This window comes from Dendrobates tinctorius, unplaced genomic scaffold (assembly GCF_039654945.1).
Source record: "Dendrobates tinctorius isolate UK_male_01 unplaced genomic scaffold, ASM3965494v1 ptg000250l, whole genome shotgun sequence".
Lineage (NCBI taxonomy): Eukaryota > Metazoa > Chordata > Amphibia > Anura > Dendrobatidae > Dendrobates > Dendrobates tinctorius.
The window spans coordinates 11347424-11419512 of NW_027361917.1; the positions used below are offsets into that span (position 1 = coordinate 11347424).

At 46.4% G+C, this 72089-nt stretch overlaps 1 protein-coding gene across 2 annotated transcripts; it reads right to left on the reverse strand.

Annotated features, from left to right (window-relative positions):
* Positions 1–321: 321 nt before the first annotated feature.
* LOC141063613 (barrier-to-autointegration factor-like protein) lies at positions 322–37644 on the reverse strand. 2 transcript variants are annotated; one of them, XM_073557734.1, is made up of 3 exons: positions 37496–37644; positions 34891–35021; positions 322–596 (listed from the first exon to the last, which is right to left on the reverse strand). In XM_073557734.1, exons 2-3 carry the CDS (start codon positions 35014–35016, stop codon positions 447–449), a joined length of 276 nt encoding a protein of 91 aa, XP_073413835.1. In that variant the 5' UTR covers positions 35017–35021; positions 37496–37644; the 3' UTR covers positions 322–446. The 2 variants fall into 2 exon arrangements, with proteins under 2 accessions (XP_073413835.1, XP_073413836.1); XM_073557735.1 differs by having other exon boundaries at positions 37382–37617.
* Between the last annotated feature and the right edge of the window lie 34445 nt (positions 37645–72089).

Here is a 72089-nt window from a genome sequence, read left to right on the forward strand (position 1 = left end):
TTGAAGGACAGGGCAGAGTCAAGGGTTACTCCAAGGCAGCGGACCTCCGGTACGGGGGAAAGCATGATGTCAATTGTTATAGAAAGGTAGGGTAAGGAAGATCTGTGAGATGGGGGAAAGATGATCAGTTCAGATTTGTTCACATTGAGTTTGAGGAAGTGTGAGGACAAGGTCATGGCTGATAAGACACTCCGGAATATCAAGTATATGGCCATGGACAGTCACACCATCACTTTCTCAGTAACAGCTTTTCCTCTATAATACTGAGAAGTGCTTTATGAGCCAAATAAAGGAATGTACAAGTAGGATGGAGTTTCCCAGTTAAGTCATTATGGCAATTTTAAATTTTATTTCTTAGAAAACTAGAAAGAGTTAATGAAATGTGATTACATTGCAGGTAAAAACATCAACATGAACAGACTCCAGACAAAAGTGCACACAAAGCATCACAGGAATGAAGCACACCACTCCTTCAGACAGGAAGAACACAACTCTGCTTGCCGAGAATTGGCCCCACAGGAATCCTTCAACCAGTCTTTAAACAGATCATCTGCATCCTTCCTTAGAATAAGAAATTGTCCCAGGAGCACACAGGCCTGAAAAATAAAAAGTATTCAACTAATGTGTTTTTAAAGAGGTTGTCTGAACATGTAATATGAACATGTAATATAGATTACCTGTTATTAAAAAACATCAATACCAGAATAGTGAGGGTCTGAAGGTCCCATTACATTAAGCGATGCACCAGCGATCCCAATGATGACACAACCTTGCCAGGATCGCTGATGCATCGCTAAATGGTCGCTAGTGAGCTGCCAAACAGACAGATCTCACCAGCGACGCAGCGATGCTCAGCGGTCGTTACTTACCTGTCACACGCAGTGATGACGACTTCCACCTGCGTCCATGCGTCGCTCGTCAGCGCCAGTGAGAAGAAAACGGCCCAGGACGTTCTAGCATGATCAGCGATATCCAGCGGTGGGGGGGGGGGGGGCTGGTCGGAGGTAAGTGTCACATGTAGCGAGATCGCTAGCAATATCGCTGTTGAATCACAAAATCGGTGACGCTTTAGAGATATTGCTAGCGATATCGCTACGTGTAAAAGGCCCTTTACACCCAGGACACCCACATACCTGGTTTTCGCTCTGAAAATGTAAACATGAACACAGACTCTGGGCAGCAATGAGGTCTCCCTATTGGAAGCCCCTGTTAGCCCTTTGCAGGACCCAAATCCATTGATTTTAAAGTAAGCCATTTAATTCTTCCTTTCCGATTTCTAAAAGTTATCAAGTTCATATTTTGTGAGTCAATATGGGAAGGGGGTTGTCCAAATTGGACAGCACCTTATGTGAACACTGAATGGAGCTTAACTGCACGGCTGTTCTGTGTGGTGGAAGCTACTTCAGATCAGCTCCTATTAACTTCAGCAAGCGCTAATTTGTAGTACCTGGTAGAGGTCACTGAACATCCAATAAACGACACCCAATGAAGCACCATATATAGTCCAACACCACAGCAAATTTGTATGCTGCCTACATGACTTTGCCATGTAGCCAAGATCTTATCCACAGGTCCTGTACTAGATCTTCAAGATACAGACTCAAACTGCAGTGTCTGCACATGCGCTACTAGAGGCCTGTGAGGAATACAGCAAAGAGGGTAATGTAATGCGGCTTCATTCTGTTCTGCAATGTGACAGACTAACAGTGGCTCTAGTGTATACAACAGCAAGATGAATTACACAGGATGAATCTGTAAGATACGCCGATATACTGAGGATGCCACAGACTGTCAATTTACGCTATGGCTGAAGGATAACAGTCTCACCAGAATATCCCTTAAAGGGAATCTGTCACCTTTTTTTTGGACTATCAGCTGCGGGCATTGACATCAGGGGCTTATCTACAGCATGCTGTAGATAAGCCCCCGATGTAATCTGAAAGATAAGAAAAACACGTTAGATTATACTCACCGGAGGGGGCAGTCCGGTCCGATGGTTGTCGCGGTCTGGTCCGACGCCTCCCATCTTCATACGATGCCGTCCTCTTCTTCCCTTCCTGTAGTGGCTCCGGCGCACTGCTCTGCCCTGTTGAGGGCAGAGCAGAGTCCTGCAGTACACAGGCACCGGGAGAGGTCTGGTACCTGCGCACTGCAAGACTCTGCTCTGCCCTCAAAAGGGCAGAGAAGTGCACCTGCACCGAAGTCACTACAGGAAGGGAAGAAGAGGACGGCATCATATGAAGATGGGAGGCGCCAGACCGGACCGCCCCCTCCGGTGAGTATAATCTAACGTGTTTTTCTTATCTTTCAGGTTATATCGGGGGGATTATCTACAGCATTACAGAATGCTGTAGATAAGCCCCTGATATCAATGTCAGCAGCTGAAAGTCCAAAAAAAGGGTGACAGATTCCCTTTAAAGAAGTAGAAGGGGATTGATTTTTTTTTGCAAATATCTTGACCCCTAAGATGATGGCGAAGGCTGAGATGGGTCACATTACCTGGTCTGACCACGCTCCAGTGGTGTTGGACCTTAAATCCACCCAGCCGTTTTACCAGGGAGTACCACTGGTGGTTGAACGAGTTTCTAATTAAGGACTCAACTATCTGGAAGACCCTACGGTACCATCTCACTGACTTCTTCCATTTGAATGAGGGCTCAGTTTCTTTCCCTTAAGTTCTGTGGGAGGTCCATAAGCCCATCATGAGAGGGTACTGTATCAAAGAAGGTTTCAGATTTAAAAAAAAAAAAAAAAAAAGCTAAACTTGAATTTAATAAATTAACTTCTCAATTAGCTAGGGAGGAAAGTAGATTGACAGCCTCGTCCTCTGTAAGGACTGTAAAGTTGTGGCAATTTGGAATAAACTGAAGGACTTCTCAATGCATAAAGTGGAAAAACTCCTTTATACTAAACAAAAATATTATGAAAAGGGTAATAAAGCTCATACACTCCTGGCTAGATTGAGAGATAGAACCCTGAGCGCCCACTCCCAGGCTCTGAGAGCGGCCGACAGCATAATCCACTAGAACCCAACGTTAATTTCGAAAATATTCTATAATTTCTATAGCAAACTGTATAATGTACAAGATTCATCCCCTATAAATAAGGTTGACAGGAATGAGACAATGAAGCACTTTATCAAAACTGAAACTTCCAGTTCTTCCTTCTGAGGCCTTTTCATTCATTAATCAACAGGTGAGACAGGAGGAGGTGATGGCTATTTTTAAGGACATTCCCTTGGATAAATCCCTGGGTCCAGACAGGTTGACGTACTTATACTATAAATCCTATGCAGAGGAGCTTTCTCCCCATATGTTTAAATTATTTAATTCATTTCTGGAGGGTTCTCTCATGCCAGACATCCTAACTCATTCTTACCTAGCCCTCATCCCAAAACCGGGGAAGGACCTATTGGATTTCTCAAACTATCGTCCAATTGCGCTATTAAATTCTGATTTAAAAATATTCACTCGTATATTGGCTCCCTCAACTTATGAATAAAGATCAAGTGGGATTTGTTCCTAATGGGGGGGGGGGGGGGGGGGTAAACACTAGAAGGGCAATAGACTTAATAGAGGTTGCCAAAAGAAAAATTGCAGTCTCTCATACTGAGCCTGGACGCAGTAAAGGCATTAGACAGTCTCCATTGGTCTTTCCTATTTGAGACACTGAAGGTTTTTGGTTCCTCAGGTCCCTTTCTGACAGCTATAGGAGTCCTGTATAGTTCCCCCACAGCCTATTAAACTTCCTTTTATTACTTCTCCCTCATTTAAAATATAAAAAGGTACCCGCCAGGGCTGTCATTTGTCCCCCGTTAGAGGTTCTAAAAATAAGACCTATATCGGCAACGAAGACAAAATCCAAAACATTTAGGGAATTGAGGTACGGAATAAAGTGTTTAAGATATCCCTATTCGCAGGCGATGTGCCTCTAGCCCTAACCAACCTTCATATTACTCTGCCTAATCTGATGGAAGATATTAAAAATATGGGGAATTATCGGGATATAAATTTAGATTGTGAGCCCCATCGGGGACAGTGATGATGATGTGTGCAAACTGCAAAGCGCTGCGGAATATGTTAGCGCTATATAAAAATAAAGATTAAAATATAAAGATTATATAAACTAAATACCTCGAAAACAGAAACCCTCCCATAGAATGTCCCTCCTGATGTACTGGATCATTTAAAACTAAATTTTAAATTCAGATGGAAGTTGGAGGCAAATACCTTTGAGATAACCTGTCTTCCTCTTATGGTAACCTATATACTTCCATAATATATACGTTATAACATATATAACTTCCAACCTCTATTGAGAGATTTAAGGAGACTGAAGGAAAGGCGGAAGCCACTCTCGCTTTCACCAATTGGCCGTATTACCTCAGTTAAATTGTCCCTCCTTCCCAAGTTGCTTTATTTTTTTTTTTTTGAGACCTTACCGGTCAGAGTCCCCATGAGCGAACTTAAATCCCTTCAAGCAGCTACAGTCATGGCCAAAAGTTTTGAGAATGACACAAATATATTTTCACATGATCTGCTGGCCTCTGGTTTTTATGTGTGTTTGTCAGATGTTTTTATCACATACAGAAATATAATTGCAATCATATTATGAGTAGCAAAAGGTTATATTGACAGTTAGAATGAGTTAATGCAGCAAGTCAATATTTGCAGTGTTGACCCTTCTTCAGGACCTCTGCAATTCTCCCTGGCATGCTCTCAATCAACTTCTGGATCAAATCCTGACTGATAGCAGTCCATTCTTGCAAAATCAATGCTTTTATTTTGTCTGAATTTGAAGGTTTTTGTTTGTCCACCCGTCTCTTGATGATTGACCACAAGTTCTCAATGGGATTAAGATCTGGGGAGTTTCCAGGCCATGATCCCAAAATCTCTATGTTTTGTTCCCTGAGCCAATTAGTTATCACCTTTGCTTTATGGCAAGGTGCTCCATCATGTTGAAAAAGGCATTGTTGATTGCCAAACTGCTCTTGGACGGTTGGGAGAAGTTGCTCTTGGAGGACATTCTGGTACCATTCTTTATTCATGGCTGTGTTTTTAGGCAAGACTGAGAGAGAGCCTATTCCCTTGGCTGAGAAGCCACCCCACACATGAATGGTTTCAGGATGCTTGACAGTTGGCATGAGACAAGACTGGTGGTAGCGCTCACCTGATCTTCTCCGAATAAGCCGTTTTCCAGATGTCCCAAACAATCGACAAGGGGATTCATCAGAGAAAATGACTTTACCCCAGTCCTCAGCAGTCCACTCCCTGTACCTCTTGCAGAATATCAGTCTGTCCATGATGTTTTTTTCTGGAGAGAAGTGGCTTCTTTGCTGCCCTCCTTGAGACCAGGCCTTGCTCCAAGAGTCTCTGCCTCACAGTGCGTGCAGATGCACTCACACCTGCCTGCTGCCATTCCTGAGCAAGCTCTGCACTGCTGGTAGCCCAATCCCGCAGCTGAAACACTTTTAAGAGACGGTCCTGGCGCTTGCTGGTCTTTCTTGGGCGCCCTGGAGTCTTTTTGGCAACAAGGGAACCTCTCCTTGAAGTTATTGATGATGCGATAGATTATTGACCGAGGTGCAATCTTTCTAGCTGCGATACTCTTCCCTGTTAGGCCATTTTTGTGCAGTGCAATGATGACTGCACGTGTTTCTTTAGAGATAACCATGGTTAACAGAAGAGAAACAATGATGCCAAGTACCAGCCTCCTTTTAAAGTGTCCAGTGGTGTCATTCTTACTTAATCATGACAAATTGATCTCCAGCCCTGTCCTCTTCAACACCCACACCTGTGTTAATGGAGCGATCACTGAAACGATGTTAGCTGGTCCTTTTAAGGCAGGGCTGCAATGATGTTGAAATGTGTTTTGGGGGATAAAGTTAATTTTCTAGGCAAATATTGACTTTGCAAGTAATTGCTGTTAAGCTGATGACTCTTTATAACATTCTGGAGTATATGCAAATTGCCATTAGAAAAAATGAAGCAGTAGACTTTGTAAAAATTAATATTTGTGTCATTCTCAAAACTTTTGGCCATGACTGTATGCTGAAGTTTATTTGGAGTGACAAGCGGCATCGGATATCCAAGCGTGTTCTCCTCTCCCTTAAAACACAAGGGGGTTTATCGGTCCCTGACACTAATAAATACTATTGGGCAGCTCACCTACGTAGAATTCCCTCGTGGGCCTCAGAGGCGTATCTAGGCTTTCTGGCACCCGGGGCAAGAATTTGGTTTGGTTAGTCATGTACCCACGAGCTGCTCTCCCTAATGCTCTCAATGTTCAGTAAAAAACTGAAAGCAGGAAGAGAAGCTCGTTGTCACAGGACCATAACTATGAAAATCGCATATGAGTGAGGTGTCCATGTGATGAGTACTGGAACCTGCAGAGCTGAATCCTGATATTGCAGCTTCTGAATTCTCACAACGAATGCACTGCACACATTTAGGATTCTCCCTTGCCGATATACAGTCATGTCAACACAAGTATGTGATTTGTATACTTCTGGCCACATTCCAACTAGACGTGCCCGGCCTCGCTCCGTTCACTTTCATTGAGTGAGGCCACACATGTCTAGTCAGCATGTGACCGCATGTATGTAAATTACCAGCACGAGAGAATCCTGACAGCATTCAGTGAGCACTGTGAGAATTCAGAAGTCTGCAGTCACATAGAATGTCTGCAGACTCAGCGCAAACCTGGAGAACCCCTGTAATGCTCCTGACATAAATAAAAAACATGAGAATTAGTCAATATCACAAATAATATTTACATCCAGGTACCTTATAGATGACGTCATCTCTGGAGTCGTTCTCCTTTTCTTCTTCTTGTCCAGACCCCATGATGAGTTTTCTCATCCACATCTCGTCTCTGCAGACTTCCATCTTCAACGGTCTTCTGCAGCAAATCCCCACACGATGCCCTTAAAGATAGAAGTGTCATTATAATGCCCCTAAATACAAATATCTGCAATATACTGTCTCCTCACACTATTCCCCTCCCTCCTCATACTGTCTCCTCATATATTTACCCCCTCACTCTCTATACTGTCTGCTCACACATATCCCCGACTCCCCATACTGTGTCCACAAGCATTCACCCGTTCGCACCCCTTACTGTCTGCACCCATCCCCCATACTGTTTCCTCATACATGCCCTCATAAATACTCTTCATTTTGTGTCCTCAAATCTCCCCACATACATTAAATACCATCCCCACTCCAAATCCCCCCCATCCCCAATCCCCCACACACATTAAGTAGCCCCCATCCCCTCAATAACCCCTCGTCCCTACTCCCAAATCCCCCCCCCACACATTATGTACCCCCACTCCAAATCCCCCCCCCCCACACATTATGTACCCCCACTCCAAATCCCCCCCCCCCACACATTATGTACCCCCACTCCAAATCCCCCCCCCCACACATTATGTACCCCCACTCCAAATCCCCCCCCCCCACACATTATGTACCCCCACTCCAAATCCCCCCCCCCCACACATTATGTACCCCCACTCCAAATCCCCCCCCCCACACATTATGTACCCCCACTCCAAATCCCCCCCCCACACATTATGTACCCCCACTCCAAATCCCCCCCCCCCACACATTATGTACCCCCACTCCAAATCCCCCCCCCACACATTATGTACCCCCACTCCAAATCCCCCCCCCCACACATTATGTACCCCCACTCCAAATCCCCCCCCCCACACATTATGTACCCCCACTCCAAATCCCCCCCCACACATTATGTACCCCCACTCCAAATCCCCCCCACTCATTAACCCCTCCACTCATTAACCCCCATCCCCACACATTAACCCCCACACATTAACCCCCACACATTAACCCCCACACATTAACCCCCATCTCCACTCATTAACCCCCCCACTCATTAATCCCATCTCCACTCATTAACCCCCCCACTCATTAATCCCATCTCCACTCATTAACCCCCATCTCCACTCATTAACCCCCCACCCCACATTAATCCCATCTCCACTCATTAACCCCCGCACATTAATCCCCATCTCCGCTCATTAACCCCCATCTCCACTCATTAACCCCCACACATTAACCCCATCTCCACTCATTAACCCCCCACTCATTAACCCCCATCCCCACATTAATCCCATCTCCACTCATTAACCCCCGCACATTAATCCCCATCTCCACTCATTAACCCCCATCTCCACTCATTAACCCCCACACATTAACCCCATCTCCACTCATTAACCCCCCACTCATTAACCCCCATCTCCACTCATTAACCACCCACCCCACATTAATCCCATCTCCACTCATTAACCCCCGCACATTAATCGCCATCTCCACTCATTAACCCCCATCTCCACTCATTAACCCCATCTCCACTCATTAACCCCCCACTCATTAACCCCCATCCCCACATTAATCCCCATCTCCACTCATTAACCCCCATCTCCACTCATTAACCCCCATCTCCACTCATTAACCCCCATCTCCACTCATTAACCCCCATCTCCACTCATTAACCCCCATCTCCACTCATTAACCCCCATCTCCACTCATTAACCCCCATCTCCACTCATTAACCCCCACACATTAACCCCATCTCCACTCATTAACCCCCCACTCATTAACCCCCATCCCCACATTAATCCCATCTCCACTCATTAACCCCCGCACATTAATCCCCATCTCCACTCATTAACCCCCATCTCCACTCATTAACCCCCCTCTCCACTCATTAACCCCCATCCCCATCTTCGGTGGTTCTTCAGCTCCACAGAGGAGCACACTTACCACCAGCGTTCGCTCTGGGCGCCGGGAGTGACGTCAGCAGCGTGATCACATGACCTGATCACGCTGCTGACGTCTATAGACGCCAAGTACAATTGCTGCCTGGGAGTCGGCGCGGCCTCCTTCTCTGCGTCGGCTGTCAGCTTGAGATACTGGCATACTGCGGAGCGCTGCATTAGGCGGCCGGGCGGCTCGGCTGCTCCCCCCTGCTGCCTGCACCCGGGGCAACTGCCCCGGCTGCCCCCCCCCCTGGATACGCCACTGACAAGTGGACAGAAATAGAATACCTGTGGTTGGCTCCAACTCGCCTGAACTCAATATGCAGGGGCTGGCTAGGAAATTTTAGCTGGGGGGGGCAAACACAAAGCACTGGCCCAGGAGTAGTGGCCCAACTTTGTGTTAAAGAGTCTAAGGTCTCACTTACAATTCAGCATGAGTAGTGGGCATCTGAGGTGCATCTGATAAGAAACCATTTCATACATACTAAACTTAAATTGTCTTAGTAGAGCTGAGCGAAGTTTTCAAAATTCGGTTCCGATTATGATCAGCGGCAAATATTGTATTTGCAACATGCGCCAAACACAGCCGAACGTCATTGAGTCAATGGGAGTAGAAATGACCGAATATGTTGGTACCATTATGGCACAAATATGGCAAACTCAGATTCGGTGAACGATTCTGAACATATTTGCTCAACTCTACTACTTAGAAGTCATACCGTAAAGTTACACACAAATGCAACCCGAGATGTCAGCTGCCTTAACCTGTCTATGCTTATAATCACATGCCTCCATGCAGTAACACTCGAGTGTGTACAGTCACACATAACATAAGATTGATATACAGACATGACAAATGCCTAAGAAACTTTAGTTTTACTTGTGTACTGAATCCACTAATACACTTATTAGGCCATAATTCATCAAAGTATTTTTGCTAGAATTCTTGCATAATACGCTTTGAAAAGTCACAAAATTTGTGCACATCTCAAAGTTGTTGAAAAAAAAAATATTGTGGCTTTTGCCATTTTCACCCAGTCTTAGTCAGATACACCAAAGAAGGAAGAACATGGGCGGCAAGTAGTATGGCGAAGCCTGTCAACCAAATTCTTCAAAAGTTACAACACTTTAGTGGCCTAACTTAATCCAGAAATGCCTCTTAGGCTGGTTTCAGACTAGCGTATTTTACATGCAGCGCAAGGGGCCACTAAGCCCCGCCCCCTGCCCGCCCCGTCATTTCCTCCTACTATCGCACACGGCTGCATGCGATCTGCGCACCCTATCTTTAGCATAGGGTGCGCAGACCGTGCGCTAGTAGGACTTTTGCGTGCCCTGCGCACTTTTGAAGGTGCACCGGTGTGCGCCGAACGCACCATGTCGCATTTTGGTGCGCTCGGCGCACCTTCAAAAGTGCGCAGCGCACACAAAAATCCTACTAGCGCACGGCCAGCGCACCCTATGCTAAAGATAGGGTGCGCAGATCGCATGCAGCCGTGTGATAGTAGGAGGAAATGACCGGACGGGGCGGGCAGGGGGCGGGGCTTAGCGGCGCCATGCGCTGCATGTAAAATGTGCTTGTCTGAAACCAGCCTTACAGCTGCACTGCCAACATGAGAGGCATGGACCGGTACCTATAATGTCCTTTTTAAATTTCTATCCTTGCACCCTTAGGCTGTGTTCACACACAGCGTTTTTTTAGCGGATTTTCCAATAAAGCCGCTAAAAATAAGCTTCCCATTCATTTCTATGCATTTTGCACTTTTTGAGCATACTGAAGCGTTTACCGCGAAAAAAACGCTTCGCAGTAAAAACGCAGCATGCTCATTAATTTCGTGGATTTTTCCGCGTTTCTGGCTATTTCTATGCGTCTTGAAAACGTGCGGAAAAAACGCATAAAAACCCACAATTTTGCGCAGAAAACGTGCGGTTTCTGGGAAGGGAGTCAGGTTTTTCAGCAGAAATTTTCTGTTACGTGTGCATATAGCCTTAGACTATGTGCCCACGTTGCAGAAATGCTACGGAATTGTCCGCAGCATTTCCGCAACTCCCCGCCGCAGGTAAAACGCATGCATTTTCCCGCAAAACACAAGCGTGTTTAGCTTGCAGAATGCTAGCTCTTTTCCAAGCGATTTGAAGCATCGCTTGGAAAAGTGATTGACAGGTTGGTCACACTTGTCAAGCATCAATACTAAAAGATATATTTAACATTCTAATTAAAAAAAAAATAAAAAATAGATATATACTTACCCTCTGCCAGCGCCAATGAGGACCGGAAGAACTCCGGGGGCCGACAGAGGTTGAGTAAATCTCTATTTATTTTAATTCTATTTTTACAGGGATATGGTACCCAGGGCATGGAGGACAGTCTCCTCTCCTCCAGACCCTGGGTACCATCCGCACATGAAGCGCTCACTTTACGCATGGTGGGCATAGTCACATGCATAAAGTGAGTGTTTCAATGCAGTCCTATGGTTGGCGGAATCTCCGCGATTCCGCAGAATTAATGGACATGCTGCGGATTTTACAGCTATGGGATTCCGCAGTGGAAAAATCCCCAGCATTGGCAAAGCAACTGCGGAATCCCATAGGATTGCATGGGAATGAGTTTTGTTAGCATTTTTTAAGCGTTTCCACAGCGGCAAAAATGTGGCAGAAACGCGTAAAAAAACACAACGTGGGCACACTGCCTAACCGCTTTGTAATGAGCTTTATTACACAACACCCTACACTTCTCCCTACCTATCTAATCTCTAAAAGCAGTTTTTTTTACTCCATTTCCTGTGGCGTTTTGTTTAAAGGGAACCTGACTGCAGAAAAATGCTATTAACCTGCAGCTACAGGAATAATCTGCAGATTAATAGTGTTACTAACCTGCCCAGCACCCTCTCTTAGCCGAACACTTTCAGTCACGGGGTGGGGGAAGTGCCGATGCAGGTTCAGTCACCGCTCTGATTATCCAGAGTGATGGCTGTAACTGCGCCCCCAGCCCTGACTGACAGCCCTCGCCAATGCAGGGAATCAGTCAATGTGAGGGCGCGGTTACAGCCTCCGCTCTGTAGACTGTTCCCTTTAAGAGGAGCCTCTGAAGATATCTTGTAACTATGGTGACAGAGTCTGTGGAAGATGTGCTTCTACCTATGCCCATCACATCTTCTGACTGTGAGGCTATGTGCCCACGTTGCAGAAATGCTGCGGAAATGTCCGCAGCATTGACGAAACTCCCTGCCGCGGGTAAAATGCATCCAGAATTCGCATGCATTTTCCCGCAAAACACAAGCGTTTTGCAAGCGTTTTTAGCCTGCAGAATGCTAGCGCTTTCCAAGCGATTTGAAGCATCGCTTGGAAAAGTGACTGACAGATTGGTCACACACAAGCATAGTGCTTGACAAGTGAGATCACCTTTTTACTATTGAATAGAATGTAAAAAAAAAAAAATAAAATACATGGTTATTCTCACCTTCCGACGGCCCCCGATCTCCTCAGCGGCGCTCCCGGTACGTTCTATTCCCAGGGATGCATTGCGCGAAGGACCTTTGTGACGTCATGCTCACGAGACCACGACGTCATCTCAGGTGATTCGCGCAAAGCATCACTGGGACCGGAATTTGCTGGCAGCGTGGCTGAGAGGCAGGAAGAACTCCAGGGGCCATCAGAGGGTGAGAATATCACTATTTTTCATTTTAATTCTATTATTTACAGGAATATGGTACCCAGGGCATGTATAGTCTCCTCTCCTCCAGACCCTGGGTACCATCCGCACATGAAGCGCTAAATTTACGCATGATGAGCATAGCCACATGCATAAAGTGAGCGTTTCAATGCAATCCTATGGCTGCGGAATCACCGCGATTCCGCAGAAATAATGAAGATGCTGCAGATTTTACCGCTATGCGATTCCGCAGCGGTAAAATCCGCAGCATGGACACTTCAACTGCAGAATCCCATAGGAATGCATGGAGATGCGTTTAAGCGTTTCCGCTGCGGGAAAAACGCAGCGGAAACGCTTAAAAAAACGCAGGCACACAGCCTGAAACAAGAGGTGGTAAGAAAGATAGTAGTGAGTGACACCAGTGGCGCTCCACAGCTTCTACCACCACCCTCCAATCACGCAGTGAAACTGTGTGCATGCACCCCGGCTTCATTGTCGCCCTGCACATGCCCATTGAGGCAACAGATGTAGGACAATGCCAAACGCCAGATTTTCAAAGTTGGCACTAATGGCTGACAGAGTCTTGTGTCACCGCTGCTTCACTGTGAACGAAAAGTGCGTTCATAAATTTGGTGTGCATACACTCAGCTTACTGCACATTAACAGGGATACAGAGATCTGCAACTACACATCCCCACGCACGATACCATTTACATGGATGCACACATACACACGTCACCACAGAGGCACAAACATCACCATGTACACAGACACACGCATGTTACCATGTACATGGATGCACACATACATACGTCACTACTGAGACACAAACACACACGTTACCATATACATGGATGCACACATACACAGGTCACCAAACACACATCACCATGTATATACTCACACACACAAATGCATTTATATGCACATCACCATTTAAACGGACGCATGTATACATACGTCACCATGTACACGGATGCACAAATCACCACGGATGCACACATCACCACATACACACACAAGTCACCACATACACACACAAGTCACCACATACACGGTTGCGCATATACAAAGTTCACATACACAAACGCACTTGTACATATATCACCACATATACTCACATTTCACCACATACACAGATGCACACATACACACTTCACCAAAAACATGCATGTACAGTACACAAACATGTCATCACGCACACAAACAGGAATACACTGAATTGAGGACTTGAAACTGCATTTAATCACACAGAATAAGACATACAGAAAATTCCCCTCCTATTACTGCCTGCCTGACAGATATGTGCCCTAACTGTCCCCCTCCAGCTGAGTTTCAACCATGCATCCCCCAAACAACTAAGAGGCAAAGAGACTCCTTATCATAAGCCTCCTTGATTGCCTGCAGCCTCCTCAGCGGTATGGTTAGGTAAGGGACTGGAGCGCACAGAGCAGGAAGAATACAGTACAGCCCCTAGGGAGGCTTCGCCACCAATCAGAGAGCTGGAAGGACATTGCAGCCTTGAGTGACCTCTGCTCCAATCAACATGATGCTGCTTGTTGGGAAAAGCAAATAAAAGGTACAGTGCGGCTTCTAAAGTAATGGGTGGCTGAATGGCCCAAAGCTGCTGCTAGGAGACCAGCCCAGGGGGAAATTGCCTCTCTGCCCCCCGGCCCAGCCCGCCTCTGTCAATATGGTTAAATAAGTCCATTAGAACCCCGGAGGGTCTTTTGGGTCCTATACAGTTTACGAGGGAGATTTTGCTTTTATGAGGATTTAGGTTTTTTTTGGAACCTAGACAGGGATACGCTGGAGCTCTTGACATTTGATGAAGTCAAGTCCAAGTATGCTATTACTAATAAAGAATTTTACCAGTACTTACAGATCAAACACTTTGCCTTTTCGCTTTAAGGATCTACTGGGGTGTCTCTGCCCACGACGTTTGAGAGGATCTGTAGGAGAAGGTCGTCGACTAAAGGAATCATATCGGACATATAGAAAATATTGAGTTCTCCCCAGAATGGGCAACAATTGAAACATTCTTACATGTGCAAATGGGAGTCTATTCTGTGAAGGGGACCATCACCTCAAAGCTGGAATATTATTTGGGATAAAGCAGCCAAGTCCTCTATTTGCACACTTTACAAGGAAATTCAATATAAAATTCTAATGGTCTGGTATCATACTCCTGACCTCCACAGATTGAACCCATCGATTTCAAATGTGTTGGCATTGTGGCTCTGATGTGGGCACATAGCATCATATTTTTTGGTCTGGTCCTGGGATGACAGGTTTCTGAGAGGAGGGGTGACTGTCGATTTCCAAGGTTCTCTATGGGGAGGTGGGACTGGAGTCAATTATATATCTGTTAAATATTCCTCCCAAAGGAATGGGGAAAAATTCAGCTAAGATATTATTGCACAGTCTCACAGCAGCTAGGTGCCAGATTGCTCTCAACTGGAAGCAAATCTCCCCTCCCTCATATCAACACCTACTATACAGAATTAATGACATCAGGAGAATGGAATATATGACAGCTCTTTTGAATGCGAGAGTGGATTGCTTTGATTCTGTTTGGGCTCCATGGGATTTCTTCTGGGCTCAGTAATGATTAGTTCATCTTCTAAATTGCTTGGTTCATTCTCTTATTACTTACTCCCTTCTTTTCCCCCCTTCCTTAATGTGTATGTCTTATCTTCTTGTCTGTCATAAGAGGTTGTATTCATGACTGTTTGGGGAATGTTGGGATTTACAATACCTACCGTAACTTTGTTCGGTATATAGAGATTCCATTGCATCTAAACATTCTATTTTAGGGAGATCCGCCTTATATTGCCCTCTGCATTGCCCAGTCATAGTATTTTCTTTTATTTTCTGTGCATCTGGATGTAAATGTTTGTCTGGATTAATTTTGCTTGTTAAAATTTGTAAAATTTTAAAAATTTACAGTTTAAAAAAAACAAAACAAGTAGAAGGAAAGTGAGCCAAGTTGTCATAAAAAAAGTTTCTACAAGTTAGCCACATGCATCAAATCTATAACAAAACCATGTACAGTAGTGTTCAAAATAGTATGTTCAAAAACATGAGTTAATCTAAAATCTTTATACTAGTTTTTATTTTCTTGCATTGGGAACATTGCACACTTTTCTAATTCAAAACATGGAGAAATGTATATATTTTTTTAACTTTTACAGAAAAAAGGAACATTGGGCTGTTCTAAAAAAAATAGTGTCTGCATTTGTCTTTACAAACTCACAATATGTACTTTGTGTATTTAGCATTCCTGTGAACCACTAACCTAATATTTAGTTGCAAACCCACAGTTTTTTTTTAGAACTGCTTCACATCTATGTTGCATGGAGTCAACCAAATTCTCACACCTGTCAACTGTTATTCTAGTCCAGGATGCTTGGACTACACCCCACAATTTTTGGGCATTTTTAATGTTGCCCCACAAGTGTTCTATCGGATTTAGGTTCATGGACTGGGCTGGCCGCTGCATAACCTCAATACTGTTGGACTGGAACCAACTGGACTGGTGTGCTTAGGATCGTTGTCTTGTTGAAATACCCATTTCAAGGGCATATCCTCTTCAGCATAAGGCAACATGATCTCAACAAGTATTTCAACATATGCAAACTGGTCCATGATTCTGGATATGCGTTAACCATAGGATATTCCGGCACCATAGTAAGAGAAAAACATGCCAATATCATGATGCTTGCACCACCATACTCCACTGTCTTCAGAGTATACTGTGGCTTGAATGCAGAGTATGGGGGTTGTTTGACAAACTGACTGCAGCCCTTGGGCCCAAAAAAAAAAAAAAAACACCTTCATCAGTCCACAAAGTGTCTCTCCATCTCTTTAGGCCAGTTGATTTGTTCTTTGGCTAATTGTATCTGCTTCAGGTTTTTTTTACAGTGTGACTTTGCGGGGACTTTTGCTAAGAGATTACATGACACAGGCATCTTTTGTCACAGTACTCACAGGTAACTTGAGTATGTCTTTGATCATCCTGGAGCGGATCATTGGCTGAGCCTTTGCCATTCTTCCATCCATTCGAATGGTAGTCTTCCGTATCTCTCTGGTTTGGCTTTCCATTTTAAAGCACTGGAGATCATTTTAGCTGAACAGCCCATCATTGTCTGCACTTCTTTAATAAGTTGATTTGAGAGGGTAAAACTTATAATCAAAATACTCTGTCCTTCTAAACAATGTCTTGGAACAACCCTATTTCTCAGGCTTCACCCTTAACTAAGGGCCATCTGTTTCGTCACAGAATGATTGACCTCATTTGAACTCCACACTGCTATTATTTTGAACACTACTGTATCAGTGCTAAGCATACATCACCATAGATCAGTAAATATTTACCAATCAGCGATCACTTAGGCTATGTGCCCACGTAGCGTTTTAAACTGGACACTCAAAACCGGACTCTTTCCCAGAAAACGTGCATTTTTTTCCGCACGATTTTACCACGATTATGTTCGCAATAAAAAAAAAATAAAATCGGGGTATATTTACCTTCCGACGTCCCGCGCAGTCTCAGCGACGCTCCCGTTCCCAGCGATGCCTTGAGAGACCTGTGATGACGTTGGTCTCGCGTTGCTATAGTGATCTTGCGAGACCGCTAGAGTAACACGAGACTGCGTCATCACAGGTCCTTGCCGCAAGGCATTACTGGGAACGCTGAGGCCCGGGAAGGCTGCGCGTGACGCCGGAAGGTAAATACACCCCAATATTTATTTTTTTTTTTACAAAGGGATATGGTACTCAGGGCCTGGAGGACAGTCTCCTCTCCTCCACACCGTGGGTACCAACCGCACATGAGACGCTTAACTTCCCGCATGGTGGGCATAGCCACATGCGGGAAGTAAGCAGTTCTCATGCATTCCTATGGGTGCGGAATCGCGGCAATTCTTTGCGATTCCGCAAAAAGAATGAGCATGCTGCGTTTTTTTCCGCTATGCGATTCCGCCGCGGAAAAAAGCACAGCATGTGCGGAATGCCATAGGAATGCATGGGGTGCGTTCTGTACGAGTTTTTTTAAACGTTTTCGCGCCGAAAATCGTGGCAAAAACGCTTAAAAATCGCATCGTGGGCACACACCCTAAAAAGGTTTTTTTTCCACAAAGTTCATTTTAAATCAACAGATCTTTAAACAAGTTCCACAATTGGATGTGTTGAATAAAAGGAAAAAAACATCTGTGCTGAGGTAATCTTAGAAATGTGCTCCTGCTATGTACAGTATAATCTACACGTACCACTGCTGCTTGTTTCTGGAAAGCACCCATGGACAAACAACCACCACTACACTTAAATATAGCACGTATTGTCACTTCCAAAATGTTGTCACTTGAGGTGGGAATCTGCTTTTCTAGCATTTGGGGGCTCTTTATATGGAGACCACAAACCATTTTAGGAAGTGTGTCCTCCAGGAGGCAAAACGTAATGTTCTGTGAAGCATCCGTGGGTTCAAGGTGCTCCCCACATGTCTAGATAGATAAATTCCCTGGGGGGGGCACTGTTTAGGCACATCAGGGTCTCTCCAAATGCAACATGACACCTGCAGGTCATTCCATCAAGTCTGTGTTCCAAAATGTCACTCCTTCCATTCTGAGCTCTGCCACGTAGTTTTCCCAACATTTTATTTATTTTACTCACTTATAGCGCAATTCCACAGCGCTTTACAGACATCAGCACTGTCCCCAATGGGGCTCACAATCTAAATTCCAATCAATGGGTGCGGAATCGCGGCAATTCTTTGCGATTCCGCAAAAAGAATGAGCATGCTGCGTTTTTTTCCGCGATGCGATTCCGCAGCGGAAAAAAGCGCAGCATTAGCACAGCATGTGCGGAATGCCATAGGAATGCATGGGGTGCGTTCTGTACGAGTTTTTTAAACATTTTCGCGCCGAAAATCGTGGCAAAAACGCTTAAAAATCGCATCGTGGGCACACAGCCTAAAAAGGTTTTTTTCCACAAAGTTCATTTTAAATCAACAGATCTTTAAACAAGTTCCACAATTGGATGTGTTGAATAAAAGGAAAAAAACATCTGTGCTGAGGTAGTCTTAGAAATGTGCTCCTGCTATGTACAGTATAATCTACACGTACCACAGCTCTTGGGCAGGGGAAGAAGAAAAAAAAAAAAAAAGTATAGAGACAGGACAGACTATTCTTTCTTTGAGGTACCTTGGATGTACCCAGTACATCTTGGTTGGGAATGACTTCACGACATTGGAAGCAGGGCCGCCGTCAGCATCCGCCACACCCAGGCAAATGCCGGGGCCTTGGACCGACACGGGGCCCCACTCACCTTCGGGGACACTGGCAAGCTATGGGGGTCTGTGAGTTGAGGGGGCCCGATGCCAGCGCTGGCACCGGTCCCGCACCTTAAACTGTCTCCTCAGAGTCTTCTGACTGATGTCTCAGTGCAGAGGGCACGCTGATGTCACTACAGCGCGACCTATGTGCAGAGAGAAACAGCTGAGACCAGAGCAGCAAGTAGTGTCTGCAGGTGCATTTGTCAGATTTTGACTTGCAGATTTGGTGCAGAAAATCTGCAGGATGTCAATTCTGTTTTTCATCCATTGAATGCACTGAAAAACAAATGCAACGTTTTTGAGGCTGCGTTTTCCTGCCAAGGGGTGCAGACTATTCTGCAATCAAATACTCAACGTGTGCATATACCCTAACTCTGCTGCCTCATTATAGTGAATCGCTTCCTCACAGGGTTTCATCTAAATCAAGTCATTCAGATTTAGGGTACGTGCCCATGATCAGGAATTGCTGCAATTTCATCGCTGCATATTTGTGCACCGTCAAAACCACAGTGGCCAGATGTACAGAATAGTTGATGGGATTTCTAGAAATCCCATGTCCATTATGAGCATATCTGCACCTGCAGAAACTGACATGTGGCGAGTCAGGACCGCAGTATGTCAATTTCTCTTGCAAAGACATGTTTCCGCAACAGAAATTTCAACAATATATTAAATGTGGTAAATCTTTACCGGTGTTCAGTAGAACGCAGCGAAAATACGCTGCATCCAAAACGCTGTCATTTCCAGACTGTGAGCACAGTTTCAGATGGAAACCTCAAAGTGCTCAGTGTAGAGCTCAAGACATATGGGACGATAACATTTTGGATCTATGTAAAATGTTCCCAATAAAAAGTTTCAAATCTGGTACTGGTAGTACAAAGGCTGTAGAAAAGTAAAATGGCTCATCGAACCTCAAAAGAAATTCAGCAAATTCTGTGCTACTAAATCCAAATGCCCCCCCCTCCCTTCCGAGCCCCCAGTGTGCCTAAACTACTTTCAAAGTACACATTTGGCATTTCTGAAGTGATGAGAGCTGGCCTAATTTACAGGTTTGTGTCTCCAGTAGCATCAGCTAGGCATAACATACTGGTCACTGTAAGGTACTGGTCAATACAACAGCAGTCCGCAATTTTCACTCAGCAACATCCACTGCTGCTTGTTTCTGGAAAGCACCCATGGACAAACAACCACCACTACACTTAAATATAGCGCGTATTATCACTTCCAAAATGTTGTCACTTGAGGTGGGAATCTGCTTTTCTAGCATTTGGGGGCTCTTTATATGGAGACCACAAACCATTTTAGGAAGTGTGTCCTCCAGGAGGCAAAACGTAATGTTCTGTGAAGCATCCGTGGGTTCAAGGTGCTCCCCACATGTCTAGATAAATTCCCTAGGGGGGGGGGGGGTCCACTGTTTAGGCACATCAGGGTCTCTCCAAATGCAACATGACACCTGCAGGTCATTCCATCAAGTCTGTGTTCCAAAATGTCACTCCTTCCATTCTGAGCTATGCCACATAGTTTTCCCAACATTTTATTTATTTTACTCACTTATAGCGCAATTCCACAGCGCTTTACAGACATCATCAGCACTGTCCCCAATGGGGCTCACAATCTAAATTCCAATCAATAGGTCTTTGGAGTGTGGGAGGAAACTGGAGAACCCGCAGGATACCCACGCAAACACGGAGAGAACATAAAAACTCCTTGCAGATGTTGTCCTTTGTGGGATTTGAACCCAGGTCCCCAGCGATGCAAGGCTGCAGTGCTAACCACTGAGCCACCATTTTGGGTTCCACTTGTGTGTGGAGGGGGGGGGGGGGGGGGGAAGAGTTAAACATTCATTTTTTACTTCCACATTGCTTCAGTCCTGTAAGCACCTAAAGGGTTAATTTCTTGAATGTGGTTTGAGTACCTTGAGGGGTGCAGTTTTTAGAATAGTGTCACTTTTTGGACTTTTCTGCCATACAGGCCCTTGAAAGTCTCCTCAAATGTGATGTGGTCCCTAGAAAAAAAAATGGTTTGTAAAATTTTGTTGGAAAAATTAGAAAATCGCTGGGCAACTTTTAAGTTATAATGGCCAAAAAATTTTTTTCAGATTATAAGACGCACCCCAAATTTTGAGAAGAGGAAATTTTTTTTTTTTTAATAAAATGGTGGTGCTTTTTATAATCCATGCGTCATATTGCTTACCAGGGGTGGTGGCTACGGTGAAGCGGGGACCATGCTAGAGGAGGCAGGAGTGGGGTGATGCTGCATGTTGGGATGAGGGTGTGTACCGATGTGCGGCGCGCCGCTGCGGGTGTACGGTGCTGCCCAGAGTTGTTGCAGGTGTCTGAGGTGCCGAGAGGGCTCTGCCAACATTTTGTGAAAGGCCAGAGCCCCCCGCAGTTCCATGGTTTCCTCCAGTGCGGTGGACTCCTGGAAAATGGCCGCCTAGGTGCTCCAACGTTGATATGGTCTTTTTATGAGAACAAAGTTCCTCCACTGAACTCGCCACCAAGAGGAAATTATCCAGATAAGGAACTATAATAATCCCCATGCTACTTAGATAGGCTATGATCTCTGACACCAATGTCGCAAAGACGCGAGGGACCAAGGGTAGGCCAAATGGAATGCACTGAAGTTGAAAGTGGCAGGTTCAATTCTGGATCTTTACTGTGAATCTCAATTTTTGGGAGGCTGGAAGTATTGGCACCTGATAATATGCACTCTTTCAATCCAGGGTGCACATAAATGCGTCCTTGTTTATAAGGGGAACCGTAGATTTCATGGACTCCATTCTGAATCTTTTGTAGTTTAATCTAAAGCCCTTAAATTTTTGGATATAGTGCAGGATTCACCTAAGGGTTTTTTGATTGAAAATAATGTTGAATAATGCCCTTTGCCATCTTCCACCCTAGGAACCATCACAGCTGTGTCGACAAGCTCTCCTATGTCTGTGACTGACTATAAAAGAACCTGCTGACAAGGTACGGGGAGCAGAAACCTTACAGGAGGAGGCGCTGAAAACTCTATTGCGTAACCTTTTGCAATGGTACTTAAAACCCATTGATCCTGGGTAATATTGTGGCAATTTCCTGTGAACTGTCTGAGCCGACTCCGACCAAGATGGTGTTATTGCCTTCCTGATCTAGAGCTGGAACCAATTGGGAACCTCTACCTTTTCCTCCTTTGTGGTAGGTCCTTCTACTGGACCTCCCCTGGCCCCTATAATCCGACTGTCTGTGAGGCGGCCCAGGTTTCCGAAAGGACTGAGTCATTCTAAACCTATCCTCAGGGAATCCTCTTTTTATCCGATGCCTTCTCTAAAATATCATCCAAGGCCGGCGCAAGCACCCTTAACCCTGAGAGGGGAATGGAACATAACACTTCTAAAAATAAATTATCTCCTGACCAGGTGTTCATCCAGATAGCCCTCTGGGCCGCATCAGACAAAGAACTATTTCTAGCCGAGAACCTTACTGATTCGGCAGACGTATCTGCCAAAAATGCTGTGGCTGACTTCATCAGCGGGAGGGAGGCTATGATATCTTCCCTAAGAGTTTTACTATTCAAATGCTCCTCCAGTTGCCCCCTTCCATAGAAACATGAACCTGGCAACTGAAGTGGCAGCTATATTTGTCGTCATGCCGCAGACGTTTCCCAAGCCCGCTTCAGCAGATTATCCGCCTTCCTGTCCATAGGGTCCTCAAAAGGTATAGATGTCTTCCTAGCTACTCTGGCCACTTGTACTTCTATCTTGGGAACACCCTCCCAGTTCTTTAGGACATCTGGTTCAAAAGACAAACGATTTTTAAAGTCTCGGGGTATGACCAGGCGCTTCTCCACATCCTCCCATTCTTCCATGATCATAGCCCGGACATGGTCATTCACAGGAAACACCCGTTACTTCTGGGCTCTGAGACCAGGGCTGTGGAGTCGGAGTTGTGAAGTCGGTGCTCATTTTGGTGGAGTCTGAGTCGGTATAAAATGACCTGACTCAGACTTCTAAAATATATAATAAATTGGGTACAGTAGTTCAATGCAGAATGTGCTGAATATTTTTTCATAGGAATTTGGGAAACTTATGAAATGTCCTATAAATGGCTGTTCTATTCCTGATCTAAGGCTACATTCACACACAGCGTTTTTGCTGCTTTTTTGAGGATACGTTTTTCAGCTGCAAAAGCAGATCAGCTTTTTAAAAAAACCGCATCAACTGAAAGGACGTGCTGGGAAAGGAGCAATTGTCGATCAAGCCACTCGGTTGGGCAGCACTTTAATGATTGAGCGATTGCTTGAACTAAAACCATTTCTTATAGAGATGGCAAACCCTCAGGTAACCCTAAATGAAGGTCAATGGACACAGGTGGCTGAATTGAAGGAATTGCTTAATCATCCATTTACCGTGACTAAAAAATTACAAGCTGAGGATTTAACTCCTGGCATTTTCATAAGGGAGTGGAAGAACTTGCTATTTTGCCTGTCCCAAAGAGGAGGTTTAATCGCAGATGGTATTTCTGCTTCAATGAAACGGAGAGAGACAGCTATTGGAAAATAAATTTTTTCTGGCAGCTGTTTATGTGGACCCAAGTCATCGTATACTGCTTGATGATCAACAGCTTACCAAAGGAAAAGAAGCTCTGACTGAGGTAGCAGTTAGGATGAGTGGCCTACACGAGGACTGCCAGGCGCAAGAGGATTTGGGTCCTGACAGTGCTACTGCTGCCATATCTTCATCCTCATCAGATGAGGAGTTTGACTTTGACAAGTATTTAGAGGACATGGAGCAGGCAAAGCGTTGCCGCAAGGAAAAAGATTTCACTCCGTCTCCTATAGCAAGCAGATTGACCATATTTCAGCAAAAGGTTTCAATTGCTCTCAAAGAAATAGGAAAATTCAACCGCTCATCAGAGCTGACTGTGCATGAGGCAATTCCTTTATACCCGGAAATTGTCAGATGTTGCCCATGTGGTTATGGCTTTGCCTCCAACCCAAGTTAGTGTAGAGAGGTTGTTCTCTAGCCTTAAAATTATTAGGTCAGATTTGAGGTCATCTATGAAGGAGGATTTGATGGAGGCAATTCTATTTCTTAGAACAAATTCATAGACTGCACAAATGTTTAGCATGTTTTTGTTGAAAACTTTTTTGCCATTTACATAGCTTATTACATAGTGATAGATATATATATATATATATATATATATACACACACACACAATGTTACATAGTGTATTACATATTTACAATTTATTATAGTTTTTTGTGTTCCTGAAGTTGTATTCCAATAAATATATTATGTTCTATCTAAATATCTTGATTATTGTATCATAAAAATGATTACATTGGGTAGGATCAGGGAAATGCTATAGATATAGTATATCTTGACTTCAGCAAAGCATTTGACAAAGTATCTCACACAATCCTTATTGAAAAAATGACTAAGTATGGAATGGACAAGGCAACTGTAGGTGGATTCATAACTGGCTTAGTGATCGGACCCAAAGAGTGGTCGTAAATGGCTGCACATCCAGTTGGAAGAATGTCTCAAGTGGGGTACCACAGGGCTCTGTCCTGGGCCCTGTATTGTTCAACAGCTTTATCAACGATTTAGATGAAGGAATTGAGGGTAAACTGATTAAATTTGCTGATGACACAAAGCTTGGAGGGATAGCTAATACTAGAGAAGAGAGTGAGAGGATTCAAAAAGATATAAACTGGAGCAGTGGGCAGCAGCTAACAGAATGGTTTTTAACAGGAAAAAAATGCAATTACTACATCTGGGCAATAAAAATGAAAAAAGCAAATACAGAATGGGAGGAATAGGGCCAAGAAACAGCACATGTGAAAAAGATTTGGGTATACTAATAGATCACAGACTGACTATGAGTCAACAGTGTGATGCGGCAGCAAAAAAGGCAAATGCAATTCTAGGATGTATTAACAGATACATACAGTGTAGATCACGTGAAGTCATTATTGCCCTCTACTCCTCTTTGGTCAGACCTCATCTGGAATACTGTGTCCAGTTTTGGGCGCCATATTTAAAAAAACCACAACAAACTGGAACAAGTTCAGAAAAGAGCGCCCAGAATGGTGACCGGTCTGCAAACCCTGTCTTATGAGGAAAGATTGCAGAATTTGGGAATGTTTAGCATGCAAAAGAGAAGACTGAGAGGAGACTTAATAGCGGTCTACAAATATCTCAAGGGCTGTCACGTTGTAGAAGGATCATCTTTATACTCTTTTGCACAAGAAAAGACTAGAAGCAATGGGATAAAACTGAATGGGAGGAGAGACAGATTAGATATTAGAAAAAACTTTTTGAAAGAGTGATCAATGAGTGGAACAGGCTGCCACCAGAGGTGGTGAGTTCTTCTTCAATAGAAGTGTTCAAACAGAGGCTGGACAGACATCTGTCTGGGATGATTTAGCGAATCCTGCTTTGAGCATGGGGTTGGACCAGATGGCCCAGGAGGTCCCTTCCAACTCTACGATTCTATGATTCTAAATGTCTGATGTTCACATTGTACTACAATAAATTTTTAGCTTAAATATAAGCAATATACACTCACTGGCCACTTTATTAGGTACACCTGTCCAACTGTGTGTTAAGACTTAATTTCTAATCAGCCAATCACATGGCGGCAACTCAGTGCATTTAGGCATGTAGACATGGTCAAGACAATCTCCTGCAGTTCAAACCGAGCATCAGTATGGGGAAGAAAGGTGATTTGAGTGCCTTTGAACGTGGCATGATTGTTGGTGCCAGAAGGGCTGGTCTGAGTATTTCAGAAACTGCTGATCTACTGGGATTTTCACGCACAACCATCTCTAGGGTTTACAGAGAATGGTCCGAAAAAGAAAAAAAATCCAGTGAGCGGCAGTTCTGTGGCCGGAAATGCCTTGTTGATGCCAGAGGTCAGAGGAGAATGGGCATACTGGTTCGAGCTGATAGAAAGGCAACAGTGACTCAAATTGCCACCCGTTACAACCAAGGTAGGCAGAAGAGCATCTCTGAACGCACAGTGCGTCGAACTTTGAGGCAGATGGGCTACAGCAGCAGAAGACCACACTGGGTACCACTCCTCTCAGCTAAGAACAGGCATCTGATGGCTACTTTCAGCAGGATAATGCGCCATGTCATAAAGCTCGAATCATCTCAGATTGGTTTCTTGAACATGACAATGAGTTCACTGTACTCAAATGGCCTCCTCAGTCACCAGATCTCAATCCAATAGAGCATCTTTGGGATGTGGTGGAACGGGAGATTCGCATCAGGGATGTGCAGCCGACAAATCTGCGCCAACTGTGTGATGCCATCATGTCAATATGGTCCAAAATCTCCGAGGAATGCTTCCAGCACCTTGTTGAATCTCTGCCACGAAGAATTGAGGCAGTTCTGAAGGCAAAAGGGGGTCCAACCCGTTACTAGCATGGTGTACCTAATAAAGTGGCCAGTGAGTGTATGTGTGGGTCGGAGTCGTGGAGTCGGCGTAAGGGAAATTGAGGCGTTGGAGTCGCAGGTTTGGCTTACCTACTCCAAAGACCTGTCTGAGACCCCCAAACATCACATCCTGTATGGACTGCGGCTTTGGGATCTCCTCCACCTGCATCGTATTCCTGACTGCCTGAACCAGCTCGTCAGTATCCTCAGAGGCAAATAAATATCTACTGCCCCCTTCCGGATTTTCCATCACCATTTCCCCCTCTCTTCCTCCTGGTCTGATCCGGGAAACTGGAACTCCTCTTCTGAGCTTAGTTTCACCTCCCATCGATGTCTCTTAGCTGTTGGACCTGGATTGGAAGACTGTGGCAGGGCGAGACTAGACAGAGGCCTGGACCTCCTCACAGATTAAAGGACCTCATCTCAGACAGCAGGAACCGCTGTTCTTCCCTCACCACTTTGGTGGTGCAGCCCTCAGAGTTTTCTTCCATAAGCCTCTGGAAACTCTATGCTATATATAGGGCACCTTTTGGACTTTACAGAGGCCTTGCAAGACCTCTTAGGCGTAGGGAGGGTAATAGAAGGGGTTCACTTATCCTATTCAGGCATGGGACCGTGTCCATCACACTTGCCACGCAGTCCTGCTCTCTTCTGTCAGGATCCTCCATAGTGCCCCCGTTCGTCTCCCGAGATCCAGCTAACGGACTTATTACCCGTCTCTAGTCGCTTCCGCGTTCCAACCTGGAACGCACGCTGATCCCGTAACCAGGTGCTTGTCTGACGTCACCGGACGTGCAATGGCTACACTCACTGCGAGTCTTTCTGAAGATGCAGCGCCTGCCGACTGGTGCAAGAGACGAGAGCCCCCCTTTGGAGTGAAGCAACTCCACCCAGGAGGCCTCCGCACAACTGGTGACTGTGGCCGATGGATTGCCCGAAGAGTGTCAACCTTAAGCCTCCCAACAGGGGGGGGGGGGGGGGGAATTAGCTGTGCCGCACGTTCCCTCTGAGCTCATCCAGTAAGCTTCCTGCTTGGTCTTCTTGTGCGTCCTTCCATGCAGGGACAGGAAAAACACTAAGGGAGATGGGTGGGGAGGAGGACGAGGACGACGACCTCCATGGTGCTGTCAGGAGGGACGTCCTGGAAATTAAGTCTTCAGCTCCGGTTGAAGCATGTTTGACAAGTCTAAGGTCTTGTAACATTGTTTCTATCTCCGAAAACTAAATTCTGGTTCTGCCCTGAAAATATGGGAAAGTGTACCTCTGTGGCAGCTGCATCTCCAGCATAGATTAGTTTCTGATACATCATTTAGGTTTAACAGTTCAGGGGTTCTGTACCAACTGGACAGTATCGTGTAGTAGTTTACTTACAGGAGTATTCATCTGGAGAAGACAAGCAAATTAAACAGAATTGACTTTAAAGTCAGAATCAGATCGTATGATATTCAGTTTTTTCCCCTTGAAAGGAAAGTTAGTTTATAGGATGTGTTGGGGAGATTAGAGAATTGTATATTATGGAGATATCTCTGGTAACTGTATAGTTTAGAGACCAGATCAAGCCAGGTCTGAGTGCAGAAATTATTTTACTTTAACCCCTAAGTGACAGACAAATTTAACCTTAAAGGGAACCTGTCACCCCCCCCAGGCATTTTTAAGTAAACGTCACCTTGTGCAGCACTAATGCTGCATTCTGTCAAGGTGGCTCTTATTTAGCGTCCCTTCCACCGCAGAAATAAGCGTTTTTAAAATCTGTCAGACATACCTGAAGTTTGTCTGTGTCCGAGGCGAAAGACGTGCCCCCCAGATGCCTCACATCCATCAGTCATGTCCTCCTTCAGACTTTGCTCCGCCTCCTCAGCATTCCTTTCAAATCCTGGCGCCTGCGCTGTACTATATTTTCTTGGGCATGCGCAGTTAGCGCTGCCCGTGCTCTGACACTTCATGTCCTTCCTATCGCGCCTGCGTGGACGCGCGGCCAGAGATCTCGCCCCGCAGTCTGATTTATTCACACTGCGGGGCTGGGAATCTTGGGCATGCAAAGTTGTTCTCTGTGGCTCTCCCTCAAATCCCTGTGCCTCTTTCCTACTGTGCAGCGTCATAGGAATTAGTGATGAGCTGACGATTCCTATGACGCTGTACAGTAGGAAAGAGGCAGAGGGATTTGAGGGAGAGCCGCAGAGAACTGCGCATGCCCAAGATTCCAAGCCCCGCAGTGTGAATAAATCAGAAGAGACTGCGGGTGGGATCTCTGGCCGCGCGTCCTTGCAGGCGCGATAGGAAGGACATGAGGTGATGTCAGAGCACGGGCAGCGCTAACTGCGCATGCCCAAGAAAATATAGTACAGCACAGGCGCCAGGATTTGAAAGGAACGCTGAGGAGGCGGCGCAAAGACTGAAGGAGGACATGACATGTGAGACGTCTGTGTCCGGGGCGAAAGACCTGCCCCCCAAACTTCAGGTATGTCTGACAAATTGTAAAAACGCTTATTTCTGCGGTGGAAGGGACGCTAAATAAAAGCCACCTTGGCAGAATGCAGGATTAGTGCTGCACAAGGTGGCTCTTTTACTTAAAATCGGGGGGATGACAGGTTCCCTTTAATGACCAGCCAACATTTTTAAAAATCTGACCCAAGGTGCCAGAAAAGCAGAAAAACTGACCCAGTTGTAGAAATTGCTCCTCTCATTGAATGCATCTATGGCTGCAGTGTCCATTTTGTATCATCCAGGCCAGGCTTTTTTGTCCCTGGAGAATTGACAATCTACCGGTCTAGTGCTAATACATTGTGCCCCCATACAGCGTACAGCCTCCATTAAGTGCCTTCGCTCTACTACAATAAAGCCAAACATGTGGCCGCTTAGTGTGGTTAGGGCACAGTGGGGCTCATGAGGGGGCATTTGAAATTTGGGAGAAAAGAATTCACTGGATTTTATTAAAGGGGGTGGGAGCCATGTCACTTTTCCAGAGTCTTTGTTCTACCAGTAATGTGGGAACCCCCTATACTTCCAATGACGGGTTGAAACCTGAGTGAGGGCTGGTTTTGTGTGTGAAAATTAGGGGTTTTATTGGTAACATTTTAGGGAATACTCTTTTTTGATCATTTCCAGTATAGCTGGGATCACATTCGTCTTCTATGCTGAACAATTACATTGGGGTTTCCATGCAACTCCCACAAAAATGTGATTCAGATGAAACTCCCGATGGTAGCACTCTAACGAGGCAGATTGAGTCACTTTGGCATCTGTTCCAGTGTAATCCATTCTTTTTTAGGTGTGCACACAGCTATGGTCAAACACACTCCTGCGATAAAAAAGACACCTTCAATGATGGGACACAGCCAGAACAGACCAAAGTGGCTCCATGTGCCGTGTAATTAAGTGGTTCTGTTAGGGGTTTCATCTGAATCACTTCTTGGATTTACACAGAAATCCCGATGTAGGTGTTCAGGGAGCACAGGATATACACACACGGTCAAATTTGTTGGTACCCCTTGTTTAATGACAGAAAAAAAATTTAATCTGACAAAAGTAATAAATCAAAAATCTATGAAGATGAGAAAATGAAAGTCAGACATTGCTTTTCGACCATGCTTCCACAGAACTTAAATTAAAAAAAAAAAAAAATTAAAAAAAATATTAAAAAAAAATCATGAAATAGGCCTGGACAGAAATGAAGGTACCCTTACCCTTAACTTGATATTTTGTTGAACAATCTTTTGGAGGCAAACGATTCCTGTAACTGTCAATGAGACTTCTGCACCTCTCGAAAGGTATTTTGGCCCACTCCTCAAGAGCAAACTGCTCCAGTTGTCTCGTGTTTGAAGGTTGCCTTTTCCAGACAACATGCTTCAGTTCTTTCCAAAGATGCTCAATAGGGTTTAGGGTCAGGGGTCATAGAAGGCCACTTCAGAATAGTCCAATGTTTTCCTCTTAACCATTCTTGGGAGATTTTAGCTGTGTTTTTTGGGTCACTATACTGTTGCAAGACCCATGCCTTATGACTGAGACCAAGTTTTCTGACACTGGGCAGCACATTTCTCTCTAGAATCCCTAGATATTCTTGAGATTTAATTGTACCCTGCACATATTCTAGACACCCTGTGCCAGATGCAGCCCCAGAACATAACAGAGACCTCCTCCATGTTTCACAGTAGGGACAGTTCTTTTCTTGATATGCTTCATTTTACCATCTGTGAAGATCGAGCAGATGTGCCTTGCCAAAAAGTTCCATTTTTGTCTCATTTGTCCATAGGACATTCTCCCAGAAGCTATGTGGCTTGTCAACATGTAGTTTGGCAAATTCCAGTCTGGCTTTTTTATGATTTTTTTTTTCCAACAATGGAGTCCTTCTTGGTCATCTCCCATGAAGTCCACTTTGGCTCATGTAACGACAGATGTTGTGTTCTGACACTGATGTTCCTTGAGCTTGAAGTTCACCATTAATCTGTTTAGAAGTTTTTCTGGTATCATTTGTTACCATTCGTATTATCCATCTCTTTGATTTGTCATCAATTTTCCTCCTGTGGCCACGTCCAGGGAGGTTGGCTACAGTCCCATGGAGCTTAAATTTCTGAATATTATGTGCAACTGTACTCACAGGAACATCAAGATGCTTGGAGATGGTCTTATAACTTTTACATGTTTGTCTATAGTTTTCTTTCTAATCTCTTGAGACAACTTTTTCCTTACACACCATGTCACCAAACAGCACAGCGAGTATCTGTAACCCTCTATACAGGCCCACTCACTGATTCCAAGATTGTAGACACGTGTGATGCCAATTCGTGATCACACCTTGATTTAGCATTTCCCTTTTATGAAATTATTTTCAGGGGAACCATCTTTTCTGTCCAGGCCTATATCATGAGTTATATAATTCTGTGGAAGTGTAATAACGTGCAGGAGTAGGTATATGTCACCACAGAGCAGACAGACCCACAGTTAAAGGGGAGGTTTATTTACAGGGAAATATACAGCATAATGGTGTAGATAAGAATATGTGAAACAGGTTTAGCAAACAGCCAAAAAGCATAGACAGTATTCAAACAGCAATAAGTTATTTTCCTATGGTGCAACTTAACAGTCCGCAGGGGTCTTGATTGAAGAGATCACTCTTGTCCAAAGTAGGCACCAGCGGTGCTTGTAGTCCTCTGTCTCCTGGGCCTTTAAAGTTAGTCCAGCTGGGGTACAAGGGGTTACTTCGAGAGCCAGAGGGGTATGAGACTGTATATATCCCCTTTGCTCCAAGTCCTTCTCTCTTAGGCTATGTGCACACGTAGATTTTTGTCCTGCGGATTTGTAAAAATCCGCAGGTAAAGTCTCAGGTCAAAAGACCTGCGGATTAGCCCTGCGGTTTCACACCTCACAATGGTGAATGTGAGAAACCGCAGAGGAATCCGTGTGGAAAAATCAGCAGCATGTGCACAGCGTTTTTAGTTTTACCTTTGCAAACAATGGTACTGTACAACGCAGCAGAAACTGCTGCAGACCCGCAGGGCCGGAAACGCTGCGGATCCGCAGCAGAATCCGCACCGTGTGCACTAGGGTGACCGGATCTCATATGGGGGGGAAAAAAAAGTCAGAATCTTGTTCGTCTGGACCCCACAAAACGATTCCCCTTTCCAGATATTGAGAGAGCCAAAATTTGAGCTCGATCAAACGACGTTAACCCATGCCGCTCGTCGCTCAAAGTTTGAAAAAATCCAAATTGAGGTATTTTAAGATTTAGGTATTTTGCATAGTCTGTTAGACTATAAAGAATGTGACAACAACATTGCAGAAATAGCCCTGACCAAATTTTCGAACCATTTGTGGTATTTGAATGCAGAGTTGGTGGGATTATCGTTTTTTGATCCCACCATTACAGACAATGAAAAGTTGTTAATGGCTAATAAATTGCTCAGTAGCACAGATGAACCATCAGAGCACGCTAACCTACATGAGTTGATAATTTTACATAGTTATCTCATCTATTCTAGAGCTTTTGTTAAAGTAGTTTTTGAAACGTCAGAATATAATGCTTGGCATTTGCTTACAACTTGCAGGACATATTGCTTTTGTTCTTCATCTTTTGTCAGAAGGTCGTTAAAGTCGGTTACTTCCTACCTCTTAATTTTTCTTTCCTAACTTTTGGATTTACAACCCTAGCGTGCTCTGATAGTTCATCTGTGCTACTGAGCAATTTATTAGCCATTAACAACTTTTCATTGTCTGTAATGGTGGGATCAAAAAACGATAATCCCACCAACTCTGTATTCAAATACCACAAATCGTTCGAAAATTTGGTCAGGGCTATTTCTGCAATGTTGTCACATTCTTTATAGTCTAACAGACTATGCAAAATACCTAAATCTTAAAATACCTCAATTTGGATTTTTTCAAACTTTGAGCGGCACGGGTTAACGTCGTTTGATCGAGCTCAAATTTTGGCTCTCTCAATATCTGGAAAGGGGAATCGTTTTGTGGGGTCCAGACGGACAAAATTCCGACATCGATTTTTTGCGGTCACCCTAGTGTGCACATCACTTTACTCCGCAGCGGTGCTCTCTCACCAGCATCAGGGGCTCTACATTAACATGAATCACAGCAACCTTGTGCACGGCTCAGTCTCTCTATACAGGTCTCAAGTCCATTACTAAATGCAGCCTGTTTGCAAGGAAGCGTCTTGCCACTTAACACAGTCTCTCTAAGGCCGGTTTCACATTAGCGCTTTTTCAGCGCGCGCACGGCCGGGGGTAGCTCCGCCCCCGAGCCGGCTCTCATCCCGGCGTGCCCACCCCTTGCTTGTAGCGCCGCCTACTAGCGGACAGCGGCGCCTGCGATCGGCGCACCCTATCTTTAGCATAGGGTGCGCAGATCGTGCGCAGGCCGTGCGCTAGTTGCGCTTTGACCTGCGCTGCGCACTTTTGACGGTGCGCCGTTCGCGCCAAAATCAAACTTTTCGGATTTTGGCGCGCACGGCGCACCGTCAAAAGTGCGCAGCGCAGGTCAAAGCACAACTAGCGCACGGCCTGCGCACGATCTGCGCACCCTATGCTAAAGATAGGGTGCGCCGATCGCAGGCGCCGCTGTCCGCTAGTAGGCGGCGCTACAAGCAAGGGGCGGGCACGCCGGGCAGAGAGCCGGCTCGGGGGCGGAGCTACCCCCGGCCGTGCGCGCGCTGAAAATGCGCTAATGTGAAACCGGCCTAAGGAGGTCACAGGGAAGTCTCTAATCACAGCATACTGCCTCTCCCTGGGGAACAACTTCCCCTATTAGATCTCTCTGCACGGTTCCCTGCCGCTGCACGTGCTGCTGTCTCCTCTACAGCTGCAGCCTTTGCTCTGGACACCTCATCTGTCACTGCAGACTCCAACTGTTCGCAGTCACGGGCTACGGTCTCTGCAGGTCTCAGTCTGTCCACGGGGGTCAGGGCGCAGCTCTGTGGTCTCCACAGTACACAGTCTCGCGTACTCACGTTCTGCTGTGCCTATGCACGATACCCTGGACTTTACTCTGTGACCGGGAGCTCTGTCTCTTCTGCGGTCTCTGTCAGCGTCCTCCCCCTTCAGCTCCTCAGGCTGCACTGAGGAAAAGCCCGCGCTGCTTTCCCACTCTCTGCTCTCCTCTCCTAGCCCCCTGTGCTCAGCCCCTCCCCTATCAAATGGTTCTGGGCATGGAGCAGAAGCGGCCGCCCCCCCGGCTCTTCCTGTACTTCACCTCCTTACATTAGCATGGTTGAAAAGCAATATCTGACTTTCGTTTGTTCATTTTCATAGATTTTTGATTTCTACTTTTGTCAAATTCACATTTTCTGTCCTTAAACGAGGGGTACCAACAATTTTGACCACTTGTGTATGTGGGCCAAACCTTGTTTTTGATTTTTTGGGAGGCAAAAATGAACAAATAGACAGCAGTACAAGGTTAGTTATTTTTATTTTTGCACAGTGCAGCGTGTGCTATAAGTGATAAGACGGCTTTAATTTTCTGGTTGATCCAGTTACAGCGATACTAGATTTATTTTGTCATCACACAGTAGAAATGCTTTTTTTTTTTTTATATAAATACAGTAGTTGTTATTTTGTCGCCATATTCTGAGAGCTGTAACTTATTTTTTGGCAAAGAGCTGTATAAGGGCTTATTTTTTATGCGACTAGTTGATTATTTTTTTTTTTTTAGTATCATTTTGGATAAAATAACGTTTGATTTCAATTTATGCCCATTTTTTAGAAGCAGAATGAACAAAAAAAACAAATTGCTTGGCCTGCGCTTTTTTTTTTTTTAACAAGTATTTTTTTCTACTTTCTGAACTTTGTCCTACTATGGGACATGTATAATTTTACTCTGATTGGTGGTCTCATACCGCAGTACATGCAGGGTTGAGCCTGCCTTTAGGGGGTCTTTTAACCCCTTAGATAAATACTGTCAATTGCAACAGTGGTAAGAGGTTTTACTGCACATTGGCAGTAGTTAACGGGTTAAAGAGGTTTAAGATATGGGCTTTGAGCGATTCTTCTGGCCAGAAGAAATACGGATTTTTATGGTATAAAACATCAGATAACATATCAGGGTATGATTTTATTCAGCCTTCTCTGACCTGTGTGCTCATATAGATGGCAGAGAGTTGATCCTACTGACAGATCACTTAAACTGAGAAAAGTAGTAAGTGTGGCCAATTTTGGGTTACATTGTCAGATAACTCCAATAAACATTTGTATTACCTTATCAAAGCCTAAATCTTCTAGTTTGCCACCGAGAACCTCTCCAATACCAGCCAAAACGGTGATTGGCTTATCGCCCATGGGCTCAGAGACAAAGTCTCGGTGCTTCTGTGACGTGTGAGACATCTTTTCTGAAAAAAAAAAAAAAACAAGCGACAACTTTTACTCAGGACAGACTCCATTCCCCTGGAGGACCAAGGAAAAAAAAAAAAAAACATTTTCAAGATAAGAAAAAAAATATTTTTAAAGATGTATTCCTTGTTCCCAATACAAAGGCAAGCATAATAAACATCATTTGGCAACATCACGTCTGCAACAGTCTAATCAAAATAGAGAATTTTATCTATAGGTTAAACACCATAAAAAAATGCAATTCTGGCATTTTAATTTCCACATGGCCCTTCCTACCCCCAAACATATGCGGCAATAATAATGCATGTGCCGCAAAATTATAACAAAAACTACAGCTAGCAAAAAAAAAAAGAAAACTGAAGCCTTTACACTGCTCCATCAATGCAAGATTTTGGAATTCCTACTCCCATTTTTCAAACATTATATGGTAAAATTAATGGTGTCACTCAAATCTTTAATTCAACCCCCAAAAAAAAAAAAATCACATGCCACCATACAGTTATGTTGGTGGCAAAATAAAAGATTTATGGCCCGGAAGGGGAGGGTAAAATTAAAGTGCAAAGACTTGACTGTGGCGAGTAGGAACTAAAGAACCGCTGCCAATATTTTCCTTTTTATGTGACTGATAACTGAGCGCAATAAGCAGCCATCTCCAGAGACAGTGAATGCAATACCAGTAGTTCTGAATCTCCATTCCTCTTTGATCTAAGCTATGAGAACTGGAGAATTAGGGGATGACATTTTATTGAATGGTTGGGGTCTCAGTGATGAGACATTTGGATCTCCTATAGAAAGATAACAGATGTAAGATGACACTTATTAAAAGCTGTTTTTTCGCACCAAATTTTGTTTTAACGGTCCAATATGTCATACATGGGAGGGGTCAATCTCTCGTTGTCTTGCGCACACAACCTATAAGGCCGTGCACGGAGCCTACATTCAGTGCAACATAGCGACGATGCACTGCTGTACAGGCTGTGGACTGTTAGATTTTCTCTACACGTTGTGTCCAATACCAAATAACCTGCAGACTTGTAATGCATCACTGAGCTTTCGAAAACCCCACTCACTTCTATTGTACGCTATATTGCTGCACAGAATCCGCAGCACATCATGCACTTGTGTGAATTTAGGTTATGTTCACATTGCATTTTGCCACGTCAGTGGCTCAGTTGGTGCTTCGAGGGGGTGGGGGGGGGTCCCAACTGCTGCCACTACAGCATGTAATGGGGGGTTCCCAACTACTGCCACTACAGCATGTAATGGGGGGGTTCCCAACTGCAGCCACTACAGCATGTAATGGGGGGTTCCCAACTACTGCCACTACAGCATGTAATGGGGGGGTTCCCAACTACTGCCACTACAGCATGTAATGGGGGGGTTCCCAACTGCAGCCACTACAGCATGTAATGGGGGGTTCCCAACTACTGCCACTACAGCATGTAATAGGGGGGTTCCCAACTGCAGCCACTACAGCATGTAATGGGGGGTTCCCAACTACTGCCACTACAGCATGTAATAGGGGGGTTCCCAACTGCAGCCACTACAGCATGTAATGGGGGGTTCCCAACTGCAGCCACTACAGCATGTAATGGGGGGGTTCCCAACTGCAGCCACTACAGCATGTAATGGGGGGGTCCCAACTGCAGCCACTACAGCATGTAATGGGGGGGTCCCAACTGCAGCCACTACAGCATGTAATGGGGGGGTCCCAACTGCAGCCACTACAGCATGTAATGGGGGGGTCCCAACTGCAGCCACTACATCATGTAATGGGGGGGTCCCAACTGCAGCCACTACATCATGTAATGGGGGGGTCCCAACTGCAGCCACTACATCATGTAATGGGGGGGTCCCAACTGCAGCCACTACATCATGTAATGGGGGGGTCCCAACTGCAGCCACTACATCATGTAATGGGGGGGGTCCCAACTGCAGCCACTACATCATGTAATGGGGGGGGTCCCCACTGCAGCCACTACATCATGTAATGGGGGGGTCCCCACTGCAGCCAATACATCATGTAATGGGGGGGTCCCCACTGCAGCCAATACATCATGTAATGGGGGGATCCCAACTGCAGCCAATACATCATGTAATGGGGGGGTCCCAACTGCAGCCACTACATCATGTAATGCAGTATAGTAATGATGGGCCAGCCATGTAATACAGGGAGGGGACCCTCTGCTGTGACATACCACACATATACATAGCTGCCTGCGTGAGACCCCTCGTTACCAGCCACTGTCAAGATCACTAGTAAACAGAATAATTTTTCTTATGCAAATTTTGTCAGATCTAAACGTCACCACCAGGCCCGGACAGCTCTGCCCATTATCCTGCACTGCACAGACACTACCTGTAAGCTGAATAATCACAGGTATTACTAGGTTGTCCAGCAGGGGGCAGTGCAATGTACCCCATTACTATCGGCCACTGCGCCATTTACAAGACGAGCTCAGCAGCGCCATACCGAGTGCACAAACAGAAAAAGCCAAGCACGGGCGGCGGCTGGGAGACAAAGGAGGCACCGGGACGGCGGAACAACTGCCGCTGGCAGATCAGCAGCCGGCACTATAGCATACAGTGGGCGGAGCCTCTACGCCACCCCTCCTGCTACTCTGATTTATATCCGCCTCCTGACGTCAGGCACTATCAGCTAGCCAATGACAAGTGACCTTTTCCCCTGCGCGGGAAATTCGTCAGTCACCCAGACGCTTCTCCACACATGAAGTGTTTTCATGGTTTCTGTGTGGAGCTTAGGCCTATAGATAGGAGATGTGGGAGTATGGCGGTCACCCACAGTCTGAGGGCAGGGAGAGCCTCAATGCAAAGCTGAGGCGGGAGATCTTCCCTTACCTCTCCCTGCAGCAGCAACCATGCCTTATATTACACAACTATATTCTATAATAAAGTAGACTTTGTGCTGATTTTCCCGTCAGGCTCTGCTGTGTCACGTAGCATTGTCCCATAGCATGTAACTTGCACTCTATGGAGAGTTTGCTGTCCTGCCATGCCTCATACACTGTCTCCAGATTTGTGACTGATATTATAGGGTTTTCCCATCTTAAAAAATGTGTAGATTTGGAAAGCTCCTGTAAAAACAAATGACTTTACAATTTACAGTCATATGTAAAAGTTTGGGCACCCCTATTAATGTTAACCTTTTTTCTTTATAACAATTTTGGTTTTTGCAACAGCTATTTCAGTTTCATATATCTAATAACTGATGGACTCAGTTATATTTCTGGATTCAAATGAGGCTTATTGTACTAACAGAAAATGTGCAATCTGCATTTAAACAAAATTTGACCGGTGCAAAAGTATGGGCACCCTTATCATTTTCTTGATTTGAACACTCCTAACTACTTTTTACTGACTTCCTGAAGCACTAAATTGGTTTTGTAACCTCATTGAGCTTTGAACTTCATAGCCAGGTGTATCAAATCATGAGAAAAGGTATTTAAGGTGGCCACTTGCAAGTAGTTCTCCTATTTGAGTCTCCTATGAAGAGTGGCATCATGGGCTCCTCAAAACAACTCTCAAATGATCTGAAAACAAAGATTATTCAACATAGCTTTTCAGGGGAAGGATACAAATAGTTGTCTCAGAGATTTAACCTGTCAGTTTCCACTGTGAGGAACATAGTAAGGAAATGGAAGAACACAGGTACAGTTCTTGTTAAGCCCAGAAGTGACAGGCCAAGAAAAATATCAGAAAGGCAGAGAAGAAGAATGGTGAGAACAGTCAAGGACAATCCACAGACCACCTCCAAAGACCTGCAGCATCATCTTGCTGCAGATGGTGTCACTGTGCATCGGTCAACAATACAGCGCACTTTGCACAAGGAGAAGCTGTATGGGAGAGTGATGCGAAAGAAGCCGTTTCTGCAAGCACGCCACAAACAGAGTCGCCTGAGGTATGCAAAAGCACATTTGGACAAGCCAGTTACATTTTGGAAGAAGGTCCTGTGGACTGATGAAACAAAGATTGAGTTGTTTGGTCATACAAAAAGGCGTTATGCATGGAGGCTAAAAAACACAGCATTCCAAGAAAAACACTTGCTACCCACAGTAAAATTTGGTGGAGGTTCCATCATGCTTTGGGGCTGTGTGGCCAATGCCGGCACTGGGAATCTTGTTAAAGTTGAGGGTCGCATGGATTCAACTCAGTATCAGCAGATTCTTGACAATAATGTGCAAGAATCAGTGACGAAGTTGAAGTTACGCAGGGGATGGATATTTCAGCAAGACAATGATCCAAAACACTGCTCCAAATCTACTCAGGCATTCATGCAGAGGAACAATTACAATGTTCTGGAAGGGCCATCCCAGTCCCCAGACCTGAATATCATTGAACATCTGTGGGATTGATTTGAAGCGAGCTGTCCATGCTCGGCGACCATCAAACCTAACTGAACTGGAATTGTTTTGTAAACAGGAATGGTCACAAATACCTTCATCCAGGATCCAGGAACTCATTAATAGCTACAGAAAGCGACTAGAGGCTGTTATTTTTGCAAAAGGAGGATCTACAAAATTTTAATGTCACTTTTATGTTGAGGTGCCCATACTTTTGCATTGGTCAAATTTTGTTTAAATGCAGATTGCACATTTTCTGTTAGTACAATAAACCTCATTTGAATCCAGAAATATAACTGAGTCCATCAGTTATTAGATATATGAAACTGACATAGCTGTTGCCAAAACCAAAATTGTTATAAATAAAAAAGGTTAACATTAATAGGGGTGCCCAGACTTTAACATATGACTGTACTTCTTATTAAGCCGGGGTCATGACAGTATTTTCTGTCATCATCCGATGATGTGAATCACACTCTGATCTCACTGCGATCAGTGTTTTATCAGAGTGTGATCATGGTGTGACCTGGTTCTCTCAGATGAGAAGAAGATGGAGAAAAAATATTTCTCCATTCTGTCAGGCCCTGAAAATCGGACCACATTCCTATGTCATCTGAGTGAAGCCTGATGTTTTTCACAGACTCATTGACTTGCATGGCTGAGTGCGATCTGAATATCTGATGCAATTTGCAAATAATGCATGCTGCAATTTTTTCCTTGGACAGACTTGGTCCGAGGAAAAAAATCAGACATGTGTACGGCCCCAAAGACTAAAAATGGTCTGAGGGTGATCCACTGTTTTCTCGGAACACACTTGGAACAAAAATATGGTCGTCTGCACGAGCCCTAAAAATAATGTCCCGTTCCTCTGATAATTACTATTGTATGTTTTATTGGCTACAGCTCATTGCTACGGTTACCAGCCACTGCTGCAGTTTAGCAGCAGAAACCGAACTCTGTTCTGCTGAGCTTGTAAGCACTGCATGAAGCTGTCCTGGATCACTGGAGCGCGCTGTTAGCGCTCACTCCCTGCCACCGCCCTCCTCCGATGTTGGATAAGCAAAGCTGCTTCATATTTCATCATCGGAGAGCGCACAGTTCAGGCCAGAGACACTGCCATGCCACTGGTCCAAAGTATCAATTAGGCTACGTACCTACAGTAAGATTTTGGTGAGTATTGTATTTTTACAAAATGCAAGTAATCTAGTTAATGGGTACGGAAATGGTCCTGAAAATCTGTAACATCAAACACTCACTAAAAGCTCATTGTGGGAACATAGCCTTAATAAAGGGAACCTGTCATCAGGTTTGTCCCATGTGAGATAAGACCACCACCTTTCAGCCCTGATATACAGCATTCTACACTGCTCAAAAAAATAAAAGGAACACTCAAATAACACATCCTAGATCTGAATGAATGAAATATTCTCATTGAATACTTTGTTCTATACAAAGTTGAATGTGCTGACAACAAAATCACACAAAAATCATCAATGGAAATCAAATTTATTAACCAATGGAGGCCTGGATTTGGAGTCACACACAAAATTAAAGTGGAATGTAGTGTCCTTAAAACAAGTCAAAATGAGGCTCAGTATTGTGTGTGGCCTCCACGTGCCTGTATGACCTCCCTACTGTACACGTCTGGGCATGCTCCAGATGAGGCGGCAGATGGTCTCCTGAGGGATCTCCTCCCAGACCTGGACTAAAGCATCCGCCAACTCCTTGGACAGTATGTGGTGCAACGTGACGTTGGTGGATGGAGCGAGACATGATGTCCCAGATGTGCTCAATCGGATTCAGGTCTGGGGAATGGGCGGGCCAGTCCATAGCTTCAATGCCTTCATCTTGCAAGTACTGCTGACACACTCCAACCACATGAGGTCTGGCATTGTCCTGCATTAGGAGGAACCCAGGGCCAACCGCACCAACATATGGTCTCACAAGGGGTCTGAGGATCTCATCTCGGTACCTAATGGCAGTCAGGCTACCTCTGGTGAGCACATGGAGGGCTGTGCGGCCCTCCAAAGAAATGCCACCCCACACCATTACTGACTCACTGCCAAACCAGTCATGCTGAAGGATGTTGCAGGCAGCAGATCGCCCTCCACAGCGTCTCCAGACTCTGTCACGTCTGTCACATGTGCTCAGTGTGAACCTGCTTTCATCTGTGAAGAGCACAGGGTGCCAGTGGCGAATTTGCCAATCCTGGTGTTCTGTGGCAAATGCCAAGAGTCCTGCATGGTGTTGGGCTGTGAGCACATCCCCCATCAGTGGACGTCGGGCCCTCAGACCATCCTCATGAAGTTAGTTTCTAACCGTTTGTGCAGACATATGCACATTTGTGGCCTGCTGGAGGTCATTTTGCAGAGCTTTGGCAGTGCTCCTCCTGTTCCTCCTTGCACAAAGTCGGAGGTAGCAGTCCTGTTGCTGGGTTGATGCCCTCCTACGGCCCCCTCCACTTCTCCTGGTGTACTGGCCTATCTCCTGGTAGCGCCTCCAGCCTCTGGACACTACGCTGACAGACACAGCAAACCTTCTTGCCACAGCTCGCATTGATGTGCCATCCTGGATGAGCTGCGCTACCTGAGTCACTTGTGTGGGTTGTAGAGTCCGTCTCATGCTACCACGAGTGTGAAAGCACAACCAACATTCAAAAGTGACCAAAACATCAGCCAGAAATCATTGGTACTGAGATGTGGTCTGTATTCCCACCTTCAGGACCACTCCTTTATTGAGTGTGTCTTGATAATTGCTAATAATTTCCATCTGTTGTCTATTCCATTTACACAACAGCATGTGAAATTGATTGTCAATCAGTGTTGCTTCCTATGTGGACAGTTTGATTTCACAGATGTTTGATTTATTAGGAGTTATATTCTGTTGTGTAAGTGTTCCCTTTATTTTTTGAGCAGTGTACAATGCTGTATATCTGCCTCCAATTCGGTCTGCAACAAAAGAAAAATGCGAGAAACTTGGACGAGTCTCGCACGTCAATGCCCTGCACTGCCGCCGGCACTCGGGAGTGGAGTGTGCGGCTGCATGTATTTCTATGCAGCTGAGCGCTCCGGTCCCGAATGACGGCGACAGTGCCAGGTCTCGTCCGAGTTTCTCGCATGTCTGATCCCGACCTTATACTCATCTACGGGGCAGTCGGGTCTGATGGGAGTCACTGGTCTTAGTCCAACATCTTATTTATTCTTGCGATGACGTCCTCCTGTGCTTCATGGTGATGATGCATCCCTATATCATCCACACAGTGTTCCCAGCATCGTGCTCCTGCACAGGCATACTTCTCTGCCCTAACCAGTGCAGAGCAAAGTATTGCAGTACGCATGCCCTGGGTCTTTTTGACCTTTAAAGGCACCTGCACACTGCAGTACTTTGCTCTGCCCTCGACATGGCACAGAAGTATGCCTGCGCAGGAGCACGATGATGGAGACACTGTGTGGATGACATAGGACATGTCATTCACATGAAGCAAGAATAAGGTAGGCATCGCAAGAAGAGAGGAGGCACCAAGACCAGCGACGCCCATTGGACCCAACCACCCCTTAGGCTTCTTTCACACGTCCTGATATTTCCGGTACCAGAAAAACCTGTACTGGTGATATTAGTGTCCATGTGCGTAATACTTGTGGCATACGTGTGGCAACCTTGTACCATACTTACCTGCACCAGGGAAGCGGCAGTACAGTTAGCACCGTTACCCAGCACCGGGTGCATCATTCTCCCTTGTTCTGCCGGCAATCAGCACGAGCAGGAGAGAATGTGGAGAGTTGTATTCAACCGATAACAATGACAGCAGGCAGCGGCTAATGGGACAATTACTCATATCAACACCTGCTGCCGCTAATAGCTGAGAGCAGGCGGCGGCTGTTGGGAGTATTTATCAGCCGTTGCCTGCGCTATAAATAAATTTAAAAAACATCATGGGTTCCCCTGTATTTTTGATAACCAGTCAGGCGAAACTGACAGCTGCAGGCTGCAACCCTGAGCTGTCAGCTTCAGCTAGGCTGGTTAAAAGTTGCTTTTTTTAATTAAGTAAATAATTAAAAAAAAAATGCCAAGGGGTCCCCTCATTTTTGACAACCAGCCTTGCTAAAGCAGACAGCTTGGGCTGATATTCTCAGGCTGGTAAGGGGCCATGGATATTGACCCCCCCAGCCTAAAAATAGCAGCCTGCAGCTGCCCAGAAAAGGCACATCTATTAGATGCACCAATTCTGGTGCTTTGCTCGCCTCTTCTCACATTCACTTTAGTGGTGGCAAGTGGGGTTCATATTTGTGGGATTGTTGTCACCTTTGTATTGTCTGGTGACATCAAGCCTCTGATACGTGTGAAAACTGTCATCACACGTATTGGACACAATGAAAGAGGCCTTAAGCCCCTGTCACACACAGTGAGTCACAAGTTTTGTCACAAGTCACAAGTTTTGTGACGCAACAGCGATCTCACCAGCGAGATCGCTGTGTGTGACACTTATCAGCGACCGGCCCCCCTGCTGGGTATCGCTGATCGTCCTCGAACGGCCAGGACATTTTTTTGATCGCTGGTCTTCCGCTGGCCAGCACGCATCACTGCATGTGGCAGGTGGGAGACTAGCGATCAGCGAGCTGGAGCTGGTAACCAAGGTAAACATCGGGTTTCTAAGTGCCACGCGGCGCTTAGAAACCCGATGTGTATGTTAGATACCAGCGCGCTGGTGCAGGGAGCTGGTAACCAAGGTACACATCGGGTTTCTAAGCGCCTCGCGGTGCTTAGGAACCCAGTGTGTACCTTGGTTACCAGCTCCCTGCACCAGCGTGCTGGTATCTAACGTACACTGCGGGTAAGGCCTCTTTCACACTTCCGTTTTTTCTTGTCAGTTAAAATCCGCCAAAATGGCGGAAAGCGGATCCATCTGTAATTGATGCAAACGGACCGTTTTTTTGACGGATCCGTTGAATGCAGAATTTTAAAGGAACCGCAGTCTGGGAAGAGAGAGAGAGAGAGAATTTTTTCCACCGCCAGAAAGTATTAAATCCCCGGCTGACTCCCTTTCTCCGGGCATGCGCACTATAAAATGCGGATCTTACAGCCAAAAAAAGTTGCAGGGTCCGTCCAGGCATGCCGGTGGACACAAACATTTTGGCGGATCCGCAAAAAAACAGATCCAACGGATGGCCATCCGTCAAGATCCGCCGGTAATGCAACTCAATGGGGAAAAAAACGGATCCGCCAAAAAAATGGCGGACCCGTTTTTTTCAAAAACTGGCGGATTTTGACTGATGGTCAAAAACGGAAGTGTGAAAGAGGCCTAACTAAGCGACGTGCATCGCTTGTTACCCGCGTGTCACTGTCCTGATCGCTGGTGAAGCTGCCTGTTTGTCAGTTCACCAGCGATCATGTAGCGACACACCAGCGATCCTGACAGGTTCATATCGTTGTCGGGATCACTGGTGAGGAGCTATGTGTGACGGGGCACTTAGTATAATAAAAGGTGTTTTTCTTGTCTTGAATTAGAATGTTGTATATCAGGGCTGAAAGGTGGTGACCTTATCACACATGGTGCAATCATACGATTAACAGGACTGTCTGGAGATTTCTAATTTATACCTAGTAGCCAAATTTAAAAAATTGTGACCCAAAAAGCAGCTCAAAAGTACAGAAACTTCAAAGTGTAGATTACAGAAGCTCAGTAATATATTGTTATGGTAAATATTTATACTTTGGTTATTATTTTGGACAATTAAATTTACCTATATACCTTTTGCTAATTCTGTATTTTAGTATAGTTTATAAGTGTTATTCGTAAAAGCAATAACACAGGTTGTTGTCTCTGATATAGAGATGTCTGTGTGTTAAACATTTCTTTGTCTCTGAAAGTCTAGTGATCTGGATAGAACTGGTTTGAATTTTGTTTTTCCCAACTTAAATATCTTCTGTCTTAGGTTAATTCCCCGTTACACATAACGATGTCCCAGCGATCCCACCAACGATCCGACATGATGAGATCACTGGGACATCGTTAGCCTGATCGCTGGTGAGCTGTCACATAGACAGCCCCAGCGATCAGGACCAGCGACGCTGGATGCTGGTTTCTAATGTAAACGTCGGGTATCCAGGAGCCGCCGCTCCTGGATACCCGCTATTTACCTTGGAAACCGGCGTCCAGCTCGCTGATCGCTGGTCTCTCGTTGCCACACACAGCGATGCGCACTGGCCAGCGGGAGACCAGCGATCGAAAAACGGCCCAGGACGATCCTGCACGATCGTGATAGGGCCTTAATGTAATGTAAGAGGCCATTCCCATTTTCTTATCTCTGTAGTTGTAATAAAGACTTGTGACTGGGCATCTGAGAACCAGACAAGACACTGGCTGTGTGTATTTTCTTGCCTCCGATGCATTGTATTTATTTTATTTAATTTTAATTTTAAATCAATAATGGCAGATCTGGAGATAGTTTATATCTCAACCGAAATTAGCTCTCCTTGGAAGAGGTGACCACAACAATATATAGTCCTCAACATTGGTATTGCAATACAAAGGAGGAAAAGTGATGGAGTTATAGAAATTGCATTATGGATAGACGTGGTAATGATATGCAAATGTGACAAAATGAAAACATTTGCAAATCACTGCCATTCATTCAGTATGGAGTATGAGCGTGAGCGCCACTCGCAGGCCACGTTTCTCCGCCAGTCTGAACAAACAGACAAGTTCAGAAAAAAAACCTACAAATGAAGTACATTTGAACTCTGTTTTTGTAATTAGGGTATGTGCCCACGGTCAGAAACAGCAGTGGTTTGGAAACAGCACACTTGCGCATTTAATTGCATGATTGACCGCAGCGTTTTGGACGCAGTGAAAATACGTTGTGTCGAAAGCGCTGCTATTTCCTGATCGTGGGCACGTACTCTAAAGGCCCCTTTACATTTAGCAATGCACCAGCGATCCCGACCAAGATATGACCTGGTCAGGATCGATGATGCATCGCTAGCTGGTCGCTAGTGAGCTGCCACACAGGCAGATCTCTCCAGCGATGCAGCGACGCAGCAGCGGTCGTTACTTATCTTTCAGACTCGGCGATGATGACGTCCTCCGCCAGCGTCCACGCATCACTCGTCGGCGCCAGCAGGAAGCCCAGCAGGAAGCAGGCGACGAGAAATGGACCTGGACGATCTCGCGCGATCAGCGATAATCAGCGGGGGAGCCGGTCGGAGGTAAGTGTCACATGTAGTGATATCGCTAGCAATATCGCTGCTACGTCACAAAATCGGTGACGCTTTAGGGATATTGCTAGCGATATCACTATGTGTAAAGGGCCCTTTACGGTCTAGGCCCTATTGGGGGTTTGTCTGTATCCCGTTTTTTCAAAATGCATATTGAAGACTATAAATTCAGTGTGAACAACGCCTAAGGCCTGTGCTAAATAATTAATTTTCCACTGCTGTTTTGCTTGTCTAGTAGTAATAGTTCTGGTAGTAATAGTAGTTGCTTCTTAGGGTACCGTTACACCTAGCGACTCACCAGCGATCCCGACCAGCGATATGACGCGGTCAGGATCGCTGGTGAATCGCTGGATGGTCGCTAGTGAGCTGCCACTCAGGCAGATCTCACCAGCGACATCGCAGGGGACGGGGATCGCTACTTACCTGTCAGACGCGGCGATCCTACGTCCTCCCGCCCGGCTCCACGCGTCGCTCGTCGTCACAGCAGGAAGCGCCGCAGGAAGTGGACGACGAGGAATGGTCCAACAGCTTCTCGCGCGATCAGCAATAACCAGCGGGGGAGCCGGTCGGAGGTAAGTATCACATGCAGCGATATCGCTAGCAATATCGCTGTAACGTCACAAAATCGGTGACTTTACAGCGATATTGCTAGCGAATCCGCAATGTGTGCACATACTCTAAAACACAGCTTAAAATTTGCATTAAAAATTGAAGCAAAAAACCGCTGCAAAACCTAGCCTTAAAGGGAATCTGTTATCCCTTCTGAGAGCTGTATTTCAGTAGTATGTTATTTGGCTGTTTGCTGCAGTTTTGCTAAAATCACAGCTTTATCTGCTGCAGATCTACCAGTTCTCTGAATGCTGAATTTTGTATAACCCGCCAACACCACTTATTGGCAGATTTTTGTATACACTATGCACAGGCAGAAAGCTGCCAATCAGTGTTGGAGGTGCATACAGTCTTTATGAATGGCCCACCTGACAATAGGTTTATTAGTCCTATAGTAATAATCTCATAATGGTACAATAGTGATTTTATCAAAAGTGGAGCAAACAGCCCAATAAGCGGAATCAGGGTCTCTGTTTCATTATGCTCCTCTCGGATTATGGGCAAAAACCTGGTGTCAGAGTCCCTTTAAATGAAAGCCATATTACAACTCTATATAAATAGTAAAGCCTAAACCATATTGATGGCCGCCGCCTTTCCATAGAAAAACAGCCATCAATATCATATAACTTGGGGTCTGCCCTCCGATGATCACCTGTTTGAAGGGACTGCAGCACTCAGGGAATCATCTCTTCAATGCACTTGGATGTTTCACACACACAGGAATCAGCAAGAGAAAATAATTGCTGTTGTGCACTGCCCCATACTATAACATTGAATAGAGTGCTATCCACAGTAAAACTTTGGACAGGACTCCGCCGTGTTATACGCTTGTGTGAGTGATGCCTTAATTTGAGGGTGTTCACATTCTAATTGGAGTGAGGGCTTTGGAATTATAGCACTTTAATATATAGCTGCCTCTCTATAGCTCTATAATGGCTGCATGGGCTTTTCCCTTATTATTCTATCATCAATTAAGCAAGTAAAAGGTTTGGAGTGGATTCCAGCTGTGGCATTTGCATTTGGAAGATGTAGCTGTGAACCCACAACATTCGTTTCCATGCGGTCGCTGCACACATCAAATCGCCGCATGCGGACGCATCCGCATACAACGCATGTCCGTACCCAATGTTAAATATAGATATGCAGGGAAACGCTGGATGCATGTGGCAGTAGGCGGAACTTCATGGAGGAAAAAAGGAGGAAGTAGGCTGCCATCCGCAGCCCTCCTGAATGCTAGTGTGAAACTAGCCTTAAGCATCATTATTGATGGTCTTATGCATTGTATAAATTTTATGTGCTTATTTATATACATGTGCCTGCTTTTGATCTGTTTTTGCTCACTGTACTCTAGGTTTAGAAGATATATATCAAAAATCATGTTGTATGGTACCTCACACAAAAATCTATGTCGGTGCGGCTTGAGGGCATCCTGGGGCATGTGTTTCGGGCTGGTGCTCTAGTCATATGACTCGACCTGCACCCGCGTGATCACGTAGCTGTGGTTTGACTCACAGCCGGACTGCTGGTCCTGACCCGCTCTGATATTCCCCCTACCTCACATGCCGGAGTGATGTGCGCCATTATTTAGAGGCATTCCACGATGGGCTGGGGGTTCAGTAGGATAGCTCAGGGATGGACCGAACGGGTGATTTACCCGATTTTAAAATAGGGGGAGATTCCCTTGCATGTAGGTTATATGGACGTCTGGCATGCCTTGGCAATGCCTCTAAAAGATATAACTGGCTGTGAATATGCACCATTCCCCAAACACTAAGATAATCCACCCCATTGATATGAATATCAAGTTCCGGACTTGCCTGAATATGCTTGACCATACAGATGTGTTGTTAATAAACCTCTCTTTGTAACTTAGTCATTGATTGGTCTGCTATAAATTTTATATCCTTGCTCTTGCTGGTGTGATGCCACCCCCAGAAGAAGGCAGCAGCCGAAATGTGAGTTGGGGCAGGCCCCATCATCCACAAGAGGTAATGTTTGTACTATACTAAATATTTTGTTTCTGGAAACTCTTGTTTCTCATTCAGAGTCCCATGACTTAAAGACTGTGTTTGTATGTTAAACTGGGAAGTTTACACTATATAATCTTTTTGTACAACCTCTATGTAGCATCTGTGTGGGTGTATGGTGCCATCTTGTGGTTTCCCACTTTTTAGTAACCTTGTTTGTTTTTATATATCTTCATGTTAATAAAATTTGTACTTCTTATTATTGGTTCCTGTGTATATTTTTTCTTTATCTGATACACCCGTATTTGTAGGATTAGTGTGCCTAAAAACAAATTGTTCAACTCTGCACCCATGTCTATGGGAGTAGTGTGGCTAAAACCAATTTTTTATATTCTGCACCCGTGTCCATGGGAATAATGTGTATAAAAACAAATTGTTCTCCTCTGCACCCTGTCTGTGGGATTAGTGTGCCTAGAAGACACTTAAAAAAATTAAGAGAACATCAAATAGGGGAACTAGACGTGGCCGTGGTGGTGCTAGTGTAGCTGCTACTGGTGGTCGTGGTGTAGCTGCTGCAGGAAGAGGACGTGGGTGTTCTTTGCCTGCTACGCGCCCAAATGAAACACCTTCCTTTGGTGCACGTGTAAAGGGGGTTTTACACATAGCGATATCGCTAGCAATATCGCTAAAGCATTACCGATTTGGTGACGCAGCAGCGATATCGCTAGCGATATCGCTATATGTGATACTTACCTCTGACCGGCTCCCCCGCTGTCTGTCATTGATCGCGCGAGATCGCGCAGCTCCATTTCTTGTCCTGCTGGGCTTCCTGCTGGCGCCGACGAGCGACGCGTGGAGGTGGACGGGAGGACGTCAGGATCGCTGCGTCTGAAAGGTAAGTAACAACTGCTGCATCGCTGTGAGATCTGCCTGTGTGGCAGCTCACTAGCGACCATTTAGCGATGCACCAGCGATCCTGACCGGGTCGTATCGTTGTCGGGATCGCTGGTGCATCGCTAAATGTAAAGGGGCCTTAAGAGGGTGAGATACAGGGGTGGATTAAGGGTAGCCAGGGCCCCGGGCTGTTCAGACTCTGTGGGCCCCCCGGTCATGTGACGGGGTCATGTGACGGGGTCTGGAAGTCACTAAAATACTTAAATACTGAGGTAAAAAACTCAGCAAATACACAACGTGTGTACGAGGTCTCACAAATACTGAGGTAAAAAACACCAAATACTCAGCGTGTCCATGAAGCCTTACAAATACTGAGCGAAAAACTCACCAAATAAGCGTGTCCATGAGGCCTTATAAATACTGAGGTAAAAACTCACCAAATACTCAGCATGTGCACAAGGCCTTACAAATACTGGAAGGCTTCTACCCAACATCTAGTCCTGACTCACCTGTAACTAACATCGAAACCAGCTAATAGTCTGCAATCACCTGCTGAACTGGACCCATGACCTGTCAGAGAAATTACTTCTCATGAGTCACACAGAGCCTTCTGCTTCATGAACTTCCCCAGATAGAAGAAGCAGCCTCCGATGTGCAGCCTGTTGCCGAAAACACAGGAAGAGACACTCCTCATCACAGACTGTGCCCAACATGGCAGTAGAGAGGTTAACGCCACAGACAATTCACCGTCTCCTCACACACTGGACACGACACTGCATCTGGCGACGAACAAGCGCAGGTTGCGCAATGTTAGTCATGTCCCAGATGTTCAGCATGTGGAGGACCAAGAAGGGACCAAAAAAGACCCCAGGATTGGAACAGGAGCATGGGAAAGTGGACGGCGGTCGGAGGGGCAGGGTTTCTATAGGTGTTGGAGTAAGTAAATATATATATACAGTATATATACACACACACATATTACTACATGCGGGCAGCGCACACATGCACAATCCTCAGGTTGTATAACTTTCAACTGGTCAAAACATTTCTCTCAGTAGGCCTAGAAAGAAGTGTGGCAGGAATAAAGAACACCTCATAGTAACTTATGTGTGAGGCAGAGGTGACAAGACCCGCCATCTCGTGCCCACCTTTCTAGAGGTGCCCACCGCCCACATATAACAATGTTGATGGAAACAGACGACTTCCACTATGATGATTGGTTACCGGGCGCCCGACCACACCCATTTCACAACTAGTCACACCCGTGTCCACGCCCCAACCACACCCATTTAGCACTGCTGATCACACTGACTGGTACTGAGGGCACAGTGGCTGGCATTGTGGGTACAGTGGCTGGTACTGTGGGCACACTGACTGGTACTGAGGAAAAGAAAGAAAGAACAGAGAGAAAGAAAACAGAAAGAAAGGAGAGAGAAAAAAACAGAGAAAGAAAGAAGAAAGAAAGATAGAAACAGAGAGAAAGAAAGAAAGAACAGAGAGAAAGAAAGAGGAGGACAGAAAAAAAGAACAGAGAGAGAAAAAAAGAAAGAGGGGAAAGAAAGAGAACAGAGAGGGAGTGAGAGAGAAAGAAAGAGGGGAAAGAAAGAACAGAGACAGAAAGAAAAGAAAGAAAGAGGGGAAAGAAAGAACAAAGAGAAAAAAGAAAAAGAAAGGGGAAAGAAAGAACAGAGAGGGAGAGAGAAAGAAAGAGGGGAAAGAAAGAACAGAGAGCGAAAGAAAGAACAGAGAGAGAAAGAAAGAGGGGAAAGAAAGAACAGAGAGAGAGAAAGAAACAGAGAAAGAAAGAAAGATTCTATAAAGATACTATGCCAGTCCGGCTCACATTGTAGTACCCACCTGAGTCTCCTGGTGCAGGACATATCATGATCCACTCACATGGCCGACATCCCCGAGTCCAAGGCGATCCTGCTGTCCGCGCTGTCGGAGGAGGACATTGTGATGATCTGAAGCATTCCCTGAAGTGCCTTCATGGTTCCGTCACAATCTCCTCCCGAAATTACCTAATTTCCGGTCAGCTTCCAGCACGTCACTTCCGATGGAACGTCATGTGTGAGTTTTCAAGTGCTCCTTGGGGCTCCGCCGTGTACTCCTGCGTCTGCAGGAAAAGTAAGCTCATGGTCGGGGCAGTGGGGCAGACTCTCAGTTGGCAGGTATGAATGCTCCCCATCATACATCTTGTACACGCATGGCTCCGCACACCTCATACACACATCGTTCCACTTTGTATGCCTCGTACACACACGGGTCCGCACCGTACACCTCGCACACACATGTCTCCACTCCGTAAACCTCGTACACATGCGGCTCTGCTCCGTACACCTTGTACATACGCGGCCACACTCCGTACACCTTGTAAATACATGGCTCCGCTCTGTAAACCTTGTACACATGCGGCTTTGCTCCATACACCTCGTACACACGCGGCTCTGCTCAGTAAACACACGACTCAGCTCCATACACTTTATACACGTGGCTCAGCTCCATAAACACACGGTTCAGCTCCATACACTTTGTACACCTCGTACACATGCCGCTCCGTACACACACACTCAGCTCCGTACACTGTGTACACGCGTGGCTCCGCTCCGTACACCTCGTAAACGTGTGGCTCTGCTCCTTACACCTTGTACACACGCAGCTCCGCTCCATACACCTTGTAGACATGCGGCTATGCTCCGCACACCTCGTACACATGCAGCTCCGCTCCGTATACCTCATACACGCGCGACTCCGCTCCGTACACCTTGCACATGCGCGGCTCCGCTCCGTATACCTCGTACACGCGCGGCTCCGCTCCATACACCTCGTACACGTGCGGCTCTGCCCCGTACACCTCGTACACATGCAGCTAGCTCTGCTCCGTACACCTTGTACACACGCAGCTCCGTATACCTTGTACACAAGCGGCCATGCTCCTTACACCTTGTACACACATGGCTCCGCTCTGTAAACCTTGTACACATGCGGCTTTGCTCCATACACCTTGCACACACGCAGCTCTGCTCTGTAAACACACGACTCAGCTCCATACACTTTGTACACCTCGTACACGTGCGGCTCTGCTCCATACACACGGCTCAGCTCCGTACACTGTGTACACGCACGGCTCCGCTCCGTACACCTCGTAGACGCGTGGCTCCGCTCCATACACCTCATAGACGTGCGGCTCCGCTCCGCACACCTCGTACACACGCGACTCCGCTCCGTATACCTCGTAGACGTGCGGCTCTGCTCCGCACACTTCGTACATGCGCGGTTCAACTCCGCACACCTCGTACATGCACGGCTCAGCTCCGCACACCTCGTACACGCGCTTTCAGCTCCATACGCCTTGTACATGCGCGGCTCAGCTCCGCACACCTTGTACACGTGCGGCTCCGTTTTGCACACTTCGCACATGTGCGGCTCCGCTCCGTACACCTCGCACACGCGCAGCTCCGCTCCGTACACCTTGCACACGTGCGCAGCTCCGCTCCATGCACCTCGTACACACGCGGCTGGCTCCGCTCCGTACACCTCGTACACACGCGGCTCTGCTCCGTACACCTCGCACATGCCCAGCTCCACTCCGTACACCTCGCGCCCACACACGGCTCCACTCCGTACACCTCGTACATGCGCGGCTCCGCTCCGTACAACTCGTACACACACGGCCACGCTCCGTACACCTTGTACACACATGGCTCCGCTCTGTAGACCTTGTACACATGTGGCTTTGCTCCATACACCTTGTGCACACGCGGCTGTGCTCCGTAAACACATGACTCAGCTCCATACACTTTGTACACCTCGTACACGTGCGGCTCTGCTCCATACACACACGGCTCAGCTCCGTACACTGTGTACACGCACGGCTCCGCTCCGTATACCTCGTAGACGTGCGGCTCTGCTCCGCACACCTCGTACACGCGCAGTTCAGCTCCGCACACCTCGTAAATGTGCGACTCAGCTTCGCACACCTCGTACACGCGTGGCTCAGCTCCACACACCTCGTACACGTGCGGCTCCGCTTTGCACACCTCGCACACACGCGGCTCCGCACCGTACACCTCGTACACGCGCGGCTGGCTCTGCTACGTACACCTCGTACACACACGAGTCCGCTCCGTACATCTCGTACACACGCGGCTCCGCTCCGTACACCTCGTACACACACGGCTTCGCTCCGTACACCTCGTACACACACGGCTCCACTCCGCACACCTCGTACAGACACGGCTCTGCTCCGTACACCTCGTACACACGCGGCTCCACTCCATACACTTCGTACAGACACGGCTCTGCTCCGTACACCTTGTACACATGCGGCTCCGCTCCATACACCTCATACACACACAGCTCCACTCCGTACACTTTGTACAGACACGGCTCTGCTCCGTACACCTCGTACACACGCGGCTCCGCTCCGTACACCTCATACACACACGGCTCTGCTACATCCACACTGTAAACCGCTCCTGACCCCACACATACCTCACTCATCCAGCAACGATGACAACCAGTACAGCAGAGTCCTGCATACAGGACCTGTGATGACCTGTCACAGGACCTGTGATGATGACCTCATCACAGGTCCTGCGCGCACAGAGCAGGGATTTATCAGTGAGGGGCTGCGGTGGCCGGTGGGTCTGTCTGGGAGGGCGAGAATGGGGTCGGTGCATGGGGGGGTGTGGCGCTATGGTGGCGGATTACAATGGGGCAATTTACCCTGGGCTGGTGGGCCCCCCCACACCACTGGGCCGTGGGCTACCACCCAGATTGACCTCATTATAATCAGCCACTGGTGAGATATAATGTCCTTCTTGCATCCCGTCCTCTAATTGCCGTTGATTTGTTAATGTTTACATATTGCTAATATTGATATATTGAATGCTTGCGGTACTGCTGCATATGAAGATGTATTACTGCTCAGTTTACTGGGACTGCCACTTTTTTACAGGGCCGTTTTTAGGGGGGACGGGGGGTGCGATTGCCCAGGGCGTCACCCAAGCCAGGGGGCGCCTGCCTAGTAGCAGGGCCGCCATCAGGACATTATTGCCCTGACTGACGTATGGGGCCCGGTGGCCAAAGGGGGCCCGCATCGGTAGGTAAACCAGGCCCTCGGCGCTGCCGCAGCTAAACGCTATTGACAATGCGGGCCCCCCGGCCCGCATGTCAATAGTTAACAGCCGCACCTCGCCTGCGTCTGACGTCACTGTCAGTCGCCGGCTGGGACACGCTGCAGAGTGTGGAGGGAGCGCGAGCGTCGCCCGCCGCTGGACCGCGGCCAGGTAAGAAGAACTTTTTTTTATTTTTTTAAATTTTTAAGAGTGGCAATCCGGGGGGCCCGGGGGAGACTGAGATATGGGGGCAGAATGCTGGACATGGGGCAGAATGATGAACACTGGGGCAGATTGCTGGACATGGGGTTGAATGTTGGGCACGATGGGGGCAGATTGCTGGACACGATGGGGGCAGATTGCTGGACACGATGGGGGCAGAATGCTGGACACGATAGGGGCAGAATGCTGGACACGATGGGGCAGATGGCTGGACACGATGGGGCAGATGGCTGGACACGATGGAGCAGATTGCTGGACACGATGGGGACAGAATGCTGGACGCGATGGGGGCAGATTGCTGGACACGATGGGGGCAGAATGCTGGACACGATGGGGGCAGAATGCTGGACACGATGGGGGCAGAATGCTGGACACGATGGGGGCAGATTGCTGGACACGATGGGGGCAGATTACTGGACACGATGGGGCAGATTTCTGGACACGATGGGGGCAGATTGCTGGACACGATGGGGGCAGAATGCTGGACACGATGGGGGCAGAATGCTGGACACGATGGGGCAGATGGCTGGACACGATGGAGCAGATGGCTGGACACGATGGGGACAGAATGCTGGACACGATGGGGGCAGATTGCTGGACACGATGGGGGCAGAATGCTGGACACGATGGGGGCAGAATGCTGGACACGATGGGGGCAGAATGCTGGACACGATGGAGGCAGAATGCTGGACACGATGGGGGCAGATTGCTGGACACGATGGGGGCAGATTACTGGGCACGATGGGGACAGATTGCTGGACACGATGGGCCAGATTGCTGGACACGATAGGGGCAGAATGTGACAGTGAGACACAGGAAGGGGCAGAATGTGAGGCACGGGGGCAGAATGTGACAGTTAGGCTGTGTGCACACGCTGCGGATTTTGCTGCGGTTCCGCAGCTGTTTTGGTACTGTACACCGCAGTTTTTACTGCGGTGTACAGTACCATGATTCCCTATGGGAATCAAAAACCGCAATGCAGATGGTGCGGAATTTTCCGCGCAGATTATCTGCGATTTTCAATCCACAGAAAGAATTGACATGTCAATTCTTTCTGCGGATTCTGCTGCGGTTTGCCATCTCCTCCATTGAGGAGATGAAAAACCGCAGGGCAAAACCGCAGAGCAATCCGCGGTTTCACCTGCGGATTTTACAAAATCCGCGCGGATGAATCCGCACCTAATCCGCAGCGTGTGCACACAGCCTGAGACACAGGAAGGGGCAGAATGTGAGGCACGGGGGCAGAATGTGACAGTGAGACACAGGAAGGGGCAGAATGAGATACGGGGCAGGATCAAAGACATGGGGGCATGACTGGAGACACAGGGGGCAGGATTGGAGACAGATGGGGCCGGATTGGAGACAGATCGTGCAGGATCATGGGGCAGGATGGATACGGTGGAGACAGATGGGGCAGGATGGGCAGATCATATGGGACAGAATGGATACTTATGAGGGCGGAATGAGAGAACGGATGGCTGAAGCCAGGAATGAGACACACGGGGGGCTAGGATAGGGGATATTATTACCACAGGGTCTAATTAAGGGAGATTATTATTACTGCAGTGATATATTTATTTTATTTTTTGAGTATACTGTTTTAAATGGGGGGAGGGCGGTCCTGTTACTGTGTAGAGTGACACTATGTTGCCTTTTTTTCTTCATGTGATGTAATGTAGAAGTTGGGAAAATTAAGTAATATGTTCTGCAAGCGGAGCTCTAGGTAACTGTTATTTCCTGCAGAGACGAGCCCTGGCTGGAAGACGTGATGGCGGTCTGTGCTGGATGAAAGATGAAAAGCAAAGATGAAGGACTTCACCTAGAGACTAGAGACGTCACTGGTGAGTTAGTGTGTCACCTATACACTGACACTATACACTGTATAGAGGCCTTGTGTATAATGTCATTGATCACTGTATTACCTGGACACAAACACTGCATACTAAGTACAGATCTCCAGTGTATAATGGCACTTATGGTGATAGTATCGTCTGTTTTTTTTATTACTGATCAGTATTGTAGTATTCAGTCACTGTGGTGGTATTATGTGGTCTGGTCATGGTGCGGTGCTGTTCCTTGTATGTGATATTATTCGGTCACTGTGGTTGTAATATGTGGTCTGGTCATGGTCTGGCGGTATTTGCTCCTTGTGTGTGGTATTATAGGTCACTATGTGGTCTGGACATGGTGCGGTGGTATTTTTCCCTTGTATGTGATATTATTGGTCATTTTAAAAATTGAAAAATAGAAAAAAACCTAAATTGTATCACATATTTTAACAAATATTTAATAGGTTACAGTAGAATAGAGCTCTGCCAAAAGAGTCTACCCTGTTAAGGTGGCGGCTTAAAAAATCTTTTGGCCAAAACAAAAGCTGCCGGCTATATGTGTGATCTGGTGATGGGAACTGTTAATGTGTGATTGGTGAGAAGTGGAGTTTTTCCAAGAGAGAGCGGTGGGACTTTGGACAGTTCGAGGGGTGGAGGCGGGGCTGGGGTGGAGTCTCAAGGGGGCCCCAAAAATTTTACCAGTATGGGGCCCCGAAATTCCTAGTGGCAGCCCTGCTGCCTAGTGCCTAGCTGTCTGTGTCTGTCTCCCTACAAGCCCAGGCAGGCACGCGATAACCCCCCCTCCCTGAAGTGAAACAGCCGGCAGAAAATAATCATTCACAGTGACAGGCAGCAGCTCAGCTAGCAGGGCGCCGCGCACGGAGATAGTGTAAGTGAGTGACGTCACACTCACTCCTATAACTCACTTGCCTGCTCCTGAGCTCCTCTGCTTCTGCGACTGGCCGAGGAACGCCCCCACGCTCTCACACAGGAAGGATAGTGAGAGATGGACGCTGCCTGATCGCTGCTGTTTGGATCCAGGGTCTTTGCTGCTATATCAATGAATGATCAATCCGTGCCTGGCCTGGATTGAGGTATTCTGTATTGCGATATTTTGTGGCATGATCTGGGGTGCTTAGCCTGATGTTTTTTCTTGTAATATCGGGGGGTTGTTTGCTGGCAGTATCTGTGGTGCTTAGCTTAGTCTGCTGTTTTTTTGTGTAATATGGGGGAGGGTTGTGGCACTGGCAATATCTGGGGTACTTAGCCTGCTGTCTTTGTGTGTAATATTGGGGGGGGGAGTTTGGGGGCAATATCTGGGGTGCTTACCCTGCTGTTTGTGTTTGTTATATTGGGGGGGAGGGGATTTTGTGGTAATATCATTGGTGCATAAACTGCTGTTTTTTTGTGTAATATTGGGGGGAGGGGATTTTGTGGTAATATCTGGGGTGCTTAGCCTGCTGTCTTTGTGTGTAATATTGGGGGGTTGTTTGGTGGCAGTATCTGTGGTGCTTAGCCTGCTGTCTTTGTGTGTAATATCGGGGGGTGGGGGGTGTTTGAAGGCAATATCTGGGGTGCTTACCCTACTGTTTGTGCTTGTTATATTATATCGGGGCAGGGGGAAGGATTTTGTTGTAATATCTGTGGTGCTTAGCCTTCTGTTTGTGTGTGTGTGTGTGTGTAATATCGGTGGGGTGGCGGTTGGTGGTAATATCTGGGCTACTTAGCCTGTATTTGTGTGTGTGTGTGTGTGTGTGTGTGTATTATCGATGTTTGGGGGGGGGGGGGCGCTTTTTCGATGTTCGCCCTGGTGGTAAAATTCCCTAGAAACTGCCCTGCATTTTTATATGTGTTTCCATGCTCTTGAGACTGCTTTTCTTAATATTATACTGTATATATTGTAAAGTAATGTACATTGATATTTATGTACAGTTTAGGGTAAGCCAGTGCATCCTTTTTGGGGGACATTAGAGGAGGGCACTTTAATAGATAGTTCTTATACATAGGGTAAGTGTAGTTCTGTTGTGGGCCACTAGATGGGGGCATACTAGTGCGCCTTATAGGTATAGCTGATAGGATGTTTATAGAGGGTTAATTGTAGGAGGGGCTACCGGGTAGGAAGAGAGAAGTTTTTAGGAAGTTAAGTCAGACAGAGCCAGGGTGCCCTAGTGTCCACATGGGCTATAGGCTCAGACAGCTTGGCAGCCACGCGACGTTAAAGTACTGCAGCTCACGTTACCCACGGCCACTGTGTGTCATAGCAGTGGGCCGGAACAGGAAAGGAAAGATGTGGCGACTTATCGCCTGGGCAGATGCTTTTAGGGCAGGAGTCGGTTGGACTGAAGAGATGAAGGAAGTTGGCGCTTCGACGAGATTGGTACAGACAGGCCGAATGCTTTACCAGAGGCAACCAAACCTGGTGACTGATTATTTCGAGTCTGGGGCGAAACAGGCAGAAGGAATTGTTATCATGGCGAGGTCAGGCCAGGAAGGAACTGGGGAGCAGTCTAGGACGGTTCGGTCTAGGTGTGTACTGCACAGAAGCGATAGCCAGAAAGGGAAAGATGAGGAAACAAGTAAGTGTCACGATGTACCAACTGTGGATGTAACGTGTGAAGAATTCAGCAAAGAAAATGTTAAAGTTAATTTGGACTGTGTCTCCATTGCTAGGGGTCGCGTGGAAGAGGGACCGTCGTCGCCTGGGAAGTGCCCAGAGGAAACTGAATTTCGAGATGCAGGTACGCTGAAGAGAAGAGTACAGTTTTCTGTAGGGGAAGGACTGGACATAGATGTTGCAGTAATTCAGGTCATGACTACAGTCATGTCCCTCCCTTACACACGCAGGCGACAGGACGTTCTTGTCATGATCCTGGTTGGATTATGACAGATAAATGCACTAGTAACCTTTTTTTCCTTAAGCTGTGTGCTTAACCCCTTCACCCCCAAGGGTGGTTTACACGTTCATGACCGGGCCAATTTTTACAATTCTGACCACTGTACCTTTATGAGGTCATAACTCTGGAACGCTTCCATGGATCCCGGTGATTCTGACATTGTTTTCTCGTGACATATTGTACTTCATGTTAGTGGCAAAATTTCATTCAAATAACTTGCGTTTATTTGTGAGAAAAACGGAAATTTGGCGAAAATTTCGCAATTTTCCAATTTTGAATTTTTATGCCCTTAAATCACAGAGATACGGCACACAAAAAACTTGATAACTAACATTTCCCACATGTTTACTTTACATCAGCCCAATTTTGGAACCAAAATTTTTTTTTGTTAGGAAGTTATAAGGGTTAAAAGTTGACCAGCGATTTCTCATTTTTACAACACCATTTTATTTTTAGGACCACATCACATTTGAAGCCACTTTGAGGGGTCTATATGATAGAAAATACTCAAAAGTGACACCATTCTAAAAACTGCACTCCTTAAGGTGCTCAAAACCACATTCAAGAAGTTTATTAACCCTTTAGGTGCGTCACAGGAATTTTTTTGAATATTTAAAAAAAAATGAACATCTAACTTTTTTTCACAAAAAAAATACTTCAGGTTCAATTTTTTTTATTTTACCAAGGGTAACAGGAGAAATTGGACTGCAAAAGTTATTGTGCAATTTGTCCTGAGTACGCTGATACCTGATATGTGGGGGGGAACCACTGTTTCGGCGCATGGCAGAGCTCAGAATGGAAGGAGTGCAGTTTGACTTTTTCAATGCAAAATTGGCTGGAATTCAGATCGGACGCCAGGTCACGTTTGGAGAGTCTCTGATGTACCTAAACAGTGGAAACCCCCTACAAGTGACCCCATTTTGGAAACTAGACCCCCCAAGGAACTTATCTAGATATGTGGTGAGAACTTTGAACCCACAAGGGCTTTACAGAAGTTTATAACGTACAGCGGTACAATTAAAAAATCATATTTTTTCCACAAAAATGATCTTTTCACCCTCAATTCTTATTTTTCCAAGGGTAACAGGACTCTAAAAGTTATTGTGCAATTTGTCCTGAGTACGCTGATACCCCACATGTGGGGGTAAACCACTATTTGGGTGCATGGCAGAGCTCGGAAGGGAAGCAGCGCCATTTGACGTTTTTGGCTGGAATTGAGATCGGACACCATGTCGCGATTGGAAAACCCCTGATGTACCAAAACAGTGGAAACCCCCCACAAATGACACCATTTTGGAAAGTAGACCCCCTAAGGAACTTATCTAGATGTGTGGTGAGAACTTTGAACCCCCAAGGGCTTCACAGAAGTTTATAACATAAAGCCGTACAATTAAAAAATCATATTTTTTCCACAAAAATGATCTTTTCACCCTCAATTCTTATTTTTCCAAGGGTAACAGGACCCTAAAAGTTATTGTGCAATTTGTCCTGAGTACGCTGATACCCCACATGTGGGGGTAAACCACTATTTGGGTGCATGGCAGAGCTCGGAAGGGAAGCAGCGCCATTTGACGTTTTTGTCTGGAATTGAGATCGGACACCATGTCGCGATTGGAGAACCCCTGATGTACCTAAACCATGGAAACACCCCACAAATGACACCATTTTGTAAACTAGACCCCCCAAGGAACTTATCTAGATGTGTGGTGAGCACTTTGAACCCCCCAGGGCTTCACAGAAGTTTATAACGCCCGGGCGTGAAAATAAAAAATTCGTATTTTTTCCACAAACATGATCTTTTAGTCACCATTTTTTTATTTTCCCAAGGGCACCAGGAGAAATTGGACCCCAAAAGTTGTTGTCCAATTTGTCCTGAGTATGCTGATACCCCATATGTGGGAGAAAACTACTGTATGGGCACACATCGGGGATTGGAAGGGAAGTAGTGACGTTTAGGAAAGCAGACTTTGATGGAATGGTCTGCGGGTGTCATGTTGCCTTTGGAGAGCCCCTAATGTACCTAAACAGTGGAAACCCCCCACAAATGACCCCATTTTGAAAACTAGACCCCCTAAGGAACTTATCTAGATGTGAGGTGAGCACTTTGAACCCCCAAGGGCTTCACAGAAGTTTATAATGCCAGGGCATGAAATTAAAAAAATCGTATTTTTTCCACAAACATGATCAATTAGTCCCCAATTTTTTTATTTTCCCAAGGGTAACAGGAGAAATTGAACCCCAAAAGTTGTTGTCCAATTTGTCCTGAGTACGCTGACACCCCATATGTGGGAGAAAACTACTGTATGGACACACGTCAGGGCTCGGAAGGGAAGTAGTGACGTTTTGGAATGCAGACTTTGATGGAATGGTCTGCGGGTGTCATGTTGCCTTTGGAGAGCCCCTAATGTACCTAAACAGTTGAATCCCCCACAAATGACCCCATTTTGGAAACGAGACCCCCTAAGGAACTTATCTAGATGTGTGGTGAGCACTTTGAACCCCCAAGGGCTTCACAGAAGTTTATAATGCCCGGGCATGAAAATAAAAAAATCGTATTTTTTCCACAAACATGATCAATTAGTCCCCAATTTTTTTATTTTCCCAAGGGTAACAGGAGAAATTGAACCCCAAAAGTTGTTGTCCAATTTGTTCTGAGTACGCTGATGCCCCATATGTGGGAGAAAACTACTGTATGGACACACGTCGGGGCTCGGAAGGGAAGTAGTGATGTTTTGGAATGCAGACTTTGAGGGAATGTTCCGCGGGTGTCATGTTGCCTTTGGAGAGCCCCTAATGTACCTAAACAGTGGAAACCCCCCACAAATGACCCCATTTTGGAAACGAGACCCCCTAAGGAACTTATATAGATGTGTGGTGAGCATTTTGAACCCCCAAGGGCTTCACAGAAGTTTATAATGCCCGGGCATGAAAATAAAAAAAATCGTATTTTTTCCACAAACATGATCAATTAGTCCCCAATTTTTTCATTTTCCCAAGGGTAACAGGAGAAATTGGACCCCAAAAGTTGTTGTCCAATTTGTCATGAGTATGCTGACACCCCATATGTGGGAGAAAACTACTGTATGGACACACGTCGGTGCTCGGAAGGGAAGCAGTGACGTTTTGGAATGCAGACTTTGATGGAATGGTCTGCGGGTGTCATGTGCGTTTGGAGAGCCCCTGATGTACCTAAACTATTAAAACTCCCCACAAGTGACCCCATTTTGGACACTAGACCCCCCACGGAACTTATCTAGATGTGTGGTGAGCACTTTGAACCACCAAGTGCTTCACAGAAGTTTATAACGCTCGGACGTGAAAATAAAAAAATCGTTTTTTTCCACAAAAATGATATTTTTGCCCCCAATGTTTTATTTTCCTAAGGGTAACAGGAGAAATTGGACCCCAAAAATTGTTTTGCAATTTGTCCTGAGTAGGCTGATACCCTATATGTGGGGGTAAAACACTGTTTGGGCGCATGGCAGAGCTTGGAAGGGAAGGAACACCATTTGACTTTTTCAACTCAGAATTGGCTGGAATTGAGATCAGACGCCATGTTGCATTTGGAGAGCCCCTGATGTGCCCAAACAGTGGAAACCCCCAATTCTAACTCCAGCCCGAACCCCAACACACCCGTAACCCTAATCTCAGCCCTAACGCTAACCCTAGACCTACCCCTAACCCTAACTCTAACCCTAGCCCTAACCCTACCCTAACCCTAACCCTAGCCCTAACCCTAATGGAAAAATGGAAATAAATACATTTTTTTATTTTATTATTTTTCCCTAACTAAGGGGGTGATAACGGGGAGTTTGATTTACTATTTATGGCGGTTTTTATATTTGGCAGCTGTCGCACGCTAAAAGACGCTTTTTATTGTAAAAATAGTTTTTGCATCACCACATATTGAGAGCTATAATTTTTCCGTATTTTGACCCACCGAGTCATGTGAGCTCTTATTTTTTGCGGGACGAGTTGACGTTTTTATTGGTACCATTTTCGGGCATGTGACTTTTTTGATCGCTTTTTATTCCGATTTTTGGGACGCAGAATGAACAAAAACCAGCGTTTCATGAATTTCTTTTGGGGGGTGCGTTTACACCGTTCCGCGTGCGGTAAAATTGATAAAGCGGTTTTATTCTTCGGGTCAGTACAGTTACAGCGATTCCTCATTTAGGTAGTTTTTTTATGTTTTGTCGGTTTTATGCAATGAAAACTATTTTATATAAAAAATAATTATTTTTGCATCGCTTTATTCTGCGAGCTATAACTTTTTTATTTTTTCGCTGATGATGCTGTGTGGCGGTTCGTTTTTTGCGGGACAAGATGACGTTTTCAGCAGTACCATGGATATTTATATGCCTCTTTTTGATCGCGCGTTATTACACTTTTTGTTTGGCAGTATGATAATAAATCATAATTTTTTGCTTCGTTTTTTATTTTTATTTTTTAAGGGGTTCGCTAAAGGGGTTAACTAATGGGACAGTTTTATAGGGTGGATCGTTACGGACGCGGCGATACCTAATATGTGTACTTTTATTGTTTGGGGGTTTTTTTATTTCCAAAAAATGGATTTATTTGGGGGAATATTTTTTTTTTTTCTAATTTATTTGGCGATTTTTTAAAAATTATTTTAACACTTTTTTTATTTTTTTTTAACTTTATTAAATAGTCCCAGGTGGGACATCACTGTCCTGTGACAGATAGCTGATCTGTCACATCACAGATCACTGTGACAGATCAGCAATCTGTCACAGGCAGTGCAGAAGGCTTCCTCATGCCTGCGCTTTGCAGGCACTGAGGAAGCCAGCTTCCTGCAGGCCCCCAAAGGCCCCCGTCGCCATCTTGGATTCGGGGGCTTGCAGGAAAGGAGCCCCCCCTGCAGCAGCGCTGCACATTGCGCTGCCGTGGGGGGCTCAGGGAAGCACGGAGGGAGCCCCCTCCCTGCCGATGCTTCCCTTTAACCCCCGGTACACCGCGATCATGTTTGATCACTGCTCCTGATGAAGCCAGTTTTTCTGGCGTAACGCGACGGGCGTTTCTTGAGCCTCTGCCTCACCCCTCTCTCCACCTACACCGGTCACTGGATCCAGGCTCCTTTTGCCAACATTTTAGTGCCTCCAACAGGTTGTATGCAGGGGGCCATTTGTTATTGGGCCCCAAGACTTTTTGTCTATTTATACAGCATACCACTTCTTATTAACCTCTATGCATATATCTTGGATTGAGCACTTCATATATGCTAGGGGCATGTTTTCCTCTAGGACTCATGCATTTTTGATTTGAATGCATGTGGCTCCAGCTCTCAGCTAGACCTATTAGAGATTTTGCATACATTACTGAATCAGGTGTCAGGTGTAGTGTATTAGTTTTTTCATTATCAGATGATTGATTATATCATTATAAATTCTTTATTGTTTAATAAACATGTAATACACAGAATTATTTAGGGTTTGTGCAGAGGCTTTTTACCCTCTTTGGGTATGTAAAATGTATGCATTTGTGCGGTTTTAATTGTTTTTATATTTGCACTGCGTGTTGTGTATTTTGGATGTTTCAATAAAAGGTCATTAATTTTGTATTTTTATTATACTTAAATGGTGATCCCTATTATTTACATGCCTCTTTCTTGGTTTATTATGCATGTTTGATCGCGGTGTGCAAGGGGTTAACGTGTCAGGGGCGGTCCGTGATCGCCCCTGACACATTGTGCCGGGTGTCAGCTGTGATAATCAGCTGACACCCAGCCGCGATCAGCGGCGCTCACCACGTGGGCGCCGCTGATCGCGGTAGACGTACTATCCCGTCCATGGGCATAGGGGCCCGGGTCCCATGGACGGGATAGTACGTTGGATGTCAGGAAGGGGTTAAAGATAGCTTTGCCCCCAGTGGCCATTAGGGTCATTGCACACTGGTTACTTTAGTTTAGTGCACGTGATTATATAGCAGGTGTGATTGCTTTGGCTCTGCTATAAAAGAGTGTCAGGTGTTGCAATCAGTGTTGGTGATAGTGGTCATTTCCAACCATCCTTGGTGGAGGAAGGAGCTAGAGAGAGTTCCTTGCAGCACAGTCAGAGTCCTGGTGTGGAAGGAGTCACAGAGGGGATTTCCTTGCAGCTCTGACAGAGCTTGATGGCAGCTATTCAGGAGGAAAGCTGCATTCTGGTGGTGGACTCTGTTGCTGGGAGCAAGAGCAAAGCTAAGTGGTGTTTCCCCGTTTGTGATTTCCCTTATGTGTGTTTCAGTGCAGTGGTGGGATTAGTTTCTGCACTGTCCATTTCATTAGAAAGGGCTAGGTGCAGGGCGAGCTAGGGTTCTCATGCTCCAGCTCGGCAACAGGTGCGGAGCCTGTATAGGGACTGTTTAGAGTGTAGAGACTGGCTCAGGGGAGTGCAAGAGGTCTCCACGTCCCCGTTCCCTATCGCAGGGCTCTCCATTGTATCGGTTTCTCTGGTGTTTCCCCTTATTATTTAAATTCTCCCTGCTGGAGGCGGTGTATCCAGGTTCACGTGTAATTCTGAAATTCGCCTGCTGGAGGCGGTGTATCCGGCTGTACATTATATTATTTAAATTCGCCCTACTGGAGGCGGTGTATCCAGGGTCACGTGTGTGATAGAAATTCGCCCTGCTGGAGGCAGTGTGTCCAGTCACACGTTGACCATCACATTATCACCAACCTTAAATTTTTCTCTGGTGGGCCACGGGCCAAGTTCAGACCAGTGAGCAGTTGCTGCTGGCCCTCACTGAGCTGAGTGAGGAGCTGCATGATGTGTTTCAGCAGCCCCTGCAGCGGAATTATGGGTCTGAGGCTTATCCGCTGCCTCAACTAGAGGGTCCATATACGGCTTTGGCGAGGATGTGCCGTGGAGTCCCTGCTGGGGAGCAGGACTTGCTTATACAGGCGGACGTATCCAGGCAGGTGGGTGGAGTCGGTGTCCCCATGGTCTTGCCTGGTGTTCCCCAAGGTGAAGGGGTACGTCCCTGTAGTGAGCAGACTAATGATTTAGTCCTTGGCACGGACGCCGAGACTTCTGTACTGTCAGAGAAGCCGTGCCCCCCTGGTCGTGTGGAGGAAGATGACCTGGGAGTGTATATTTCCTCCTCGCCCTCATAAGGTACTATGTCAGCAGAGGTGATGGTTGGCGAGGTACCTGAGGGCAAACCGGTGCTTGTTAACAGTGGAGCAAAAGTCAGTCTGGTGGAGGCTCAGTTTGTCTAGACTCATGGTCTGAGTGTTGAGACGCCGGACAAACCCATAAGCGTCCAGGCTATTAACTCTGTCCCACTGAGCCAGGGGGGGGTTAAACCAAGTCATAGAAGACATTGTGCTGTATAGTGAATATCATGATGAGTCCCAGTCATACTATGTCTTGGAGGGAAATCCAGCACCTATCGTTGTGGGCCCCCCTTGGTCTAAAAATCACAACCCGGTTTTGGATTGGCGGACTAGGGAAGTAATCAGCTGGGAGCAGTCGTGTGAGGACTGCTGCCTAGGGGTTACTGTCTCTGCCGTCTCTCTACAAACCTCGCCTTCCTCTCCAGTGAGAGCAGCGGAGGTGCTGCAGGAGAGTAGAGGTAAGTCTCAACCCTCGCCATTAGCCAACCCTGGGAGGCAGAGACCTCGTGGTGGAAGGGGTTGGAGGGTGGTGTTTCCCTTGGTGAATTGCGGGGGTGTGAGTGTGGTGACTCAGGGGGACGCCTCTGTTGTCAGTGCCAGATAGAGTTCACCCTATTTTGACAAACGACTGTGTGGCAATAAACGTTCAGGTCCGGACCTGTGTGTGAACGAGCATGTATGGGTGGCCACCAAAAACATCCAGTGGAAGTGTGTTGCGGGGGTCTGGAATTCTCAGGTGATCGGGCCGTATCTGGTGTCGGCTATCCAGGGCCCGGAGACTTACCACCTGGAATTAGCCACAAACATGCACATACACAACTCGTTCCCCAGGTCGGCGTTTTGGAGATGTGTGGGGCCTCCAGAACATACATTGCCAATACCAGCGGTGCTCGTTTGTCATAAAACTGAAGTTCAGGTAGTGACTGGGGTGAACTCTGGACCTGGGCGTCCCCGCTGTAGGTGGTTCCCTGATGAGGAACGGTCTTGAGGGTCCAGAGGCCCCTCATTAAGGGAGGGTACTGTCATGATCCAGGTTGGATTATGACAGATAAATGCACTAGTAACCTTTTTTTTTCCTTAAGCTGTGTACTTAAAGATAGTTTTGCCCCCCAGTGACCATTAGAGTAATTGCACTGTGGTGGTTTCAGTTCTAGTTTTGCCCCCGGTGGCCGTTAGGGTAATTGCACACTGGTTACTTTAGTTTAGTGCACGTGATTATATAGCAGGTGTGATTGCTCTGGCTCTGCTATAAAAGAGTGTCAGGTGTTGCAATCAGTGTTGGTGATAGTGGTCATTTCCAACCATCCTTGGTGGAGGAAGGAGCTAGAGAGAGTTCCTTGCAGCACAGTCAGAGTCCTGGTGTGGAAGGAGTCACAGAGGGGATTTCCTTGCAGCTCTGACAGAACTTGGTGGCAGCTATTCTGGAGGAAAGCTGCATTCTGGTGGTGGACTCTGTTACTGGGAGCAAGAGCAACAGAGCAAAGCTAAGTGGTGTTTCCCTGTTTGTGACTTCCCTTATGTGTGTTTCAGTGCAGTGGTGGGATTAGTTTCTGCACCGTCCATTTCATTAGAAAGGGCTAGGTGCAGGGCGAGCTAGGGTTCTTAGATTCCACTCGGCGACAGGTGCAGAGCCTGTATAGGGACTGTTAGGAGTGTAGAGACTGGCTCAGGGGAGTGCAGGAGGTCTCTACTTCCCCGTTCCCTATCGCAGGGCCCTCCATTGTATCGGTTTCCCTGGTGTTTCCCTTTAATATTTAAATTCTCCCTGCTGGAGGCGGTGTATCCAGTTTCACGTGTAATTCTGAAATTCGCCTGCTGGAGGCGGTGTATCCGGCTGCACGTTATATTATTTAAAATTCGCCCTACTGGAGGCGATGTATCCAGGGTCACGTGTGTGATAGAAATTCGCCCTGCTGGAAGCGGTGAGTCCAGTCACACGTTGACCATCACAGTTCTGCATCATTTCGTATGGATGAGTACCGATACTTGAATGGTGAGGCCAGAACATGTTGATGTGGTGTTAGATTGGATGGATGAGAGTGCCTCCAGTTCCTTTGCATTATCTTCCACCCTGTCCTCTGCAAAAAGTGCAGAGTTGGCACCTGACGACCATGGTCATCCGGCTTCCACCTCACCTCTTGCAAATAAGCCAATTAGTCTGTGCCCCAAGTCATGCAGCAGTCTCTTCTGCTTTTTGATGAGTCTACTGGCTTGGGTTCCGGGGCCTATCCTCCTGGCTCTGCCCCATAAGTGGAAGAGACTGAGTGAACTGATGCCCAACTACTTGTTAGGTGGGAGAATGAGTACATCGAAGGGCTAATGCACAGAGTCAATGGACTACCGCAGCACACCTCAAAGGTTGACGAAACACAGTTGCCAACTGCAGCGTCTTTCTGCAGTGTGCAGACCGGCAAAGGGGTGAGTAGTGGGTGGCAGAGACTGCAGGGGATGATGAGGTCCTAGACCCCACATGGAGCGAAGGCCATCCTAGTGATTTACGCATTTCGGAACAAGAGGAGATGGTCACGCTATCCCAGCAGCACGGGAAACGAGAGAGTAGGGCGCAAAAGTGCCATCAGTGGTAAGGTCCATATAACCACCGATACGTGGACCAGTAATAACGGCCAGGGATATTACATCTCCCCAACTGCCCACTGGGTAAATGTAATGGTGGTTGAGGCAGAGGTGGAAGGCATTCTAGCCCATGTTCTACCACCACCGAACACTGCTGGACGTTTCTCTGTTCAGGTTGCCTCCTCAATCGATCACAGTATGACCTGCACCACCAACTTCAGCACAGTCAGGGTGAAGCAACAACAGGCTGTTCTGAAATTCATCTGTTTGGGGGACAAATCCCACACCGCGCAGTAGCTTTGGAAGGGGATCAAACACTGGACAGATGAGTGGTTGGTGACAGTGAACCTCAAGCTCGGCCTGGTGGTGTGCGATAACGAGTGAAATCTTGTAGCATCTCTGGGCTTAGCTGGTTTGACGCACAACTCTTGCCTGGCACATGTGCTGAATTTGGTTATGTAGAGCTTCCTGAAAAATTACCCTCATATGTCAGAGCTGCTGTTGAAAGTGCAGGAAGTGTGTGCGTGCTTTTGGTGTTCTCACCCTGTTGCTGCTGTCTGTCTTCGCTGCAGCATCACTTGTACCTTCCTGTTCACTGTCTCATGCGACGTACCAACAAGGTGGAATTCCATGTTGCATATGCTGGAGCGACTGTGCGAGCAGCAGCAGGCAATAATGCAGTTTTAGCTCCAGCATGCGGAAAACACAATACTACACCACCAATGAGTGGGCCTCCATGCGGGACGTGTGAGCGGTATTGCGCTGCTTTGAATACTCCACCAACATGGCTAGCGCTGATGACGCCATCATGAGTGTTACTATTCTACTTCTCTGCTGGAAAAAACCCACTTCAGGTGATGATGGATGAGGTGCAGGGCCAATTCACACCATTATCCGGCCTGTCATCCACACATGGCTTGGAGGGTGGGTTACTTTCCCAACAGCGGCCAGATAACCATCTGTTCAGCCAGTGGACAGCTTGGGAAGATGAGGAGGAACAACCATGTTTCAATCAGGGTGTCAGTTAAAGCAGCTCACGGGCATCATTGGAGCGTGGCGTTATACAGATGACCTCCCACTGAGGACAGTTTGTCGTTGTCTTTGGGCAGCCTGGCACACATGAGCCAATACATGCTGCTGTGTCTGCTCAACAACTGCTGTGTTACCCGTATTGTTACCAGTGCAGATTACTGGGTGGCCACCCTGCTGAATCCCTGCTACACGAACAACGTACCATCATTATTTCCGTCACTCGAGTTGGATTGCAAAATGCGTGAATACAAGCACCATGATGGTTAAAGCACTACCGACGGCATTCCCTCCTGACTGCGGGGGCTCAGTGGAAGAACGAGGCAGAGGAGGAGGATGTCGCCAACACAGCTGGGTCACCACCACCATCTCGGAAGGCAGGGTTAGCTTGGCCAAATTATGACAAAACTTTCTCAGCCCGCCAGAACATCCAGCAGCACCATCTGATATGGTCCGTATAAGGCCTCTTTCACACTTCAGTTTTTTTGCATCAGTTCAAATCCGCCAAAAAGTCATTCAAGCGGATCCGTTGTTAACTGATGTGAATGGATGGCACAGGATCCGTTTTTAGACGGATCCTGAAAATGCGGAAATTTAAAGGAAATGCTGGCCGGGAAGAGGAGATAGAGAGATAGAGAGAGAGAGAGAGAGAGAGAGATTTTTTTTTTTTTGTCCGGCACCCAGAAAGAATTTCGGGTTAAATGAGTGTCTGGAGGATCCGCCACAGAAAAAAACGTTACAAGCTCTGTTTTGAAATCTTTGAGGATGGTGAAGGACAGCAATTTTTGGCGGATCCTCAAAAAAACGGATGCAACGGACAGCAATCCGTCACAATCCGCCATTAATGCAAGTCAATGGGGAAAAAAACGGATCCTCAAAAAAAATTTGAGGATCCGTTTTTTTCAAAACCTGGCGGATTGTGACTGATTGTAAAAAGCGGAAGTGTGAAAGAGGCCTTAGCAGGAGGCAGTCTGGAGACATGGTGGAAGAGTGCACACGTCTCCACGAACTAACTGATGGGTCTGCCCCATTTAACTTCTGGGTCTCCAAATTGGAAACATGGCCTGAGTTTTCCCTTTATGCTTTGGAGGTGCTGTGGCAAATGTACTGTTGAAACGTGGGTTTAGCGTGGCAGGGGGTGTGATCACAGACAGGCACATCTGCCTGTCAACAGTCAAGGGTGAAGCTAACATTCATTAAAATGAAGCAGATGTAGATCCCGCAGGACTTGTCTAT

What these genes read in the sequence shown, in the direction of transcription:
- LOC141063613 (XM_073557734.1), bottom strand. Translation starts at nt 35,016, where the DNA reads ATGTCTCACACGTCACAGAAGCACCGAGACTTTGTCTCTGAGCCCATG. An exon ending in AAGATTTAGGCTTTGATAAG is followed by an intron (nt 597 to 34,890) that starts GTAATACAAATG and finishes TTTATTTTTCAG; the next exon opens with GCCTGTGTGCTCCTGGGACA.